The sequence below is a fragment of the Sminthopsis crassicaudata genome, chromosome 4, assembly GCF_048593235.1.
Source record: "Sminthopsis crassicaudata isolate SCR6 chromosome 4, ASM4859323v1, whole genome shotgun sequence".
NCBI lineage: Eukaryota > Metazoa > Chordata > Mammalia > Dasyuromorphia > Dasyuridae > Sminthopsis > Sminthopsis crassicaudata.
In genome coordinates, this window is record NC_133620.1 from 118,053,434 (window position 1) to 118,123,523 (window position 70,090).

General features: G+C 40.4%; 4 protein-coding genes across 7 annotated transcripts; 1 reads left to right on the forward strand and 3 right to left on the reverse strand.

The window, feature by feature from the left end:
• The first annotated feature begins 14,060 nt into the window (after positions 1–14,060).
• B4GALT3 (beta-1,4-galactosyltransferase 3) lies at positions 14,061–20,350 on the forward strand. 2 transcript variants are annotated; one of them, XM_074309235.1, is made up of 8 exons: positions 14,061–14,238; positions 15,344–15,465; positions 15,835–16,108; positions 16,619–16,854; positions 17,693–17,883; positions 18,054–18,176; positions 19,408–19,512; positions 19,593–20,350. In XM_074309235.1, exons 3-8 carry the CDS (start codon positions 15,847–15,849, stop codon positions 19,855–19,857), a joined length of 1,182 nt encoding a protein of 393 aa, XP_074165336.1. In that variant the 5' UTR covers positions 14,061–14,238; positions 15,344–15,465; positions 15,835–15,846; the 3' UTR covers positions 19,858–20,350. The 2 variants fall into 2 exon arrangements, with proteins under 2 accessions (XP_074165336.1, XP_074165335.1); XM_074309234.1 differs by having other exon boundaries at positions 14,124–14,238; positions 15,321–15,465.
• A 105-nt stretch (positions 20,351–20,455) lies between these two features.
• PPOX (protoporphyrinogen oxidase) lies at positions 20,456–53,835 on the reverse strand. Of its 2 annotated transcripts, XM_074309232.1 has the most exons (14): positions 53,796–53,835; positions 24,416–24,728; positions 24,117–24,312; positions 23,826–23,960; positions 23,551–23,666; positions 23,165–23,297; positions 22,739–22,883; positions 22,452–22,639; positions 21,953–22,013; positions 21,647–21,765; positions 21,451–21,561; positions 20,891–21,040; positions 20,771–20,813; positions 20,456–20,679 (listed from the first exon to the last, which is right to left on the reverse strand). In XM_074309232.1, exons 3-14 carry the CDS (start codon positions 24,201–24,203, stop codon positions 20,537–20,539), a joined length of 1,431 nt encoding a protein of 476 aa, XP_074165333.1. In that variant the 5' UTR covers positions 24,204–24,312; positions 24,416–24,728; positions 53,796–53,835; the 3' UTR covers positions 20,456–20,536. The 2 variants fall into 2 exon arrangements, with proteins under 2 accessions (XP_074165333.1, XP_074165334.1); XM_074309233.1 differs by lacking the exon at positions 53,796–53,835 and having other exon boundaries at positions 24,117–24,211; positions 24,416–24,704.
• On the reverse strand, positions 25,310–31,706 carry USP21 (ubiquitin specific peptidase 21). Of its 2 annotated transcripts, XM_074309230.1 has the most exons (14): positions 31,573–31,706; positions 30,325–30,939; positions 29,462–29,521; positions 29,218–29,341; positions 28,589–28,700; positions 28,208–28,363; positions 27,772–27,801; positions 27,562–27,626; positions 27,253–27,356; positions 26,855–26,941; positions 26,506–26,584; positions 26,129–26,236; positions 25,890–26,004; positions 25,312–25,673 (listed from the first exon to the last, which is right to left on the reverse strand). In XM_074309230.1, the coding sequence occupies exons 2-14, from the start codon at positions 30,916–30,918 to the stop codon at positions 25,583–25,585; spliced, it is 1,725 nt and encodes a 574-aa protein (XP_074165331.1). In that variant the 5' UTR covers positions 30,919–30,939; positions 31,573–31,706; the 3' UTR covers positions 25,312–25,582. The 2 variants fall into 2 exon arrangements, with proteins under 2 accessions (XP_074165332.1, XP_074165331.1); XM_074309231.1 differs by lacking the exon at positions 27,772–27,801 and having other exon boundaries at positions 25,310–25,673; positions 31,573–31,705.
• On the reverse strand, positions 34,284–38,731 carry UFC1 (ubiquitin-fold modifier conjugating enzyme 1). Its single transcript, XM_074309237.1, has 6 exons — positions 38,190–38,731; positions 35,994–36,061; positions 35,682–35,745; positions 35,376–35,452; positions 34,903–34,993; positions 34,284–34,702 (listed from the first exon to the last, which is right to left on the reverse strand). Exons 1-6 carry the CDS (start codon positions 38,310–38,312, stop codon positions 34,631–34,633), a joined length of 495 nt encoding a protein of 164 aa, XP_074165338.1. The 5' UTR covers positions 38,313–38,731; the 3' UTR covers positions 34,284–34,630.
• Positions 53,836–70,090: the final 16,255 nt, after the last annotated feature.

The window sequence follows — 70,090 nt, forward strand, 5'->3', positions numbered from 1 at the left end:
TTCTTTCAATTAACAGTTTTATCTGGATACTTTAATTTCTCTTCCTACTCTTCCAGTTGAAAGACTTCTCAATCAGATCAGTCAATCAGTCAACAAGAATTTATTAAGCATTTATTGTGTCAAATGGAGATACAAAAACAAAAATGAACCAACACAAATGAACCAGTCACTGCTCTCAAGGAATTTATAATGTATAGAAGCTGATACAAAAGTCTATACAAAAGACCGAAAAAGAACATTAAAAAGTATACACAAGATACAAAAAATGTAAGGTAATTTTAATGGAAGAAGGTGTGTGGGAGTACCAGGAAAAATGTCATTAGGTAACATTTGAGCTGAGTTTTGAAAGAAACTAGTTACTAAAAGGAGAAGAGAATGCATTCCAGATGTAGGGAATTGATAAAATATCATGTGTGAAGAACATCAATTAAGCCAAGTTGACTGGACTATAGACTATGGACTATAGACAGAAATAATGTCTGTCTGGCCAGGCATGACTCAGGCCAATGATTCAGCCTCCAGATTAGAATTAAATGAAGATACTCATAGGTCATATAACATTTAACAAAATAATTTCATTTAACATTAACATGGATTCAGCAAAAGCACAACAGTGATTGAGTTGAGCACAGTCTGCCCTTGCCTTTCCATTTACCATAGTAGTACATGCTGTCAAAAGAATGTGTGAAGCTGAAGAGTTCTAGACTCTTGCCTGACACTGGTCTATTTCTCTTAAGGGATCAGGAGATTAAGTCCATGGTTCAAGATTTTTTTTTGTCTAGATCAAAATATATTGAGGAAAGTTTGCCTTTTAGTGGAACATTAACCTTTTTATATTTTTTAAACATATATTTTACATACATACATTTACATAGAATAAATGTTGCTCCTATATCCCAAAATGGTAGGCATGAGCTAGGTTATGAAGCATTTTAAATACAAAAAGAGGAATAAACAAGAAATTTCTGGTTCATATGATTGCCTGAACAGAGATAGACCATTCAATTACTATATACATACTCCAACAAAAATAAACAAAAACCCTGAAATTCACTCCAAACCAAATAATGATTTAAAAAAAAAAAAAAAAAAAAGTTCAGTGAGAAACTATAATGAGTGATTTCTTCCACTCTAAATTGTATCAAAAAAGTCAGCCAAAAGCCCATAGGCAACAGGAAAGGGGATCTCCAACAAAACCCACTCCAGCTGTTGGCTGCCAAAGAGCTAGTAGCTGTCCAGCTCAACCATAGACAAGCCAGAAACAAATGTAGCCTCCAAAGCTATGTGTTTTAAAGTATCAGAAAAGAGTCTTCCCACAAGAAAATCACAGGGAAATTGAAACCAACTACGATATAGAATTACTATAAATTCAGGGAGGCTTAAAAAAAAAAAAAAAAAAAAAAAAACTAGGAAAGAGTATAATTATAACAGTTGCAAGCAGACATTCAAAGGAAAAAATACATTTTCCTCAAGAACTATTTGAATACCTAGAGAAAATTAAGCAAGAAATAAAAAATGAAAGAAGGAATTTAGAGGAAAGCATTTGAAGAAGCTAGAATTTCAAGTCAAAGAAAAAGAAAAAGCATCCAGAAAAGAGTTCAACATACCAAGTAATCACAATCAAGATCACACAAGATCTGGCAGCTTTCATTATGAATGTAAAGAGAATCTGGAATATAACATTCCAAAATGCAAAAGAAGCATATGATTTAGAATAATTTACTTTATAAAACTGAATATAATCCGATAGAGAAAAAATATTCATATAATGGAAAAGAGGATTTTTCTTTATATCTAATGAAAAAAACTAGAGCTGAGCAGGCATTTTTTGAGATGCAAACACAAGGTAAATTATTTGAGCAATTTGACAGGGCTGAATGATGATATAGCATTAACATTCTAATTGGAGGGGCAGCTAGATGGATAGAACACTGACCTTAGAGTTAGGCAGAACTGACTTCAAATCCAGCCTCAGACACTTAATGCCTGTTAGCTGAGTGATCCTTGACAAGTCAGTAAACCCTAATTTTTTTCTTTCTTATTTTTTTAATAGTTTTTTATTTACAAAACATATGCATGGGTAATTTTTTCAACATTGACCCTTGCTTAACCTTTTGTTCCAAAGTTTCCCTTTTCCCCCACTCCCTCCCCTAATGGCAGGTAGTACAATACATGCTAAATGTATTAAAATATGTGTTAAATCCAATACATGTTTAAACAGTTATCTTGCTGCACAAGAAAAATCAGATCTAGAAAGAAAAAAAACAAAAGATAACAAAACCTGAGAAGGAAAACAAAAATGCAAGCAAACAATAACAGAAAGAGTAAAAACGCTATATATATAAATGTGGTCCACACTCAGTTCCCATAGTCCTATCTCTGGGTGTAGCTGATTCTCTTCATCATTGAAGAATTGAAACTAGTTTGAATCATGTTAAGGATGACAGAATACTTTTGACTTCCTATACTCTTGAATCATCTCAGATGAAGAGAGCCATGACCATCAGAATTGATCTTTGTATAATCTTGTTGTTGCCATGTATAATGATCTCCTGGTTCTGCTCATTTCACTTAGCATCCGTTCATGTAAGTCACTCTAGGTCTCTCTGAAATCATCCTGCTGGTTGTTTCTAATAGAATAATAATATTCCATAACATTTATATGCCATAACTTATTCAGCCATTCTCCAACTGATGGGCATTCACTCAGTTCCCAGTTTCTTGCCACTACAAAAAGGTCTGCCATAAACATTTTTGCACATGTGTAACCCCAATTTTCTTGAAAGGAAAAAAACACATTCTAACAGGAAAGAAGAAACAAATGTTCATTTATAATCTTGGTATCTTCAAAGTATACTGGAAAATTAAAAAAAAAAAAAAAAAACCAGGTGACCTGTGAATTGATTAATTCTGTTTTGAGGATTTTACACTCACACCTACCTATACACACAGAATCAACAAGGAAAGAAGTAAGGTGGGAGGGAAGGGAAAGGGAAGAAAGAAATAGAAAACTGGAAAAAGAATAGTGAAAAGCAACCACAACTTCCTGATCCTGAAGGAGGGATAAAAAGGGAAAAAATACAATATAAAAAATTAGGACTTAATGAGTGGGAGAGTGTGCATATCAACTGAAGAATGGATAGACAATATGTAATATATGACTGTAATAGAATATTATTGTGCCATAAGAAATTATGAAAGACACAATTTCAGATAATCCTAGGAAACAAAAATTTATACAAAATGAAGTGAGCAGAACCAGAAGAACAATTTATATATTAACAACTTTGTAAAGAAAACAATTATGAAAGACTTAAGAACTCTGATTAAAGCAGTGACCAACCATGTATTTATTGTGAATCATGTTAAAAAAAAGAGGAACTCAAGGAGCAGAAAAAAGCCATATAGTTTGAGATATGAACACTATGTGGATCTGTTTTGCTTGAATGCTTATTTATTAAAAAAAATAATAAATTTTTAAAAAAAGGTTGGTTTTTTCTCTGGCTTTTGTTTAGAGAGATTCAGGAGGAAAGGGGGAAACCTTTCACCAAAAAGAGAACTATGGAAACATTTGCTAAATGAATAGAAGACAGAAGAAAGTTCTGAAAAAAGCAGAGACAAAAAGGATAATTTTATAAGTAATATGTGGAAATACATACATGTATATGTGTGAACAAGTGATATGAAATGAAGGTTTATTTTCACATACAATCCTGCTATATATACACATAAATATTCTCTCTCTTAATTAATTTTAATTTAAAAAGTGATTCCTGGAATTTTTTTTCTCCTTTTTTAGTTTAAACTTCTTGGTTAAGATATGTTAGAGAATCTTCAAGCAAATATATTTTTATAACTTTATTATATGTATTCTGTTCCTGGCAAAGAGCCATCATTCCAGTGTCTTAGTCATGGTAAAAAAAAAAAAAAAAAAAAAAATCCAATCTCTTCTCTAACACTGTCAGTTGTTCACTTCCCATATCTTCCTTTATCTTAAAAATTCCCAAACTTTAATTGGAAGAAATGACAAAACCACAGCTGTGTCTCTTAGTCCTTCAAGTTAATTCTCAAGACTTCTTGGTCCCTAAGATCCCTTTTTAGTTTTCTACTAGCAGTGTTTTTGTCCGCATATTAATCACCAGAAATGAATCATGTTAAGGATGACAGAATTACTTTTGCCGTCTTATTACTCTAGTCAAACACACAATTGCGCAAAATAATTCCTCAGGAAAACAAGCAAATGCTTGATGATTCTCAGTATTCCTCTTTTTGTAGAGTTATCTCCATCTCCAATATTGAAAGTGAACCTATGCAATAGGACTAATAAGTATTATTTCATGGCTTCATCATCTCCCATCACCTCTGACAAGGTCTTTTCCTCTAATTCCCCATTTCTATCTACCCAGATTCAATTCTTTTTTTTTAATTTTTTCCTGAGGCTGGGGTTAAGTGACTTGCCCAGGGTCACACAGCTAGGAAGTGTTAAGTATCTAAGACCAGATTTGAACTCTGGTCCTCCTGCATTCAAGGCTGGTGCTCTATCCACTGCACCACCTAGCTGCCCCCTCAGATTCAATTCTTTAGAGTTTTGTTTCACCCTTCATGTTATTCTTAATAATTGCCACTAAATCCTGTTAATGTTCTCCTGATATATTCATCCTATTCCAAGCCTTCATCCTTTTGTGCTTCTATTATTGCAATTACCTAATGGGGTTCTTTCTAGAATTATATTCAGGATTAATCAATAACCAGATCAACTTTTCTCAGGTATCTCTTTTCATCCATCATTCCCTTGATCAGGAACTTACATTCCAATAGGTCTCCATTGCCTACAGACTCTCTTCATGGTATTATTTACCTATAAATTGTTATATAAGGGTCAGACTGTAGACCAAAAACTCTCTTAGAGACATCTGGGGACTCCATAAACTTGATAACTCAGTGATTGGGTCTTTTACGGATAAAATACCTACTGCCTGCTTCTGGCCATATGGTAGCCCAACATTTAAAGAACTTGTTTCCATATGATGCATCCTTTAGTTCACTTATGACAATAGCAGTGAAATAGGCTACCCCATTAATTAAAAGGAGAGAAAACTTCTAATGGCTCTTTTTTTTTATTCAGTCCTTCAAGTGACATCATTTAATTCTGGGTTGGGGAATGGGATAACCCTTCCCAGACCTAGCATCATAAGTCATAGTTCTCATGAAGCAATTAAAATAATGGGACTTATTTATTAAATTTATTAAAATAAGGTGGGCTTATGCCTCTATCCCTGTTGACACTTTCCATTTTATGTTTCTTTTGAGTAGATGATTGAACATCTGCCTTAAGGAAAAACTAATCCAGACTTAAAGGTAACTGTTAGGTCTGGTTTTGTCTGTCCATACACTTGCAAAATAATAACCCTTTATTATCTGGTCTTTTACTGAAAGAAAACACAAAGATATTTGTGTGAAAAACACTTCAAAAAGCAGCTTGAGGAGAAATGCTCACCACGTGAGAGGACTTGAGAGAAAAGGAATTTCTCAGATAAAAGTTCTTGAGGGGAGACACAGAAAGTTCTCAAAGCACTTGAGCAAAAGTAACCCTTGAGAAGCAAATGTACTGACTGATAGTTAGGAACTTTATGCCATCTTTTTTTCCTTTAATACTGCTCCCATCTTGACACAGGTCCTCATTATCTCTTGACTGAACTATAGCAACGATTTGCTGGTTGGTTTCCCTACCACAAGTCTCTCCTTACTCCTTCCATTCTCCACTCAGTTATGGAAGTGATTATCCTAAATTACAGGTCTGACTGCACCATTCCTCTACTCAAAAGACTTTAGTGGCTCTCCATAACCCCTGTTTAGTGTCCAAAGCAATTTAAAACCTGCTTCCTTCCATTTTCAGTCATCTTAACCTTTCTCCCTGCCCCTTCCCAAAGCCTATTCTTTCAAACTAGTGACCATAGCTTCCCTGTTATTCATCAAACAGGATACTCCGTCTCCCAACTAGCTGCCTCTTCTGCCTGAAATGCTCTCCTTCCTCATCTCTGGCTCTTTGCTTCCTTCAAGTCCCAGATAAAATCCTACATGGAATATTGACTATCCAAGCCCCGCATTGACTGAAGCCCAGATAGATTTCTTTTCACCTCTTCTTCAGGATTCTCCATTAAGGAGATTTGAGGATGTCTAAGCTCTCAGAAAATGGCTCCATCCTTCACCTATAGCATTCCCCTACAATGCAGGTAGATACCCTGCCCTCCAGGTCCATTTAACCATTAATCATTTAACCAAATTGGTTTTTAGAGGGCTGTTTTGCATCCAAAGTTTATTGGGATTGCCTTGGATCACTGAAGTGCTGAGAAGAACCAAGTCTTTCATTGTTGATCAATGCACAATCTTGCTGTTACTGTGTAAAATGCATTTCTGGTTCTTGCTTGTTTTGCTCAGTTTCTAAAATCAACTTGTTCATCATTTTTGTTTGTTTGTTTGTTTGTTTGTTGTTGTTGTTAGGCAATTGGGGACAAATGACTTGCCCTGGTCACACAGCTAGTAAGTGTTAAGTATCTGAGGCCAGATTTCAACTCAGATCCTCCTGATTCCAGGAGCAGAATTCTAGCCACTGCATCATCTACTTGACTTTTGTTCATTATTTTTTACAATACAATTATATTCCAATTCATCCCTTCCAACATTTATCATTATTTCCTTTCACTTTAGTCAAACTGAGAAGTGTAAGGTGGTACCTCAGAGTTGCTTTAATTTGCATTTCTCAAATCAATAGTGATTTAGAGCATTTTTTCATATGACTTTATGATGGCTTTAATGTCTTTATCTGAAAATTGTCCATATCCTTTTAACTATTTGTCAATTGGGGAATGACTTATATTCTTATATAATATATAAATATATACATTAATAATATTTATTATATTATATTATAATTATATTATTATAATGTTATATATTAATATTACATATAATATATAAATATATATATTTAGAAATGAGGACTTTTATCAGAAACACTGGCTGTAAAATTTTTTCCTAGCTTTGTGCTTTCCTTTTAATCTCGTGTTGGGTTTGTTTGTGCAAAAACTTTTTAATGTAATCAAAGTTATCCATTTTACATTCCATAATGTTCTCTAGTTCTTCTTTGGTCATAAATTCTTCCCTTCTCCAAAGATCTCATAGATAAACTATCTGTTGCTCTTCTAATTTGCTTATGGTATCTTTCTTTATGGCCAAATCATCTAGGTCTATGCCAAGGGCAAAAGAGAGGGTAACCAGGAAAAGGAGAGCTTGTTTGTTCATATTTTTGCACATCTTACCTCCCTGATTATACTCTTAAGTTCTTAAGAGCAGCAGCTGTTTTTTACCTTTTTTTTGTACCTTTTTTTTTTTTTTAACCCTTAGTTCTTAGCATATTTCCTGGAACATGGTAGCTGCTTAATAAATGTTTATTGACTGACTGTATAGTGCATTGTTTCCTAGCATCTAATTACACGTCACTTTTTTTTTTTTTATGAATTTAAAGTTTATTACTAGGAAATTCCAGTCTCAAAAAACAGATTAGAAACTATGGAACAACTGTATATTGACTTCTTCTGGTCAAATGTGACAGAAAAGTGGATTTAGGGTTTCTTAAGCTAAGTTAGAGGTCCTAGGAGAGATAGATGCCCTGTGGAATTAGAAAATTGTCACCAGTGTTAGAAGCTGCATACAAAACCAAAAGCCAGAGCAGAGAGAAGCTGAGGGGAGAAAGGCAAAGTTAGCAGTGGTAACAGCAGCCGTGAGCTGAGAACACTCAACTACAGACCTACAGGCCCTGCAGTTATTAGGGTGATCTGTGTAAAAAAGCCAGGAAGGAAAGGCTACTCTTTAGCACCATCTACAGGCTGGACAGAGACTCCCGACTTGTTCTCCTTCCCGACTCCTCTGTGCCTGGAGAAAAAGAAGGCCTCTCAGGATTGAGCACCACTGGGCCAGTTTTGCAGATTTGCAGGGAAGGGGGCAGATGTCGGGTGCAAGGGTTAAGGAGGGTATGGCTGAATTTCTTGTCTTGTTTTTAAGGAAATATCATTATTAAGAAATGTAGACAAAGCCTTTGATAAAATTTTAGTAATAGAATAAAAAATAGAGAGATTAAATATATATATATATATATATATATATATATATAAAGCAACAGTTCCCAAAGTGTGGTCCAGAGAATCCGGGGGTGGGGGGGTCTCTGAAACTTTCAGAGAGTCTATGTATCAAAAATTAGTTTTTATTTTTAATATAGTAAATATCTATATTTAGAATTTTATATTTTTTGTGAATATGTAAATTTTATAACATATTTATAATTATAATTTTATAATATATAAAGATAGTGAGAACTAGTTTGAGAACCACTGATAAAAAGCATGTAGTTTTAAGTCAAGAGCAGCTGGATGGTGCAGTGGTTATTGAATCCAGCAGGAAGTCCAAAATTCTCAACTTTCTCTTTTCAAATGTGACCTCTGATACTTACTAGCTCTGTGGCGCTGGGCAAGTCACTTAACTGGTTTTTTTTTTGTGTGTCTCAATTTCCTCATATATAAAATGAGCTGGAGAAGGAAATAGCAAACCACACTAGTATCTTTGCTAATAAAACCCCAAATGAGGTCAGGAAGAGTCAGGCCTGACTGAACAGCAACCTTAAGTCAATCAATTTAGAAACATTACCATTAAAAACCAATAAATAACAAGTATGACCAGCTGAATCACTTTTATGTGGACTAGTGTTGGAAAGTCTAACAATTACAATGAGAGAGGAAAAAGCTATTAGTGTAAGAAACATAGGGAAAGTTGATATTTGCATATATCACAAAAAAATTTCTAAAGAATTCAACTACTCAGTAAGAAAATTAATGAAGGCAATAAATGAGTTTAACAAAGTTGAAGGCTATACTATTTCAACCCCCAAAATAAGTCACATTCTTATTTACTAACAATGATGGCCAAGAAGACATCACAAATCTCATTTGCAGTATCAACAAAACCCTTCACTATTTGGCAATTAACCTAGAAATACATTATGACCATTTTGAAGACAACTTTAAAATGTTAATAACTAAAATTAATTAAGGCCTCAACATTTATCATTCATAGATCTGTCAGATTGGTATGGCAAAAATGACAATCTTCCTCAAGTTATCTTGCATAGTTAATGAAATGCCAATCAAAATCTCAAGAGATTTGTTAGAACTGAATAACATTATAATGAAGTTTTACATGGAAAAAAGGAGACAAGAAATCAAAAGGCATCTTAGGAAGAAAAAATGTTGAAAATGCTAGGGCAGGAGGATAAAGAAAAGCTTCATGTAGAGAATAGTTCTTGAGCTTCCAATTTAGGGAAGAGGACTGTGTTTTTGTGTTCTTTATTCTCCAGCCCTAGCTGGTAGTGCCCTTTCTCTCAAAGTATTTTGTATTTAGCTACCTTACATACATTTGTATATATTTAGTTAATTTTAAGCTGTATACTATTATATATATACTTGCTCTTTGTGAATTAGAGATTGTTTCATATTAAAATATCTTTTTTAAAATTTTAGTTCAAAATTGTCTCCCTTCTTCCACACTTTCCCCATCCATCAAGGCAAAAAATGCCATACCCATAATATATAATGTCATGCAAAACATATTTATTTCCACATTAGCCAAGTTGCAGACAAACAAACAAGAAAAATAAAGAGAAAAAAATATATGCTTCAATCTATACTCAGAGATCATCAATTTTCTCTCTGGAAGTGGAGGAGCATTTTTCAGCTAAGTCCTTGGGCACTGTCAAGGATCAGAGCAGTTAATTTTCACAGCTGATTATCATTACAATTTTGATGTACAATGTAGTTCTTTTTTTTTTTTTTTGAGGCTGGGGTTAAGTGACTTGCCCAGGGTCACACAGTTAGGAAGTGTTAAGTGTCTGAGATCACATTTGAACTGGGGTCCTCCTGAATTCAAGGCTGGTGTTCTATCCACTGCTTCACCTAGCTGCCCTACAATGTAGTTCTACTCATTTTATTTTGTATCAGTATATATGTTTCAAGTTTTTCTGAAACTATCCATTTATAATTTCTTATAAGACAATAGTTAGTGTTCCATCACAATCATATACCATAATTTAATTCCCCAAATGATGGGTATTCCTTTCATTTATAATTCTTTGCCATTACAAAGAAAGCTATATTTTTGTACACTTGGATCTTTTTCCTTTTTCTTTGATATCTTTGTGGTACAGACTTAGTAGTGATATTTCTGGGTCAAAGGGTATGCACACTTTCATAGCCCTTTCGGCATACTTCCAAATTGTTCTCCAGAATGGATGTACCAGTTCATTATTATTACTCTATATGAAACGACCAGCAGGATGATTTCAGAGAGATCTGAAGTGAGCAGAACCAGGACATCATTATGATGGGGGTGAACTCTGAAACTCTGTCCCCTTTAATCTGTAAGAGAAGGGAGATTAGGGGTCTCAGGCTCTCCCCTGGGAAAAGCATACCTTTCCCAGACAACACCTTCCCCAAGTGAAGTTGTCTCCTTCAGTTGGAGATCTCTGCTGATACTCCCATTAAATGGATCTAACTCCAAGATAAGTTATCTCTTTTCAACTGGAAATCTAGGCCTGGGGCATTGAAGCCCAAGCCTCAGACAGTTAATAAAATCCAATTCTAAACCCCAAATCTTTGCAGAAGTCCGAAACTGGATTATACTTGCTAAGGAAGCTCTCTTCTTGTCAAAGCTTACTGACAGGACTTTTGCCCATTGTGAAAATATTCTCTTCTTTTGTTTTTGGGTTGTTTTTTTTTTTTAATTTACAAAGCATAGACATGGGTAATTTTTCCAACATTGACCCCTGCAAAACCTTTTGTTCCAAATTTTCTCCTTCTTCCCCCATCCCCTCCCCTACATGGGGGGTAGTCCAATACATTTCAACATTTGTTGAAATACATGTTAAATCCAATATGTATATACATATTTATATAGTTATCTAGCTGCACAAGAAAAATCAGATCAAGAAGGAAGGAAAAGAAAAACTGAGAAAGAAAACAAAATGCAAGCAAACAACTGAGTAAGAATACTATGTTGTGTTCGACACTCAGTTCCCATAGTTCTCTCTCTGGGTGACTCTCTTCCTCACTGCACAAGTGGAACTGGTTTGAATCATCTCATTGTTGAAGATAGCCACTTCCATTAGAATTGGTCCTCATATAGTATTGCTGTTGCCATGTACAATGATCTCCTGGTTCTGCTCATTTCACTCAGCATCAGTTCATGTAAGTCTCTCCAGACCTTTCTGAAATCATCCTGCTGGTCGTTTCTTACAATTTATTCAGCCATTCTCCAATTGATGGGCATGCACTCAGTTTCCAGTTTCTAGCCACTACAAAAAGAACTGCCACAAACATTTTTGCACATATGGGTCCTTTTCCCTCCTTTAAAATCTCTTTGGGATATAAGCCCAGTAGTAACACTGCTGGGTCAAAGGGCATGCACTGTTTAATAACTTTTTGAGCCTAGTTCCAAACTGATTTTCAGAATGGTTGATCAGTTGACAGTTCCACCAACAATGTATCAGTTTTCCCACATCTTTTCCAACATTCATCATTATCTTTTCCTGTCATCTTAGCCAATCTGACAGGTGTGTAGTGGTATGTCAGAGTTGTCTTAATTTGCATTTCTCTGATCAATAATGATTTGGAACAACATTTCATGTGACTACAAATAGTTTCAATTTCTTCATCTGAAAATTGTTCATATCCTTTGACCATTTGTCCATTGGAGAATGGCTTGAATTCTTATAAATTTGAGTCAATTCTCTATATATTTTAGAAATGAGGCCTTTATCAGATCTTTTGGATGTAAAAATGTTTTCCCACTTTATTGCTTCCCTTCTAATCCTGTCTGCATTAGTTTTGTTTGTACAAAAACTTAATATAATCAAAATTATCTATTTTGTTGTGAATTCTTTCATGAAGGACCTGTGCTGACCAAAAGGGGATTGCCACAACTCTCTGACTGCCACTAGAACCTCATCATATGCATGAAATGGCATAGCATTCAAGTTTCTAAAGGAGAAGTTAAATTAATCTATTCACAAAATAAACAATTAGGTAAGGAAGTGAATAGAATTTTAGAAAAGCTAGATATAACAAGACCTCTGAAGTAATAATGATCTCTAGTTCTTCTTTGGTCACAAATTCCTTCCTCCTCCACCAATCTGAGAGGTAAACTATCTTATGTTCTAATTTGTTTATAATATCATTCTTTATGGCTAGATCATGAACCCATTTAGACCTTATCTTGGTATATGGTGTTAAGTGTGGGTCAATATCCAGTTTCTGCCATACTGGTTTCCAATTTTCCCAGCAGTTTTTGTCAAATAGTGGATTCTTATCCCAGAAGTTGGGGCCTTTAAGTTTGTCAAACACTAGATTGCTATAGTCATTATTTTGTTCTGTAAACCTAATCTATTCTACTGATCAACTTCTATATTTTTTAAGCCAGCAAGCACCACATGGTTTTGGTAACTGCTACTTTATAATATGGTTTTAGATATGGTACAGCTAGGTCACCTTCATTTGCTTTTCTCTTCATTAATTCCTTTGAAATTTTTTACTTTTTGTTCTTCCAGATGAATTTTGTTATTTTTTCTAGGTCAGTAAAATAGTTTCATGGGAGTTTGATTGGTATAGCACTAAATAAATAGATTAGTTTAGGGACTATTGTCAACTTAATTATATTTGCTCTTAGCACTTGATATTTTTCCAATTGTTTAGATCTGACTTTGTGTAGAAAGTGTTTTGTAGTTTTGTTCATATAGTTCCTGACTTTCCCTTGGCAGATAGATTCCCAAATATTTTATACTATGGACAGTTACTTTAAATGGAATTTTTCTTTGTATCTCTTGCTGTTGGATTTTGTTGGTGATGTATAAAAATGCTGATGATTTATGTGGATTTATTTTGTATCCTGCAACTTTGCTAAAGTTGTGGATCATTTCTAATAGTTTTTTAGTTGATTCTCTGGGGCATGTATATGTTTTGTAAATAAAAAGCTTTAATAATAATTTAAAAAGATATGCAGATGATACCATTCTACGACAGAAAATGAAGAAGAAATAAGCTCTTGATTAGAGTGAAAAAGGAGAGACTAAAAGCTGTTTTGAAGCTTAAAACTAAAAAAAAAAAAAAAAAATCTTGACAACTGGCTCTATCATTTCCTGGCAAATAGAGGAAGAAGAAATAGAATATAAAAATAGATTTTATTTTCTTGGGTTCAAAGATCACTATAAACAGTAACTGCAGCTATGAAAATAAAAGATGCTTGCTCCCTGGAAGAACAGCTAGACAAATCTAGGTGTTGCTGTTGTTTGTCCTTCATACTTGAATCTGAACAAGATATTAGCACGTTAGTACCATGACAAGCAAATAATTGATTTAAATGGGACTAACTCCTCTAGAGTGGCCACTGCATGATGGGAGATGGCCCTGGATGCAATAAGAGACTTTGGCCTTTTTAAGTGTTTGGTTTTTTTTAAACAGGTTTCATTCTGAATCCAATTCTTGCTGTGCAACAACAACAACAAAAATTCGGTTCTGCACATATATATATTGTATCTAGGATATACTATAACATATTTAATATGTATGGGAATGCCTGCCATCTAGGGGGGGAAATTCAGACAGAAGGGAGTACAAGGGATAATGTTGTAAAAAAGTTACCCATGCATACGTAATGTCAAAAAAATTATAATTATAAAATTAATTTAAAAAAATTTAAAAGTTTTCTGGATCTACAATTCTGCCAGACAGAGAATCTGGCCCTCCTGAGAGGAGCTTTTAGAGTTTCCGCAAGGAAAGATGACCTCCAAAACAATTCTTATTTTTGGATTCCCCTACCAAGGAACTTCTAAGGGAGGGACTCATTCACGTGGTTTAAACTAGCAAAACTCGGGCCCAGTCTCTTGGCTCCGCCTCTCCCGAGGCCCTGCTTCCCCCTTCCCCGCTGAACCCCTCCCGAGGCCCCGCCCCTCCCTAGGCCCCGCCCTTCCGAGGCCCTGCTCTCCCCGGCCGAGCCCCTCTTCCAGACTCCGCCCCACCCTGCCTCAGGTCCCCGGAAGGCGAGCTCCGCCCCCCACCCCCAGCCCTTTTCCAAGATGGCGGTGGCGGCTCTTTCCTGGCTCTCTGGGCGGCGGTGAAGGGGGATATGAAAGAAGGCCAGGTATCGGGGATTGAAGGCGCCGAGGAAGGGGGCCTGGGCCCGAGTTCGAGGTGGGGAGTGGAGGCGAGGAAGCCCTAGAGTCGGAGGGGCGGGGCGGTGAGGACTTGGGGTTGGGGGATGGAGTGGAAAGAGACGGGGGCGTCTTCTGCTGTTGCCGACCGACGGGGGCCCGCAGGGGTCATTGGGGGGGAGCGGAGCGCGCGCTGGGGAGGGCGGGCGGGGGGCTGGATGCCGGAGGCTCGCGGTCCTCCCTCGACGCCACCGCTAGCTGGGCCCGCCCCCTCCAGGTGAGCTGGCGCTTTCTCCCGGATGCTGGAGCGCTGGGCTCCCTCCTTCCCCTCCCCCCGGACCCCTTTTCCCCGAGATCCACCTCAGACCTCCATGTGGGCCGGGGTGGGAGTCGTCCCCCACTGCTCCGCCCCAGCGGCTCGCGGGGCCGCCGCTCTCTCCCTGGGGGCACCTGCCAAGCCGGGAGGGAGAGGGGCAGGAGGAGGAGGGGCAGCTGATGCTGTCCTGATGGCTCCCTGGGCCCGGGAGTCCCAGCCCTTCCCGTCCGCGGCTCCGGTTTGGCCGTGTCCTCTGCTCCCGCCCTCCAGTCCGGCCGGGTGTAAATCCATGTATCGGGTGCCCCAGGTCTTCACTTCCAAAACTTTACCGTCATGCAGGGGGTAGGAGAAGAGGGGTCTTCGGGAGCTTAAATGCTGACCCCGGATTCTAGGGCAGGGGGACACCCCCCCACTGGAATTCCCACGGACTAGACCACGACCCCCTCCACCTTTCACTCCATCCACCTGGAAAACCTGAACTGCCCCCAAACAGCCTCCCTACAGGGACCCTATTCCTTAATCCAAAAGGAAGCAAAAGATCTGTGAACTTTGTTTTCCCCAGAAGAGTCTTGGGATCTTAACTGTAGTTCACATGAATATATTTTACATTTCTGCACAACCACCTCCGAAAGAGGGTCGGCATGTTTATTCCCCTATGACGTGGCAGTAGACCGAGGCTCGCAGCGCGCTGACTTGCTCACGGTCTCTGCCTGGATTTGAAGTCACTTCTGACTCCGAGTCCATCGTTCCTTTCAGGACACCAAACTGTCTCTCCGCAGATGGACAGAACTTCCCCTTCTCCTCCTTCCAACATTCCCAACTCCAGATGATGCCTCACAGACCCACCCCTCCGGAGCCCCCTGGAGCCCCCGCCTCCCTTCCAGCCACCGCCTGAGCCCGGGTGAGTCCTTTCCCCTCCGAGGGCATGGACTGACATTCCTGGTCCGAGTGGCCCAGGGGAGAATGCCTAGAGTTAAAGATAGGGGAAGGAAAATGTTGGCAGGGGTAGGGCGGGAAGGTTCCACTGGAACAGGAAATAAAAGTCTCCTTGAGATGGTTGAAAGTCCGGTTTTGTCCCTCCCTGGTTTTCCCTCCTCACCTTGGCTCCCTTTCTGTTATTATGTCTCCCGCGTCCTCTCGCTTCCTGCCCGTTGACTGTCCTGAGCCTGTTCTCTGCTTCTCTCTTGACCCAGCTGGTTTCTCTCCGCTTCTCCTGCCTTGCCTCTCTCCCAGGATTCTCGTTTCACTCCTCTCTTTCTGCCCATTTCAGTTACACTCCAGGATGTTTCGTCGGATTCTAGATCGGCCTTGCACGCTGGCCTTGCTTGTGGGCTCCCAGCTGGCTGTCATGATGTACCTGTCCCTTGGTGGTTTCCGTAGCCTCGGTGCCCTGTTTGGTCGAGACCCGGGCCCTACCTTTGATTATTCACGACCCCATGATGTGTATACCAACCTCAGCCGCTTGCCGGGGGCCCCTCCTGTCCCAGGGGCTCCTATGGCTCCAGAGGCTTTGCCCTACTGCCCTGAGCGCTCTCCCTTCCTAGGTGAGCTGAGAGGGAAGAAGGTGAATAATAGGACAGAGGGCATGGGGGGGTGGAGGAGGCATGTTGGAATAGCATGGATCTGGGGGCATGATGAGATCTAATAGGAAATGTGAGGATGGCATGGAAAGAGAAATGAGAAGTTTAGTCCGGCTAATCTCATCATGATCTGTTTCCTTTTTCTTTCTCGCCTCTCATTCCCAGCCCTTGAAAGCTTTCCCCTCACAGGTAATTCTGAGTCTGTAGATTTCAGGGTTTGTTCAGTAATGTACCCGTCTCCCATACTTACTCACACAAGCAGCTGCACTTTTGGTCAGAAAAGAGAATCCTGCAAACGAGGAACTCCGTAGTTAGAAGGAACTTCTAGGTTTTAGAGCCAAACTCAGCTTGATGAATGTCTGTCCTGTTTTTAAGATTCCCAGGTGCCAGGAATTCTAGAATCTTTCTGGAATTTCAGACCCAAAACAAGATGAGGTGTCAGCGTTCCTAACCCTACTATTCCCTTCTGAACAGTGGGTCCTGTGTCAGTGTCCTTTAGCCCCATACCATCTATGGCACAGATTTTGGAGAGGAATCCTCGAGTAGAGCTAGGAGGCCGTTACCATCCAGGTGACTGTGAGCCTCGTTCTCGAACCGCCATCATTGTGCCACATCGAGCTAGAGAGCCCCATCTCCGGCTGTTACTCTACCACCTTCATCCTTTTCTGCAGCGTCAGCAGCTTGCCTATGGCATCTATGTCATCCACCAGGTACCCTCCCAGATGTTCCATCATACTTGATATAAATGACATTAAATAGGACATCACAGCTTTATTTCTGTTTTGCATTTACTTTTACTTTTGTGTTTATTTGAGAGGCAGTGTCATGTAGTGGATGGAGACCACGCTTTGAATTATACTTCTGATTCATCAGTGATTGGGTGACTCTGTGAACATCCCTTAAATTCCTCGGGATTCCCAAGAAGTTTTCTGATACTCTGAACTGTCAAATAGTTATTTCTTTGCATCGGTAGTGTGAGTTCCCTATACATTGACAAATAGTATTGACAGCTTAAGGCAGCTAGGTGGCACAGTGGGTAGAGAGCCAGGCCTGAAGTCAGAAAAACTCCTCTTCTTGAGTTTCAATCTGGCCTGCAACACTTCCTAGCTGTGTGAACCTTGGGCAAATCACTTAATTCAGTTTGCCTCAATTTCCTTATCTGTAAAATCAATGAAGAAAATGGCAAACCATTTCAGTATCATTTCCAGGAAACTTCCAATTGGGGTCATAAAGTCAGACCCAATTGAAAAATGACTGAACAATAGCAATGTGGTGGAGTATGCCAGTACTTCTTTTCTTTTACCAAATTGTCATCAATTGTGTACATGGTACTCCTAACTCTGCTTTATATTTTATATTAGGGCAATGACATTTAATCAGATAAAACTCCCAGAGGGGAAAATAAAACAGTACTTCTCAATGTCCAACTCTGGTTCATTTCACTTATTGCCCTTCTCTGGGTAATTATATCCTTTCGTTAACCCTGCTTTGTTCTATTTTCACTCCATCCAAAACCATTCCCAATGATGACCTTTCCATGTTTTTTAGGCTGGAAATGGAACATTTAACAGGGCAAAGCTGCTGAATGTGGGGGTTCGGGAGGCCCTTCGTGATGAAGAGTGGGACTGCCTCTTTCTGCACGATGTGGATTTGCTACCTGAAAATGATCACAATCTTTATGTCTGTGACCCTGGAGGGCCCAGGCATGTTGCTGTTGCCATGAACAAATTTGGATATAGGTTTGTGTTTTAATGCTGACTGAGGATTTGGAAGGGAGGGGAGTCTAGAAGCAGCAGAGATAGCAGTACTGTGATTTGGGATGGGGCAAGGCGGGGGAGGAAGAAAAAGATTTGTTTGGACAAGAGGTGTTTTCCCTTTGAACTTTCGGAGCATGTCTGTTTCATTCTAGCCTCCCATACCCCCAGTACTTTGGGGGGGTCTCAGCTCTTACTCCAGATCAGTACCTGAAGATGAATGGCTTCCCCAACGAGTATTGGGGTTGGGGCGGAGAAGATGACGATATTGCCACCAGGTTAGATGGACATTTCCCTCTCCTCCCCCACCCCTTCCCCACCTCTCTGGCTTGCTTTTGGTCTACTTGGACTCTTTGTATCGGCTTTCTCTCTACCCACCCTTCCCCCCTTTGTTCCATGACTCTGTCTGGGCTTTTCTCACTGCTACTTTAGCATTTTTTTTGCTCCCAGGGCCGGCTGGCTTTGGGCCTGAGATAGACTACACTCTTCTAGAGCTGGAAGGGACCCTCAAGGTCATTTAGGGTCCTTTTGCTAAGATCTGAAATCCCTCTTTGTGGAGAGCTGAGTAGGATCTGGTCTGTCCTGCTTTGATGGACATTCTAAAGAGGTTCATTACTCAAATGTTTTCAGTTTTTATATTTACAGAGGCTTGATTGCCTCCGATGCTGACTCTTCGCCTTTACTGTCTGTCATCTGTTCCCTCCTTAGAGTATTAGTGGATTATGTGCTCCCTGCCTTGGATTCATTTCTCCTCTCTCCTGCCTCTCAGACAATTTACAAAGATGGGAGCAGAACTCTATTTCTGTTTCATTAACCAGTCACCCTTCCTGTACCCTTGAATTTCTAAAGAGTCCCCTTATCTGGGTCTTCTGTTAGGATAGGCTGCATAGCTTAAATCTGTGCTGGAGTTTAGGCCTTGTGACCGGTACCTTAATTCTTGGGCTCTTGCCTTTCTTTTCCTAACATAGGATTCCCAACTGTCCTTTTTCAGGCATCAAGGGCAGCTCCTGCTTTCCGGGAACTTTGAGAAATGAGGGCACAAAGTTGAGCGATAATAACTTAGTGTCTGTAGGGCTTCATTGTCTTTCCTTTTGTTTGACCTCTTAGTCATTCTGAATATGTGATGCTCCTCTCCAGTTTTCTGGTCACAATCATAAGTTTATCTTTTTTAAAAGGAATGTTCTGTAGTTGTGGCTCATTGTTACAAGCATCCCTTCTCCTCAGCCTGCTCATCCCTTCCCAGATGTCTCTTTTCCCCATTTGTAGCCATATACAGAACAGCTGAGGCAGGACAGAGCACTGGGCTTGGGGTCAGAAAAACTCCTTCCTGAGCTCACACCTGGCCTCAGATGCCATCTATGAAACCCTAGGCAGGCCATATTACCCTGCTTGCCTCAGTTTCCTCAAATAGCAAGAAAACCACATGTGAGGTCAGTGCAGGGACTGAATCAAGGCCTGCCCAATGTAGGTGGGCGACCCTGCACCTTCCTAAGCTCTTTTCTTCCCCAGGGTTCGCCTCGCTGGGATGAAGATCTCCCGGCCACCGATGTCGGTGGGACACTATAAGATGGTGAAGCACCGAGGGGACAAAGGCAACGAAGAGAACCCCCACAGGTAGGGCTAGAGGGCTAGAGAAGATGGCAGGTGCCCAGGTGGTACTTCTCCCGCCTCAGCTCTTCACTTGTGACCCTCAGGTTTGACCTCTTGATCCGCACACAGCGTTCATGGACACAGGATGGAATGAACTCGCTCACCTACCAACTGCTGGCTCGAGAGCTGGGCCCGCTTTATACCAACATCACAGCAGACATTGGGGTTGATCCCCGGGGCCCCCGGCCACCCTCGGGGCCCAGATACCCACCTGGCTCATCTCAGGCCTTTCGCCAAGAAATGCTACAACGCCGGCCCCCAGCACGGCCCGGTCCTCCGCCTGCTGCCAACCACACTGGTTCCCACTGACAACCTCTCTTCTCATTTGAGCTTAGAGGGAACTGTCCTCTCCTGGTCCCCTTTCACTGCTGCCTAAGGGGGTTACCTCTGCTGTGCTGGAGCTGGGCTCCTGCGGTCCTGGAGGGCCCTCTTTCTGAATCCCCCAAGATAGGGCACCTGACTGTGATTCACGGACGGTATTACACATAATGCTGACTCTCCACCTCTGTGGGAGTACCCTGCCACTAGGGTAGGAGTAGGTTTGGACCCTAGGGTTCTTCTACTCCCTCCACACCCCCCACCCCCAAAAGAGGGCTCAGGTATGACCCTCCTCCCTGGGCCCCTGTGAATATTTATTTTATTTATGGCCCCTGGGGGAATGTGTCAGTTGGGAAGGGTGTGACCCCTCCCCTTCGGGATTCTCTTCTGGGATTTCTCTCTCCCTACCAGATCTGTCTGGGAACCCTGGGATTTTTATATATTTTCTAATAAAGGACTCTGTTGTGTCTCTCTTTTGCTCCTATCTTCTCTGACTCATTTACATGAGTTTTGGAACTATCTGTCTTTCTTCAAGGTCTGGCTTCTGGCAGGGACAAGAAGCTTATCATTGAAAAAAACAAGCCACTACTTTTCTGTTAATTAGAACAATTTTATTAATTAGTCTTGACAGGAGCCCCTGGCCTGCAGGGATAAGAAAAAAGGCTCAAGGTCAAAGGTCAGGATTAACATTCAAGACTTGAGCTGCTGCCCGACGCCCACTCTCAATGCAATCATTGACAGAAACACCTTCATAAGATGCTCCAGCTAGAGTCAAAGGCAGCTGATGTTTATCTAGAAATTGGGCAGCTGCCTCTGGAAAAAGCAAAATATAGGTGAACATCAGTTGAATTTTTACTTCCTGATCCTTCTTTATCACTGGTTTCCCCTGCCCCTCAGAACTCACCTAGTCTCTGCCAGTGGCCCAAAGTATATTGAGGAATACAGCTCTGCGGATGAAAAATCAAGAGATCAGCGGTGATTTCCTAGCCACCTCCCATTTGTCCCTCTGCCCTAACTTAGTTACCTTGTGTAGGCTGACCAGACTTTGAGTTGGAGGCTTTTTTAGCCCCAACTGTGTGGCAACTGCTTTCTGGGCTTGTTGCTGGAATAGTTCCTGAGATAACTTCTGCCCTCCACTCTCCAGAGCTTGCAGCCAAGCTCCCCCCAACATCACCTAGGTATCAAAAATAATGAGTAGCTTTTCCCCCCTCCTTACACCCCAGATCTTGAATCTCAAAAGAAATATCAAGTCATCTGGGTTAGGCTTATGATTTTCTGGGATTTTTTTTTTTTTTTTTTGGTTTTAAAAAAAATCATTCCCTCTATAGAAGGCAAGCCAGAACTGAATTACCAATTGTAAGTAGAAGGGTTAGGGACTAGTTCAGACCTACTTCCTGTTTGGTGTTTTTTGGTTTTTTTGGCAAAGCAATTGGGGTTAAGTGACTTGCTCAGGATCACACAGGAAGTAATAAGGGTCCAGATTTGAATCCAGTCCTGATTCCAGGGCTGGTGCTTTATCCATTGCACCTTCCAAAACAGCCCCCCTCAGGTAGTCTAAAAACTCCAGTAAGGACGCTTTCTCACCGTTACTCTAAGACTGCAAGGACTTCCGTCCTGTTCAGGAAAGGCAACAGAATCATATACAATTCCCAGGACACCAGGGTCTTCAGAAGATGGCACTAGGTGTCCAAACCCCTGGGGAAGGGACAAGTATGTCAGTGTTGTAAGGCCTCAGACATACCCATGTTTTCTTATTCCAAAGTCCCCCATTCCCTTTTACCTGGACAGGCAGATGAACCCCCTGATACTGTAAATTCACCACAGCCACAGATACTGCGTAAATAGGGGCCAGGCTCTGGGCCAGAGGGGCTGCATCAGAGGGAAGTAGCTCACTTAGCACTGGAGGAAGAGAGACACATAGTCATTTGGCACCTTCAAGGGAAGGACTCCTAGTCCAGGCAGGAAAAGACTGGAGAAGTGATATAAAAGGCTTAATCCTCAAAAATCCTCAATCCCACCCTCAGAGAGACTATGGAAAAAGCTGCCCCACCCCCACCCAAGGGGGACCACCCTCTCACCCTACTACCTGCAGCAGGGACAGCACTAATGATGTGATCAGCCTCCAGGCTGCTGTCTCCCAGAGATACCTGAGAGACATAGATGGGGAAACGGAAGCAAATCAGAGGTATAACTCAAAACGGGGGGGGGGGGGGGGGAGGGAGGGAGGGGGGTGCGTCTGTATTCTACAGCAATAGCCGTGCCCTTCCTACACATTGATCTTTCCTCACAAATGTCATGTTCTAATGTTTTCTAATGTTCAGTCATTCCTGCACATTGCAAAGAGGATGGATGCCCCTTACTGAAAGTCCTGGTGGAAACTGGAGTGCACCCCTTCTATTCTAGAGAGTGTTAGGCAGTCAGCAGCTATTTATAGTTTAGGGATCAGAGCAAGGAGAAAAAAGTTAATAGGGAGAAACAGTATTCATTGTCCTATTATTCAGCTCCCTAAAAAAAAGGCAGACCCTCGTGAGAAATCATCAGCCACACAGACTTGAGGAGCAGGTTATCCCCAGAATTATTTATACCTGCCATCGACCTGAATGGAACTTGAGTCCACAAACTGCCTGACCCTTTAGAATGTCGACTCCTCGATGACTCAGGTAGGTGCCCAAGGCCTGGGGCAGCGTCTCCAGCCCTCCCCGCAGAGACCATTGGCTCCAACGCTCAGCTCTAGCCTGATTAATCAGAGGTGAATCTAGTAGGGGGCTCTGTCCTGGAGGAATTAGGGAATATATCAGTTTTTCTTAGCTGCTCCCCTTTAGCTGCTGGCTTTCATATCCAGTAACCATCCCTGCCAGTTGCATCTCTTCACCTGAACCCCGCAGCAATCCCAGCAAAACAGATCGGTGAGTCCGTTCAGCCTTAAAGAGACTGGGGAAACAGGAGCGGACACTGAGAACTCTACTGTCCCCTGCAAATACTCCTCGACATAGACTGTCCATAGCAATAGAAGCCACCTTCAGAAAAAAGAAAGGAATGGAAAAGGCTTCAGGCCTTGGTTCTTTCAGGGCTTTGCATCCCAGCTTTCCCTTAATGACAGCTTTTTTCCCAAACAGGAGAAGGGCTAAGAAAAAAGGCTTGCTTCCCCATGGGAAATGGATGCAGTAAAGATGAGGTGGGGTGGGAATGTTCCCAGAGGATATGGTTGGAGGCCTTGAGAGCTAGACTGAGCATGGGTGTCCTGGGATCAGGTTTTATTGCAGAAAGGAGAATTTAAGGGAGTTCTGAGTGGAATCACCTCAAGTCCCAGGCGCCTCTCTGCAAAACTGTGCACGGTCTCATCAGGCTCCATGCCCCTAGGAGTAATCAGCTCCCGAAGGCCAGCCCAGAGCAGGGGCTTGGTGAAAGGGGGAGCTGGAAGAAACAGTCCCCTGTTTTCCGAGAGAGGAAAAAGTCCACCATGAGGGAGGGTCAGCTAATAAGGCTCCTCCAACCCAGAATATTAGTTCTACATCACAGGGGCTTGTCATATCAGGAGAACCAAAATAAGAGAAATCAAAGGATTTAAGGCTAAAGGAGAATCCTTAAAATGAAAAATAGGGGGAAAGGGAGGCATAAAGGACAAAAAACAGTTTCCCAACAGAGAAGCCGGGATTGAGGTATTGAAGGTAACGCAAAGCCTACCTGAGGCCAGTGGGCAGGGGGTGCAGGGTCCCCCCCACATACAGGAATCGATTTTGGGCAGCAGGATGGTTCCCGGGAACTGGCAAAATTGCAGAATCCAAGCCAAGCTCAGAGACCTGCCCTTAACAAACCCCCGCCATCAGGAATAAAAAGAATTAAGGGAAGCGCCTGAGCCGGGGGGACCGAGTGGGGCCGGGCCCACCGAAAGGGGGTCTCGGCTTCACCCCCAGGAAACCCTCTCCCAGTGTTCCAGGCAGCCTCTGGCTGCCCCTCACCATGAGCAAGGTCCTGGCTCCTAGCTCTCCGGCAGGACGGATTCCCCGGGGTCCAAGTTCAAACACAGCTCCGTCTTCCCCTCGCACAGACCGAATCCAGCCTCCGAGGCGCGGGCTGGCTTCGATAAGGATCACCTGGAGGAGAGGCCACGGGGCCCGGCCCCTCATGGGCTGCCCGCCTCGGAGTGCGCGACTCCCTCATGGGGCGGAGGGGGGGAGGGGAGCCCACAGCTCGAGCTGTCCCAGGGAAGGGCGGGGGCTTGGTTCCCACGGCCCGGGTAAGGCACTCACCTTAGGAGGCCGCGGGGCCCGACTCAGGTGGTAGCAGGCGGCCAAGCCGCTAATGCCGCCACCCAGCACGGCCACGGTTCGGGGCATCGCGGAGCCTGCGGGGAAGGAGAGGCGCCCGCTGCCGAGAGGACTTCGAGACTCCCAGCCCCGAGGCAGCCCGGCACGTGGCGGCGGGCAGCAACCGGGACTCTCCGGCCTGCAGGAAACGTCCGATCGGATCCTACTCCGCTTCTCCCCCACCCCCCGCGGGCCGGGGCAGCCTCTGGACCCCCGGGAGAATCCCTCAACTCTACACTCACCGAAAGACGCTGGGAGACAAAATGAGCGAGGGCAAGGGGAGGTGGGGAAGGGGGGGGTCGCGGGGTTCCGGCAGCCCCGCCCCCAAGCCGCTGCACTGAGGAGCAGATAAGGGCCGCGCCTCGCACTATCGGACCCAGCAGGATCCAGACTTGACAGACCGGAGAGTCAAGCCCCGGCAAGGTGGGCCCCGAACTCCTCCCATGGCCGAGAGGCCTCAGTCACGGTCCCGGCCTCCCTTTCCCACCGGACCTGGGCAGCCTCTTCCGGCTAGCCATCCACTCACTCTCCGGAGGCTCGCCCCGGCAAGCGAGGCTTTCTCGAGTTCCGATTGGCGGGATCAGAAACCCCTCCATAGGCTGTACCAATAAAAATGCGGAGTCTCCGGGCTTCTTCCTTAGGGGGCGGGGCCAATTGCCAGCAGCTTTTTATTAACCCATCGGCGGCTAGCCGTCCTGTGGCTGCAGGTCCGGAAAGTAGGCGAGAAGCAGGGTCTTTTAAATTGGGCGAAAGAATAAGATCGGCACGTACCCCGGGGACAGGGCGCGTGGCGGAGGAGCAGGGGACGCCCGAGGCCGGGACCGTGGGGAAAGGGCTCTATAAACAGCAGGCTGATGTTAGCAACAGACCGGGCCTGCGGGAACCGAGGGCTCCCGGCAACGCCGCAGCTGTTTGTCAACACGGAGGGGCAAGTCGGGCCCCCAGGCTTCGAGGTAATGCGCGTCGGTCCCGAGACTAGCGCTCGGCCTCAGACCCTCCTCCCTCCTGCCCCCAGCGGCTCCGAGGGCCTCCTGCTGGTCACACGTGAAGGACAATAGGCTCCCACTCCCAGGACTGCAGGAATCTAGAACTCTGGCCCTTTCCCCCAGGTCTAGACCATAAAGAAACACTTTGGACTTTTTTCCTATTAAATTTATTCACAAAAAGTGAGACTGTAGCGGGAATGGGGGCTGTACACGGGCAAAAGGTAGGGCAGTTCTGTACACGGGTCTGAGAGGCCGGGAAGCCTCCAGGTGTTGAGGGGTTTTCTGTTTTAATAAAAAAAATACAGGGGAGACAGCCCCTCCCAGATTAAAAAGACACAAAAATAGACGTCTCTGAGGTAAATGGGAGGCCTGGGATTTATGGGCATCAAGAGGGCTTCACAGGTCCCGGGACTTGGAGGGGTATCACAGGCACCTTGCCGGCTCCTGCATCAACTGGTAGAACAGCACGTAGCCCTCACTGGAGGCCACCTGGTTTTCACTGACAGGGGAGACACTGCGGAATGGGGGGAGAGGAGGTGGTTGGTGATTCAATTGCTCCGAAGGATGCAATTACTCAGGGACCAAGTGAAGGCAGAATTCCAGCTATCTAAAACCCATAACCCCCTCCCTCTCCCTCCCTTCCCCATACTGACTCCCATACTGGACTTGAGCCTCACAAACGTGCTGGGAAAATTTGGGGATAAGAGTTAAAAAAGGGAGGTGTCCTCACCGAGAGTCATTGTAGACATGCCAACCAGTCTGGCCCCGGCACAGGGCTGTGTAATGACCATAATGGACACTGCCCGAGTGGTTGCAAAGGGCATACAGCTGGTACACAGGGCTCCCTGTGGAGTTAAAGCTATTTAAGTCCTTTCCCCTGGGCAACAACAAAGTCCCCTGGTATTCTTCCTCCCTCCCAGGTAACATCTTCCCTCTCTACCTCCTAGGGAGCCACCCAACCAAACTTACCAGCTTTATCACTGGCAAAGTCACCCAGGCTCAGTCGCTGCAGGGGAAAGTCAACACCAACAGAACTTTTTTTAATAGAGCCTCGAGATGCAGAAAATCGATTCAGGTCTAGGTACCATGTTAAGGAACATGGAATGAGGAGAAACAGGTTTGCAGACTAAAGCTACTGAATTCACCATAGTTTCTCTCTCTGGTGGGTTATCATGCAGTACCCCCATCCCCTGGAAGACTAATCCTACTTCACACCCTACTTCTTGTAGGGCAATCCCTCCAACCTCAGAGTACTGAAAGGACCCAAGCAGAAAATGTCTGCAGGAACACTAACAAATGTGAAGGGGTAGGGGAGAAATGCAAAGGCCATTCTAAAGGCAGGATACGAAGGACAAGGATCCGGGGAAATCTCTGCACAGTTAGCTTTTTGGTGCTTCGTGTTCTCTGACGACATCTGTCACACACCTGCATTGGAAATGAAATGAACATGTTCCACATCCTGAACATTCTAGTCATCTCTATTTTAAGACTGAATGTGCTCTCCATTCACTTTGGTATCCTATGATCTGAACCTCATGTCCATCTGAAGAGGTTGATTTATGATATATACCCCCTCTCCTGCCAGGAATATCTGGCAACTAATGAAGCATCTCTCAACTCCCCTTGTAAAAAGTAAAGTAAAGCTTAAGTATTCTATCCTATGGATCTATCTTCCCTCCCCCCACTGACACATACCGGGGCATTCTCTGACTCCAATTCTTCCTCCTTGGTAAAAAGGCTGAAACAATCTCGAAGAGACACCTTCCCCCCAGCAAACCCTTTCTGGAGTACAAAAAGAAATGGTGACCACATTATCTCAATTTGATTCTCTCCAATCCAGGATACATATCACCTTCTGGTACCCACCCCAAGGGAGCCAACCACCCTCATTCCCAAACCTAAGGGAGTAAGTTTAGTTAAGATCCATGTATAGTTAAAGATGCCACAAATGCAAAGACAGATAAATGCTTACTCATCATTACCATAACTGATTAAAAAAAAAAATTCAAAATGGGCTGAGAATGAGCTCCGTTAGGTCACAGACTCTGTGACCAACTCATTAACTAAATCTTAAAATCTCCCTAAACTCTCACCTTAGGGATGGGTAAGGACAGATCACAAAAAACCTCAAAGGTTGTGGAGCGATACCCACAGGCCTGGCACTTGAGACAACTTTTTAACTGGCCAACAAACAGGTCTAAAAAACAAAAGATAAGTTTTACCTCTGAAGCTCTGTCCCGCCAGTACAAAATGTCCCATCCCCATTTCTATTTCTAGTATTTACTTCCCAGTTTTTCATAATGCCCATCTTTTCCTCCCTGTATTGTATATGTCAGTCCTCCCAGGCCCACTTCCCCATTTTTCCATCTCATTATGTTCCCCTATTCATGATGCTTTCATACCCACAATTTTGCTGTCTTCTCGATCCAAGTACCGTTTCCACATTAGATTGGCTCGCTCATCATCACTGTCACAGATCATGGAAAGCAGTTCTTAGGCCCCAGGAAAAGAGTCCCAGCCTTAGGCTGCCCTCTCTCTCACTAGAACAGGCCCCACTCTTAACTGCCCCCTTGTGAGCCTTGTGCTCTTTTCTCCCTTCTCACTTCACTAACCTTGTAGGAGGTAAGGGCATTACGGAACGTCTCATAGGTCAAGGAAGATGAAACAAAGATAAAGACATGAACACACAAAGAGAGAGAGAGAAGGCTTTGCTTCTGTTTCTCATTTTTTTTCTACCCCACTTCTCAATGTGTGAGAGTCTTGAGTATTCTCCTGCCCCTTCTGCCAGGCTATAGGCTTCAGCCAGGATAACTTCCCATCTCCCCTCAATTCCTTTATGTAACACTCACTTCCCCACTTCATTTCATCCTTAATTCCTTCTTCCCAAATTATCCCTGTATGCCTGCCTCCTCCCCACCCGAAGAAAGTACCATTTCTAATCCTATATTCCCAAGCCTACTAAGCTTATATTAAAAAAACTTGTGTACACGAATAAATTTATTAGGAAAGAAGGGGGAATCAGGTTGAGAAAAAAGGTTCTCCCCTTACCTCAGGTCAGGCTCTTCAAGGAGGGCCCCCCCTCGTCGGGGTAGAGAGGGGGCTGGAGTATCAGCCAAGATGGGTGGGGCACGTCGACCCCTCCGGTTGATCTCTAGATGTAGCCGCTCCATGAGGAGCTTCAGGAACTCCTGGGCATCCTGCTGGCTGTAGCCAAACAGTGACTGGTGGACACTGACTCTCAATTTCCCATTCCCCTTCCCTTTTCCCAAACAGTATCCCACACAGATAAGGATTATCTATTCTTTTATGAGTGACATATTAAGAATACTCCTACCTTACCTCTGTTTAGGGTTGCTCTGCCTTGTCCCACCCCTACCCCTCACCAACCTCGACAGAAGTAGGAAGTTCTTCTTCCTACCAGACCCCCACCTGTATCCGGAGAAGGAAGGGACATATTTCTGGAAGACAGTGCGGAAACGTGTAGGGTTCACAGCTTCACAGGAGTCAGGGTGCCACAGAGCTCCCAGCACATCTGCAAAGGCTATTATAGGATGATGGATAAAGGTGAAGCATTGAAGAGGGAGATGGAAAAGGGGATGTGGAGGAGAGTTATTTCTTTGGGATCAGTGGGCTTTGTGATGAAGGCAGATACATGGATTTATTATTGGAGGTGGCAGTGGTATCTAAGGTAGTTTTCAAAGTTTGGAGAATTTGGGGTGGAATGAGCAAAGGAACCACTGGACTAGGAATGATAAGACCTATATTCTAATGCTGATTCAGCCACTTACTAGCTAGGTAATCTTGGGAAAGTTATTTAATCTCTTTGAGCCTCAGTTTCCTCATAGGTAAAATGGGGATAATCTACCTCTATCTACCTCACAGCAATATTGTGAGGATTGAGATAAGAACATAATTCCAAAAACTGTTAAGCATCTATCACATGAATACATTATGATAATTAATCACATGTAAAATAATAAATGTAAAATTATCACTCCGTGATATTGCTAAGAAAAATAATGAAGCTCTGGGGAATGAATGAGGGTATGTTCTCCTACCTTCAGTAAGTTCTTGGTGGGCCCGGCCCCCACCAGGCACCTCTTGCCGAAAGTCTCTCCGAAGACAAAAGTCCCGAAGAGGCCGTGTGCTACTCAGACACTGTAACACGGCATTCAGGAAACACTGTGGAACACAGCAGGTCCTCCAGTCAGGCCCATCTTCAGAAAGGACAAGCCTCATCTCATCAGTTTTGTCACTTTCCTCCCCTTTTTCTTGTTGCCAAACACTGAGGGACACACTCACCGTATTACCCAAGTTCCGGAGACCAACATGGCCAGACCCCAAGAGCAGTGTATGATGAGCCTAGAAAAAGCGCACAATGCTAGACACCCCAACAAAAACCCCAACCCATGTCTTCTCTTTCCTTTTTTTAAATGTCTGTCTTTTCCACGAGAGCTGACTCTGTAACTTCTTTTGCTATCCTCTGACTCGTACCATTCCACGGATCCCTCTGGTCCCCTACCTCGTTGGCCATGAGCAGTATACCCAGAACAGCCGTGTGCATCACTGACTCTGCCATTGCTGTCCCACCTCCGAGCCCGTTCCAGTTCCGCCCGGCCAGTCTGCGCTGCAGCTCCCGGGGCAGTTCCCCTAGCACCGGCATGGCCCCCCAGTTGCCCCCTGCCTCCACCCTCCTGCTCCGGAGACCCACTCCTGCCCCCGTGGCAGACTCCCTCGCTGACCCCCACTAGGCTTAGTTCGGCTAACCCGGCAGTAGCTTACTCAGCTATCCCAGGCTCCCTCAGATATTCCTAGCCCCACCTTAGCCCCAGAGATTAATTAGCCACAAGCCAAGAGATGGGAGGGGGTAGAAAGGGGAGGTCATTAGGGAATGAAGGGCACAGGGACTTAAAAAAAGAATTCCAAATAGCGAAACTGAATCCCCAGACACTGCTGCACGGCCATATGACAGAAGGTTCTGAGGGGCCTCAGGTATCCCAGAAAAGGATGTCGAGAGGCCAGAGAGGGGAAGGGAGAGAAGAGGGCTGTGCTAGTTAGCAATGCCAGCATAGGAACTGGAGGAAGAGGAGGGGTAGGGAGGGGACTGAGGCAGTGGCAAGAGCAGGGAGCCCGAGGGAGTCAGAAGCCTGGAGAAGAGTCCTCACCATCTTGTCATCGGGGTGCACAGACTCCAGGGGCCGGGCGGACGTGAGAAAGGGGCCATGGGGGGGAGGGGGCTCTGACTGAATGGTTATCAGGGTAGGGGGCCCAGCGAAGCCACCCAGTCTGCGAAGAGAGGTGCTGCGTCTCAGCACCGGGGGCTCGGGCCGGAGCGTCAGGCGGCTCAGGGCAGCTCCGAGCTCCCCGCAGCCCCGGTGTCCACCCAAAGCCCCTACTGGCCGCAGGTCCCCACTGCTCACAGACTTGGAGCGAGCCAGGTTAGTGCGGGCGGGCAGGGGCAGCGCCACAGTGGGAGGCGGTGAGCCGGGCAGGGGCACTCCGTGGTCGGCCCGGAGCGGGCCCCGGGGCCGAGGGGCTGAGTTTCTCCCCCGTCCCAGCTCCAGCTTCTTGAACCTTTCCTCAGGGGGTCCGGGCCGAGGGGGCAGAGGCCTTAGCATGGGGTTAGGCGCAGGCACTGGGCTTCGGCGCTCCTTGCTCCTGGCCCGGGAGCCGATGGGTAGCTTGGCTCCCACCCGGGGCTGGACACTGATGGGCTGTTCACGGGCCCGGCCCAGGCGGTGCTCCGAGGCCTGGGGCATAGTGGAGACCCGGGGCAGGCCCTGGGAGGAGAGGAAAGGGTCAGCCCCAGAACTCCCCGGGGAATGATGCCCATACACACTCGGGCTGCCCTCCGGGGGATGGATGGATGGCTTCTCCACCCATTCCCCTCATTCTAGCTGGCACACCTGGCTAATCATTCGGGGGCTACACAGCCCCCAGCGCCAGGCTGTGCCAGGGGCTGGAGTCGGATGCCTGGCCAGGGGCTCGCCCCTCCGATTGCGGGCCCATGCAGAGGGAGCAAAGGCTACCACAGCCCCGGAGGCAGGCCCGGGGAGCCCTCCCTGCGCACAGCCCCAGCACTCGGATTTACGGCCCGGGCGTTGGGCCGGCCAGAGCCCCCTCCCCGCTGGGTGCACCCCCTCCCCCCAGGTGCCTCGGCCCAGGGCCAGGCATATAGTCGCCGCTGATTGGCTACGGGTGCGGGAGGCTCCCGGGCCGCCTCGGACAGGCCACCGGCCATCCTCCTACTTTAGTGGCGGCGTCCCGCCCCCAACCCAGCCACGACAAGCGCGGCCCTCCCCCGACGCCGCTGGCACACATACTCGCGCCCCCAGACCCCGGCGCCGCTCTAGCGCCGGGAAGGCAGCATCGTCCCCCCACCCTCCCACTCCTCGCGGCGCCTCAGCCTGTACCTGTCCCCAGCGAGGCGGCAGGAGGCCAGGCGGGCCCGGGCCCCAGTTCAGGGCCACCCCCTCCTGCCCCAGAGAACCCCCCCCGCGGGCCCGGCTGCTGGCCCCGCCGCCGCCGAGGCCGCTCCCGCCGCAGGCGCCACCGCCATCTTTGTTCCTCCCGCCCGGCGCCTGGGCCCGAGCTTCACCCGGGACGAGGGCGCCTGCGCAGCGCAGCATTCGTTCGGACCGCCTCCTTCGCGGCGCTGGCGTCGCCCCGCCTCTTGCGTCCCGCGGTGGGTGCCATGGAAACGCAGCCAACTGTAGTAGCTCAGCCTAGAGCCGGACGTCTCCCGGGCCTTGACGGGTTTACTCCCGCGTCACTCTGCTAGCCACAGGGCCCAGGTTCTCTGACAAAGAACTGCAGAATACCAAGCCCGGGTTGGGTGAACTGTCAATCACTAGGAGAAGCGATCTTCTCTCCCAGGTCTCATGTTATTCAGCCTGCTGCTTCTAAGGCCAATGACAGCTCTGACTTGGTACTAATCCAGAGCTGGCCCACTGAGGCAAACCCCAGCCAGGCCAGGAGGGTTTTCCTCAGAGGTGCAGCAGGAGTCAGTCCTATAGCGCATTCAATCACGCATTCTGCATTTCCCACCGGTGTGCAAAATCCTGTGTGCAAAATCCTGCATCCACCAGCACGCAGCCGTGAAAAATGACCAAGCAGCCAATATTTTGTTGAGGGTGGGAAAATCAAGGACGGGAGTGACTGGGAAATGCAAAGTAGGATTGAATAGAAGCAGAAGAGAGATTCGGAGTGTTTTAAATCAATTTTTATTGCCTTCTTTCTAATGACAGCGCCCGATCTTGAACCCAGACCCCTAAAAAAAAGGGCCCTCCCCTGTAACATAAGCCTGTGTGGATACCCAGAACAAAGTAGTATTTTGATTACTAAGTACATTCCTGCTTCCTTCAGCATCCATCATCTCTGAGAAGGGGGGAGGAGGGGGTCAGAATTGGTTACATAGAGCAAAAATCCAATGTCTTTCCTGGTCTAGAAGGCCATTCTCAGGGGTTTGGATACTTTGCATTACTTCATACACATCTTCCCAAGTGTCATCATTTTCTTCAGGCTTTACCTTGTAGGCATTTGTTTTGCCTCCAATCTTTCAAAGCCTTTAAATGCTTTTTATCCATATAGGATTTTTCCCTTAGTCTTTGATCTCCTAAGGAATGAGATGGCTGGGCCAAGAGTATGTATAAACACTCTAGTTATTTTTTTAATACTTTCAAATTGTTTGATAAAATGGGGTACTGAAGTGTATCTTCACAGCAACAACTAAATTTACCATTTTCACAACTTGTCATCTTTGTCAATATGATGGATAGGAGGTGAAACCTTAGTGCAATTGGAATTTCTCTTCAGTTAGGGATTTGGAACACTATCAAATGGTTAATGGTTTGCATTGCTCCTGACTGTCCATTCTGAGTAATGGAAAAATTAATGGAGGCTCCAGATAGGAAAATAAAATATGCTACCCTTTCACCACAGAAAAGCAGGGGACTACTAGAACATGATATACATTATCAGCTTCAATCATATTTTTGCTTAAGCATTTTTCTAAAAGAAAGTTTGAGTTTCAAGAAAGGGATGAAATATTGTGGCATAAAGATAAAGTCATCAATAAAATATTTTAATTGCTTGTTTATGTTTTTTTGACTATTTGGAACAGTCATATATTTATATATGTCTAGCTCTTCAGGTATGATCTTAATCAGAGATATTTGAGCTTCCCTTTCTTTGTAATGGCACTGATGTTCATACACAGCTTATTAGTTTTATATGAATTCCACAACAATGTGATGCTTTGAGCTAGGGACATGAAGGAAGGCTTTGTAAGACAATGGCAACCGAGATGAGCCTTGACTTTATTTTTCTCAATAGAAACCTATCTCCTTTCTCTCTTCTTCCCCTCTTTCCACATTGAGAAATAATCAAGAAAAACAAATTCTACTATTTGCTACATCCAAAAAATTGTTTCAATCTGTAGCCTACACATATAACCTCTTTTTCAAGAAGTGAATAGCATACTTCCATCTCTGATGCATCCTCTAGTTGGTCATTGTATTGATCACATTAGGTCTTTCAAAATTGTTTTAGAATATTGTTGTCCATGTTATGTCAACTCTCCCATCAGTTCAATCATATTTTCAGTTTCTCTGAAACCATCCCCTTTATATAACACAATGTTATAACATTACATTCATATACCATAATGTCAAGCCATTTCCCAGTTGATGGTCATTCTCTTAATTTCTAGTTGTTTGTCACCATAAAAAAAATCAACTATATTTTTGTTTTTTGGTATTTTGCCATATATTGAGTTTTGAGGTTTTTCTACAAAGACTCTCTACAGAAGAACTTTAACAGGCAAAGAAGGAGTAAATATTAGGCAAAGGGGAAGGCTTTCACACATATGGAGGCAAAATGATCCTGATTAGTTAATAGTCTATTATACCTGGAATGTAGAATATAAGGGGAGAAAAGTGGTATTAAGACTGAAGTAATTTTGGAGAATGAACAACCTTAAGTGCTAGGCTGAGAAATTTATATTTTATTCTCTAGGTCAGAGACAGCCACCGTACCTTGCCCATTTCAGGTCCAATCCCAATTGCTGACACTTCTTCCCTCTGCCCTCCCTCTTCCTCAAGCAAAAATGAATAAGACACAGGAGCCAGGAGAAGCAGTTTTTATTTAAGGAGGACATAGCTATTGCCTCCAAGAGAGGGGATGACACAAATTTTCATGTTGCATCTCTCCAGGATGTTCATATCTTTCCAAGTAGTGGGAAAATGACGAAATCAGGTCCCAATGTCTGCCTGCTGCTCTCAGCCCCATCTCCAAACAATGCCAGGCTCTGAGTCCCAGCATACTTATTTGTAGCAATTCAATCCCAGAGGCCCAGTCCCTGCAATTTCACGGCAAAAGGCAAAGAAGGGCCATTTTATCAGCTGGGTGGATGAACGTAGTGATGGCTGAAGGAGGCAGGAGCCAAATATATCAGAAATTCAAGCAGAGGCATTACTTCTCTTTGTGTTGGATCACCCCTTTCTGAATCAGGTCGGGGATCTCTACTGCCAGCCAAGGTCCCAACTACAGAGTAAAGAATTCATAGAAATTTTACTGCATATTTTGATCCCATTAGAAATTCTGATCTTGAGAGATTCATTGGAGGAATGTACCCCTTGTAACTCTCAGCTATTTTTCTTACACCATCTCTGTTCTTTCCCATGACACCTATTTATATACATAGTATCTACAAACAGATCACCATATACCACTACCACACTTACCCCCAGAGCCATGAGATGAGCCAGTCCAAACTTTGGCACATTCCTAGCCCACAAGGGTTTGAAGTGTTCAGTTAGGCATATTTTGCCACCCCTGAGGGAGAGATGAGGAAAGTGAGAAAACCTAAAACTCCCAAATTACAGGGCAAAATAGCAACAGGAAAGGAAATGGAGAGAATGTCCTTCCTTTGCCTGGTAAATGAAGCCAAGATAAAGGCCAATCAATTTCCCTCATCCCATCCTTGGCAAAATGTAAGTTAAAGAATTCCCCCTTTAGGGCAGCTAGGTGGTGCAGTGAGTAGAGCACCAGCCTTGAAGTCAGAAGGTCCTGAGTTCAAATATGACCTCAGACACTTAATACTTCCTAGCTGTGTGACCCTGGGCAAGTCACTTAACCCCAAATGCCTCAGGAAAAAAAAAAAAAAAAAAGAATTCCCCCTTTCCCCAAAATTTCCCATTTCCAAATCAGTTCCAACCTATACATCTTTGCTGTCTTTCCATCCAATTCAGGAACAGCTATCTCTGGCGCAGTAGAGGGATATGTAATCGGGATCTAGAAAAATAAAAGAGTTATAATCTTCTCCAAACAGAGTTCTATAACCCTGGCTATGGAGGTAGGTTATTGGTTAGCAATGCTTGCCCCCAAAATATCCTTATCTCCTCAAATCCCAATTTCATCCCTTTAATTCTCATAATCCTCCTTAGCCCAAGAGGCTAGTTTGCATGTTGAGGGTTCCCCTAATTTTCCCCAACCACCATATTTTCTATCCCATAACACTCACATCAAACTCGAGGTCAAACTCGTACTTAAGTAGATCATGGATGTACCAGCATTTTCCAAACCATCTGTAATAAATTCCAAGATTTCAGACCCACTTCTCTTCCACTCTTTTCTATCCATCCCACACAGACTCTTTAGCTTGGGCTATAGGCCTGAAAAGACCATTGAGGGGTAAGAATTGGGGGGAAATGGAAACCTGGGGGGGGAAGGGGAAGAGGGAAAGCAGCCCACCATGTGAGATTTGGAGTGCCAGACCCATAATACTATCCACTCAAGAACCCTTACCCCACCCGTCCCCAGAGGCCATGCCTACCGGGTCCCTTCCTTGTTGGACTCCAGTCGAAACCAGTCATTGTCAGCATTCTTGTTATTCTCCACATACTAAAGGTACAGAGGGATTATAGGATCAGAGACTTAAAAAGCTGGAAAGCATTTCAAAGCCATCTAGCCCAGCCCATACTCAGTTGGGATGTTTAAAAAATTACCAACAAGTAGTCAAAAAGTCTTCATTAGAAAATATTGAGGCAGCTCGGAGGAAAGAGAATTCTCTTCTTGCCATGGAGAAACACGACCATACAGTCACTCGGAATAACCTAACAATTCCTCTGGCCTTGACTTAAATCACCTTTGACCATGCCAAAGGCTGGGATCTCAGACAGATGTAGGTTGACTTCCCATCAAACAGAGCAGATCAGATCACTGGGGATTTATAACATGATTTCTATGCAATTTTGGTGCAAATCCTGGCTCTACTCACTAGCTTATCTGACCATGAACGAATCTTCTGCCTCCCAGACTCGCATTTGTACAATAGGGATGATAATACTTTTAACATTTTGTTTTGAGGAATAAATGAGAAAATGTCCAAGAAGTACTAAAAATATGAGTTATTCTTTCCCTTGCTCTGTGTACTTATTGAGGAGATGTTACACAAGGCGCAAGGTTTTTTTCCTTTGAAGAAACCAAAAGACCAAGTGATACAGTCACTTAAGATCAGTTTGACAGCTGAATGTAGGAATAACAGGAGCACTCAGAGACTTGTGGCAATCTGATCCACTATCAAACTATTGCAAAATTAAGGCTCTAAAAGGACACATGTCTAGGAATGTAGCAGAGGTTTCCCAATTCCCAGTTTAGGGATCTATACACAAGAGAGTATTTACACAGATAAACAATGGCAAGATAATCTGAGGAGGAAACACCAAGAACCATAGACTGGGAGTAAGAAAGGACACCGAATTAAGTCTTTAAGGAAACTAGGGAATCTAAGGGAGGGTGAAGGAGGAGGAGGCTTCTAGGAATGAGGAAAGTCTGAGCAAAGAGTCAAACAATTTGGCTAAAGCATGTAATACTGAGTGGCCCAAGGGATAGAGGGCTGGGCCTGGAGTCAGGAAGACATATATAACTGGGACAAGTCCCTTAAGACACCACCAGCTACTTGTTTTACCAGGGCCTAGCTTTCATTTATTTCAGAGGAGACTCCTCAACTGAAACGATAGGACAGCAAGAGTGCCTCTCTCCCAGAGTTACTGGGAGTTATTTATATATAGTTATATAGTTATTTCTAAAGTGCTTAGTAGAGCCTGGAACATAGTAGGTGCTATCTAAGGCTATTATATATTTATGTAAATATGTAAACTAAATAACCATATAACAGATATTCACTAATATTGTTAATCATTATAGTGGGAATGGAATAACAGGCCTTTGGAAAGCCAGTCTTGAGAACTCTGTTATTAATCTCAGAGCAATAGTAAATCACTGACGAGTTTGAGGCTGGCTGTCTGTGGGGGGCAGAGGCTGAAACTGGAAGGACGTTAGAGTACTCCAGGCAAGGCAGCTGTGAACCCAGAGCTGTGAATGGGAGCAGGCGTAACTGGCATGCGACCTGACGCCGAGGGAAAAGGGGGAAGAGAGTCGCTCTGCGGCGCTGGTGGGCGATGGCCTCCACAGACACAGCAGAGCCGCACAGCTACGGAAAAATTCGAGATGTTTCGGGCAAGTCCAAGGCCTTCCCCAGCGGTCAGCAAGGTGTGGAGCAGGGCCATGGAAGGGTGACTCGGGGAGAGCGAGAGGCTCCCACGGATGGGTCATCGCCCTGCAGCCCCCACTCCCTCCCGGCGCGCCCTGACCGAGGCTGCCGCGCTCTCCGGACGCTACTTAGGGCTTCAGCGAGCGAAAATCACGGAAACCGAGGCTAGGAGCCCCGCAGAGACCGGAGGCTTTATCTGCGGCCCAGGGAACACTCCTGGGTAGGAAGGACACGTCACGTTCCGGCCGGGCCCCCTATGGGGGCGACCACGCGGGTTCACAAGGCCAGTGGCTCGGAAAGCAGTCGCTTTCTCTTCCAGTCTTCCAGTCTCCCTCAAACAATAGCATCTTAGGGGGCTGGGGAAGAGGGGAACCCCAAAAGGGAAACCCGGAAGCAACTTCCGCCCGGAGTCTATTCCCGAAGAACCTATTTCTCCTTCTGCCTACCCAACCCATCGACCGAGGAAGCGCTACCAACCCGGATAAGAGCCTGATACTCCTCCTTGAGTCGTTGCACCCACAGCTCCCGATCCCGGGGCCCGGCGTTCGTTTTCAGTACCGGGATCTCGGAAACAACCCGCCGGGTGGCCTCGTCAGCCATCTTAGACCAGGGCACACAGCGACCCGGAAGTAGTCTTCCGTTTGGTCGTCTTCATCTTTACTATGGGAAGTTAGAAGGCCACTGGGCAATGAGATACCCATTCGAATTCATAGTCTTTTGTCTATATGTACGTGCGTATTTGGTCTTTTAACCATGAATGAAACTAGGAAGATGAAAAAGGTATTTTCACGGCGGCTTGTCAAGGTGGGCGACAAACATGACACACGATTTCCGCTCATGCTCAGTGATCTCCTCCTAGAAAACTCACCAGATACAGAAATGTGGCAGCTTCCTGGCAATTCTATCCACTTAACTCATCTACCCATTATCCTGAATCCAAGACCTTCGGGATTCATCACAGAGTGCCTTCCCCACGCTCTAAATCTTAAAACGTACGCACCTGGCTCCTTGCCCAGATTGAGCATGCGCCATCCGAAAATCGCCCCTCCTACTGAGGATGGGGCGGAGCCAGAGCCAACTCAACCAACCAAATTAATGGAGCGCTTGCCCTGATTAAGGCAGTGGGGGGAGTGCTGCCCCCAAACAAGTACACGTTGGCCCTTTAATGGATTTGTCAAGTCAGCAAGTATGTATCTGAAGCCAGCTCAGCCCTAAGTACTTTGAATACAAAGGAAAGACGTCAACAGTCCCTGCCCTCCTGGAGATGACAGTCTTTTTTTTTTTTTTTTTTTTTTTAATTAATTTTATAATTATAACATTTTTTGACAGTACATATGCATGGGCAATTTTTTACAACATTATCCCTTGTACTCTCTTCTGTTCCGAATTTCCTCCTCCTTCCCTCTACCCCTTCCCCTAGATGACAGGCGAGCCCATATATATTAAATGTGTTACAGTATATCCTAGATACAATATATGTGTGCAGAACCGAATTTCTTGTTGCACAGAAAGAATTGGACTCAGAAGGTAAAAATAACCTGGGAAGAAAAACAAAAATGCACAGTTTATACTCATTTCCCTGTGTTCCTTCTCTAGTTGCAGCTGATCCTGTCCATCATTGATCAACTGGATCTGAATTAGATCTAAGAAATGACAGTCTAACTAGGAAAGCAACAGGTAAATACTATCTACACAGGAGAAGATGAATTAAAGGCAACTTGATCAGGGGAAGACACTAGCATTCCGAGAAACTAGGGTTTCTTGCAGAGGATTCATGCATGTAGGTGCACCCACCGCTGGTGCAGATCACCACCCAGAGACATTGGACCTCCTCCTACAGGAGCTTAACGCCGTTGTTCTCTAACATTAGATGGGCACCAGTGCAGCCCAGTGGGATAGTTATCCATTTTGTCATTTCTGGCTCTCTCCCCTCCCCACTCTTTTACTTTCCTATTCTGATCTTTTATCTCTTTATTGTTACTACTTCTCCAAACAAGGATAGAAACACTAGGAGAAAGGGGTAAGAGAGGGAGGAGGGGTGATAAAAGGAAGGGCAGGCTGAGAACCAGGTGGGTTAAAAACAAGGTATTGTTAAGGAGGGACACGGGGAAAGAGAGAACAAAACTATATACAGGGGAGAAAACAGGATGGAGGGAGTTACAGAACTGATAATCATAACTGAATGTGAATGGGATGAACACACCCATAAAAGGGAGCAAGTAGCAGATAGATTAAAAAACATAATCCTACAATATATTGTTTACAAGAAATGCATTTGAAACAGAGAATGCATACAGAGTAAAGGTAAAAGGTTGGAGCAAAATTTGTTATGATCTTGTTAAAAGAGAGAAGGAAGGAAACTACATCTTGTTAAAGGGTACCATAGACAATGAAGTAGTATTGTTACTGAATGTATGTGCACCAAGTGTTACAGCATCCAAATTCTTAGAGATGTTAAGCCAGGGACAAGAAAAAACAAACAGTAAAATTAATGGGGGGATCTCAACCTTCTGTCTAGAATTAGATAAATCTAACCAAAAATAAGAAAGAAACCAAGAAAGCTAATAGAATCTTAGAAAATTTAATTATGACTGAACTCTGGAGAAAATAAATGGAGACAGAAAGGAATATACCTTTCTCTCTCTCTTTTTTAAGCTTTGTATTTTCAAAACATATGCATGGATAATTTGACAAGATTGACCTTTGTATAGCCTTGGATTTCAGATTTTCTCCTCCTACCCCCTTGCTGCACAAGAGAAATCAGATCATGATTTTTCTTGTGCAGAAAGATAACTGTATAAATATGTATACGTATATTTGATTTAACATATACTTTAACATTTTTAACATGTGTTGGACTACCTGCCATCTAGGGAAGAGAGTGAAGGGAAGAAGGGGAAAATTTGGAACAAAAAGTTTTGCAAGGGTCAGTGTTGAAAAATTACTCATGCATATGTTTTGTAAATAAAAAGCTTTAATGAAAGAGAGAAATCAGATCAAAAAAAGAATGTAAATGAGTAGGAAAACAAAATGCAAGTGAACAACAACAAAAAGAATAAGAATGTTATATTGTGATCCACATTCAGTTCCTACGGTCCTCTCTCTGGGTGTAGCTATCTCTCTTAATCACAAAATCATTGGAACTGGCATCAATCATCTCGTCGGAAAGAGTCACATTTATCAAAATTGATCATCATATAATATTGATATTGTTGTGTACAATGATCTCCTGGTTCTGCTCATTTCAATTAACATCAGTTCATGGAAGTCTCTCCAGGCCTTTCTAAAATTATCCTACTTATCATTTCTTTTAGAGCAATAATGGAATATACCTTTTTTCTCAGCAGTACATGACACCTACACAAAAAATTGACCACGTATTAGGACATTAAAGCCTCACAAATGCAGAAAGGCAGGGATGGTAAATGTTTCCTTTTCAATCCATGATGCAATAAAAATTACATTCAATAAAGAGCCAGGGAAAGATAGACTAAAAACCAATTGGAAATTAAATAATTACTTCTCTAATCATCTTGGGAATTTTTGCAAGCAACCATCTATGCCCACTGTTCTCTCCATTGTCCCACCTTATTCACAGCCATATGTGCATACAATATAATTCTTATTGTTTATTGACTAAATATTGAGAAAGAGAGAATAGAGCAGAATAAAATGTAGCTTTAAAGAGTCCCTTTTAACAAATTATCTCCATGCATAGATTAAGATTCTACAAGATTCCTTGAGACAAAAACAAAGTTAATGTTATTCAATAGCCTTCAGAAATCAAGAAAATATAAAATAGCCAGCTATAGAAGGGAAGACATGGAACAAGAAATTATTGAGCATCAGCTGTTGCTAAGCACTGTACTAAGTATTTATAAGTATTCTTACTGATCCTCACAACTCTATGATGTAGGTATTGTTATTATCTTCATTTTACAGTTGAAGAATCTGAAACACTCAAGGGTCAAATGATTTGCCAAGGGCCTATGTAATATGGATTTCAACTCAGATCTTATGGACTCCAGGACTAGAACCCTATTCATGATATCATCTAATTAGAGAACTAATGTAAAGGTTACTTTTTAAAAATGGTTTTTATTTTATTAATTTTATAATTACAAAAATTTTTGATAGTACATATGCATGAGTAATTTTTTTTAATAACATTATCCCTTGTATTCATTTTTCCAAATTTTCCCCTCCCTCCCTCTACTTTCTCCCCTAGATGACAAGCAATCCCATACAATGTAAAGGTTATTAACAGAAAAATTTATAACCAGAAAAAAAGATGGACTGGTCTGGTCACACAGCAAAAGCCTGTGTTTCCATACATTGATATCCATGTCATAGAAGAGTAAATAAATAAATCCCCCAGAAATTTGGCTGGATTAAATGGACAAACACCCTATGGTATCAGGAAGAATATATGTATTGTTATGTTTATCTTTCATGGATCCAATGCTAAAGTACACACTCTTCTACCACCTAACATGTACTAATCCAATCCAATGCAATAAACATTTATTAAACCCAAGCATTGTACTAAGTTAATAAAGACAGCTCATGTCTTTAAGGAAACGGGAAAGAGGATAGGAAAAAGAGGGAAGAATTATGTTCTATGGGATTGAAACTAGGGAGAACAGCATATGCAGTGGAGTGAGTTGAAAATGCAATTTCTGCCCTCTATAAAAAGGTAAAGTTTTCTAACTTAAAGGAGAATATACTGAGAGAGATGATATCAGTCAAGACTAATGTTAGTTGGATGATGATAAGATTAAAAGTAATGAATTTATTCTTGGAGGAACTTAATGGATGAATTTTGATTAATTGATTGATAAAATCACAAACTCACTGGAGTATCCAATATAAAGATTTGGTTGAGAAAAAGGCATATTTAGTAGAGTGGGCTTCATTCAGCCCTTGCCTTGTACGTTGTCCTGTGGAAAACTTGTCCAGAAACAATGGAAACTTTGCCCAATAGCAAAGTCTGTTTTGGGGACTGAGGCAAATAGGATTGACCATGTTCCCAAGATCTTTAAAACACGTGAGCGCCACCCAAGCTTCCTGCACCTGACTGAGTGGGCAACCACATTCTGTTTTTCTATTCCTTGTCATTAATTCCCATATTAGGACCAACACATCCCATGACATCTGGCCTAGAAATTTCTCTAACTTGCTGCTGGACCCTTATGGACTAAGCCAGCTTCATTATTCACAATAAAATCTGGCTTGATTGAGAACTGACTTGATCCATTTGCCTAAGACCAGAATGATCCTGACTGATTCTCATCCTATGGGTATTGATATTTTCTTGAACATCATTTTTGGGTAGTAATAATGTCTATGATTTTTGAAGTTGTTTGACATGTTCCTGTTTTTTAAAATTGTTTGAGAATGGCTCCCTCAGTGCTATCAAAATTGTTGCCTCCAGCATGGATTTCCTCTGAATAAATCTGATTTTATCAAGCAGTCTTGTCTGTGGGTTTTTTTGGCCATTTTTACTTCTTCATTTAGCACACAAGGGACAGTGATATCCAAATGTCCTCTGTTCACTGACATTTATGAAGAAAACAGTTTATTATAGAAATCTAAATATATCTTTCCTTTGCCATTTGTAAATGGAAAAATTCTTAAGATAATGACTTAATTGGGTTTTTTATCAAAGTTTCTGACCCCAACCTAAAGTCTTTCCCACCTTCTTTGCAAAGGTGGGGACATTTAGGTATTGAATATTGTATCTATCATCAGACTTTTTCAATGTATTGGTTAGTTTTGCTAAATGTTTTTTTAAATTGTTATAAGGAATACCTCCAGGAGGTAAAGGAAATGTAAATTATATAAAAATGATTTTGCCATTTCCTTTTTAATATCATTAAATTAATATGTTTATTTTTGTTACTATTATTATTGTTAAACATTAATTATTATTAATTGTATATTAATAAAATTTTTGTTTAGTAATATTAATAATGCTTATTTTTTTTAAGTTATTTCTGCTGATGCCTCATCATGCTGTGGTAGTGATCTTGGATTCTGGAAGACTATATACAAGCTATGGCTCTTCTATACTGGAAAGTCTTTCAGTATAATCTCAGCAGGAGAATAAGTCTACCTTCTGAGTAATGACAAGTTTAGAATGAAATTTTTAACCATGTCAATACAAAATGGACCTCTTGTGCAATCACTTTCCACTTCTGTTATATAGTGGCAGAAAAGGTTATAAAATGTACTAAGAATCACTGTTTACAGACTGTCTATATACTTTATGTATGGATAGTTTTTTATAATCAAAGTAGGAGAAGCATGTCCAATGACCAAGAATAAAATAAGGGAGGAATTGAATTGTATTATTTTTAATTGTCTTACTACAAATGAAATCAGAAAAAAAGATCCAAGTTATAGTTAAATGGAAGGAAGGCTCAGAGATTTTGGTTGGAGGGCAAATAAAAGATCTGGAAAAGGTGGGTTTTATCATGTGCCCAAAGGCAATAGTAACATAATTTCATTGAATGTTTAATCATCTGGTATTGCAATGTTCATGATAAATATTTGCAAAAGTGTGTGTGTGTGTGTGTGTGTGTGTGTGTGTGTCTGTGTGTGTGTCTGTGTGTGTGTGTGTATGTGTATGTGTGTTAGAGAGAGAAAGGGGATAGAGGGAAGAGCTAAGGGAACTAGGACTTTAATGTCATTATACTAATTCAGGATGGTCCTAACAAAGCAGATCAACACTTGTTCTGCAATTTATAATTTGAGAGTTCATTGAAGCCACCTAGCCATTATGTGTCAGTGGAAGGACTTGAGTCCAGGCTTTTCAAGCTCAGTGGTTGGCTCCCTCTTTACTATGGCAAAACTGATTCTTATTGGCAATAGAATTATCATAAAAATTGTAGCATTCCCCTCTTTTCACTGAAGAGGTGGGGAAATATGGGTGTGGAATCATACATATACTGTCAGATTCAGTGTGTCAGTTGATTTGCCTGAACTGTTTTTCTTTTCTTTCTTTTTGTTTATTTTGATTTTAGGCAGGGAATGGTGTGATTGGTGGGAATGAATAGGAAATTAATATAAATTATATGATTAATATTAAAATCATATAAATACAAAAGACATCATTAAAAAAAAACTTAATTTAAAAAAAGAATATAATTGCCACTAATACATCAACAAGGGACAGTAGGTGGTGAAGTAGGTAGAGTGCTAGACTTGGAGACAGAATCAGCTTCATGAATTAAAATCTGATCTTTAACACTAGATGTATGATCCTAGGAAAGTCATTTAACTGTCTGCTTCAGTTTCCTCATCTGTAAAATGAGCTGGAGAAGGAAATGGCAAATTGTTCCAGTACCTTTGCTAAGAAAACTTCAAATGGGGTCACGAAGAATTGGGCAAGACTGAAGACTTAACAATAACAAATGCATTAGCATCTTTTGTAGATGATGAAGAGAAAAAGATATTCTGTGGAAAACTAGGCAATACCTTCCAAATTAATCATAAATACTGGATTGCGACTATGGGCAATCTCTTAAGTATTCTAGGCAACATTTTAAGAGATTAAGTTGGTGAGATATTGACTTGTACTACTAGATCAAGTTTCCTCATCTGGAAGTTCCCTAAATTAGGCAACAAGCATTTATTAATGCTTACTATGTAGCAAGATGATAGACACACCAGGGATACAAAGAGACACAAAGACATAGTCCCTTCCCAAAAGGGGATGTCAAGGGGATACATGTAAAAAAACCTATATATGTATAAGAGTAAATAAATGGAAGGTAATCTTAGAAGCTGGAAGGATTGTGACATCCTGCACAAGATAGGATTTTTAATTGAGTCTTGAAGGTAGCTGGGAAACTAAAAAGGAGAGATGAGGAGGCAGTACATTCCAGGCATGAGGAATAGACAATGATGGGAGATAGTATGTCATGTGCTTGAGGAACAGCATTTTGGCCAGTGTACCTGAATCATAAACGCTTGTGGAACAAAGCTAAAAGTAAGACTGGTAGGAAAGAACCTTGTTATGAAGAGTTTAAATTTCACATAGAGGACTTTATCTTTGATCTTGGAGGTAATGGAGAGCCACTGAACTTCACTGAGCACAGGGGTAACATGGTCAGATTTATACTTTAGAAAATCACCTTTTCACCTGAGTAAAGGATGGATTAGCATAGGAAAAGACTTAAGGTAGAGAAATCCAAAGAAAGACTCTTGCAATATGTTAGGTGAAAATTGATGAGCATCTGAGATGGAGTGATTGTTGCATAAGCTTAGAGAATGTATATGAGAGATGTGAAAGAAGAATGAACAAAATTTGGCCATGTTTTTGAATATGTGAAATGAGTGAGAATGAGTTCAGGATGGTCTGATCTTGATTGACTGGGAGAAAGATGGTGCTTTCATATTGGGGGAAAAGAAAATGAATTTTGTTTTGGACATGGGAGTTTGAGATAACCAAAAGGCAATTAGTTATGAAATCCAAGATGGACACTGCATATATAGATCCAATCTCTATACTTGTCCTATACACTTTGATACTTGGTGATTTTAATGCAAACATGGGAACAGGTGAGAATGGCAAAAAGTATATAAGAATAGGGATAAATATTAAGAAATGAGAGAAGCCAAAGACTAATAAAGTACATAGAAGTCTTATGTCTAAACATTTTATATACTTTGAGATAGATAGATAATATTATGTGGTAAATAAATCATTTATTAAGTACTTCTATGAGTCAGGCTTTGGGCCATTAAAATAATTTTTCAACTCTTTGCTAGCCACTACATTAATAAGACAGCACATGTTACAGAGAGAAGTACATTATAGTTTATCTACTCAAGAATGTGCTACACACCATCAATAGGTGAGGGACATGTGTACTTTGCAATTCCACATATGAAATATATATATATAGTTCCTCCTTCTAAGCTATATGACCCAGAGTTTGGATGAGGACAGGTGGGTCATATAAACAGACTTACAGAAAAGTTTGGGTTAAGATCAGATAAAGCAGGTAGACAGGAAAAGGCACATTACCAAATGAAAAATAATATTTACATTATTACTAAAGGAAGGAAATGTGTCCTTACTAGAGCTGTTACACTGAAATGATGTTTTAGTATAAGATGAAAAACTAATTTTAAGATAATCAATTTTTATTAAAGCCTTCCCATAGGCTTTATCAGATAGAATAAAGAGGAAAGGGATAAGTTCCTGGAACTGTTTAAAGTCCTGTTTAATGTTTTCTTTTGTAACCATAAAATGAATGGGATAATGAAAGTCCTGAAGAAGACATTCAATACATTTATATGACAGTAAATATAGCACAAAATCGAATCCGTTAAGTTTTCCTAAAAATCCATTTTCAACAATGCTAAGTGCTGAAGATACAATTAAAAGCAAGATAGTCCTTACCCTGAAGGAGCTTAAATTCTAATGGGGAAAGACAATACATTACAAGGTAGCTGGATAGATTAGAGGGAATGCACAAGGCACTAGGGAGGTCACATTGTGAACTTATAGGCTTACCTGTAAAACTAGGGTATAGGGAGTGTTCAGGGAATTAGGGAATGACTAAATAAGCTGTGGTATATGATTGTGATGGATTATTATCATGTTGTTGTGTCATAAGAAATGGTAGGCAGGATAATTTCAGAAAACTGGAGAGACTTACATGAACTGAAACAAAATGAAATGAGCAGAGCTAGGAGAATTTTCAGCAATATTTTACAATGAAGAATTGTGAATGACTTGGTTATTCTCAGCAATACAAGATCCAAGGCAAACCCAAAGGACTCATGAGGAAGCATATTATATGCCTTCACAAAAAGAATTTATATTGTCCGAATACAAGAAGAATTCTAATTTTTTTTACTTTTTTTCATTTTTAAAAAAATAAGTCTTCTTTAATCTAGAAATATTTTACATGATTGTACATGTATATGTATAATCTATACATTTGTTTACCTTATCAGGGAAGAGGGAAGGAAGGACAGAATTTGGAAAACTTTAGAAAAACAAAAACAAATGTTAAATTGTTTTTCAACATGTAATTGGGGAGGGAATAAAATAAAATGGATTATTCTTTTAAAAATCTGTTTCTCTCATTTCTGGCCTTTTTACCACAGCAGGCAGAGATCTTACCCTGAGGTTCATACACATAAAAAAAAGTCCAAAAACTTTGCAAAAATGATTCCATTCACCGTCTGTACATAGAATGGGCACATACTTATGGACAATGCAAAATCCACTAGACCTGAAAGACAAACAGCTCTTGTGAACGAACTCAGCAAGTATTGCACCCTAATAATAGCCTTGAGTGAAACAAGTCTGGCAAATGAAAGCCAGTTTACCAAATTTGGAGCTAGATACACAGTTTTTTGGAGTAGCTACAGTGAAGGGGAGCACCATAAAGTTGTCATGGATTTTGCAATCAAAACTAGTCAATAAGGTTGTATTCCTACCAAAAGGAGTAAATAACAGGCTCATGAAAATGTGATTTCCATTTGCAAGAAACAACCGCACCAGAATCATGAGTGTGTATGTTCCCACCATGACTAACCCTGATGAGGTCAAAGAAGAAATTTATGAAGATCTGGAGAGCCTCAATATTAATGTACCAAAAGAGGACAAGCTTATAATTGTAAGTGACTTCAATGAAAGAATAGGCACAAACTACTAGATATGACAGAGTCCTTTGGAGAAAGGGAGTCATAAACAGCAACAGTAAAGGTCACTTACTACTGAAACTTGTATGTCTCATAACTTTCTCATCATTAACACTGTTTTCTGCTTACCTAAATGCAATAAAACTTTGTGGATGGACCCTCATAGCAAACGTCTATAGTAATAGACTCTATCTTGTAAGGAGAAGAGACAGGCAGAATGTGAGAGTGAGGAAGTGATGTGTGACACAGTGTGGAGACTTATCCCTCTCCAAGCAAAATATTCTCATTCAATAAATGCAGCAACCCCAAGGCAACACAATTATTACAACACTTAATATAAACAAATTAGAGCCCTTCTCTAAGTGGAAACAGTTCATTGCTAACTTAGAGGGAAAGCAGAGCTAATATACAATTGGCAACAGTGGAACAGAAAAGAAGTGGGCAGCTTTCAGAGATTTGGTATACTGTACCACATTTGCTCATCTAGGCCAGAACACTCATAAACATCAAGATTGCTTTGATGAAAATGATGGGGAAAGTCAAAAACTGCTAAATAAAAAACAAGAACTCTACAGGGTTTGCCAGTAGGATGATTCATCTGTCTTTAAATAGACAATGTTTAATTCTATAAAAAGTAAAAGGTAAAGCTTAGAGATGCAGGATTCTTGGCTCAATTAGAAGGCAGATGAAATTCATTCCCTCTCTAGCCAAATGTCCAATTGAAGAAAAGATTTGAATGCCATTAGGCTCCTCTTGTGTGGCCAAGAGCCTGGTGTTGATTCTACCTTAAATGAAAATTACAAGACAGGGCACTGAAATTTTCCAGGTTATATTACAAGAGTAGGTTAGCCCTAGGGATTCAAATATGCCTCCATTGTCCATCTCTATAAAGGGAAAGGAGATAGGTTATCCTGAGACAATTACAGGGGTTCTCTTTGTTCGTTCTTGATGGCAAAATTCTTGTCTTAATAAGTTGATTTTTCTTTTTTTTAATTTTAATTAATAATTTTTTATTATATATATATATATATATATATATTTTTTTATAATATTATCCCTTGTATTCATTTTTCCAAATTATCCCCCCCCTCCCTCTATTCCCTTCCCCCGATGACAGGCATTCCCATACATTTTACATGTGTTACAATATAGTCTAGATACAATACATGTGTGTGAATATCATTTTCTTGTTGCACAATAAACATTAGATTCCGAAGGTACATGCAACCTGGGCAGACAGATATTAGTGCTAACAATTTACATTCACTTCCCAGTGTTTCTTCTCTGGGTGTAGCTACCTCTGTCCATCATTGATCAACTGAAAGTGAGTTGGCTTTTCTTTATGTTGAAGATTTCCACTACCATCAGAATACATCCTCATACAGTATTGTTGTTGAAGTGTATAGTGATCTTCTGGTTCTGCTCATTTCACTCAGCATCAGTTGATTTAAGTCTCTCCAGGCCTCTCTGTATTCCTCCTGCTGGTCATTTCTTACAGAGCAATAATATTCCATAACCTTCATATACCATAATTTACCCAACCATTCTCCAACTGATGGACATCCATTCATCTTCCAGTTTCTAGCTACAACAAAAAGAGCTGCCACAAACATTTTGGCACATATATGTCTCTTTCCACTCTTTAGTATTTCTTTGGGATATAAGCCCAGTAGTAGCGCTGCTGGGTCAAAGGGTATGCACAGTTTGATAACTTTTTGGGCATAATTCCAGATTGCTCTCCAGAATGGCTGGATTCTTTCGCAACTCCACCAGCAATGTATTAGTGTCCCAGTTTCCCCACATCCCCTCCAACATTCATCATTATTTGTTCCTGTCATCTTAGCCAATCTGACAGGTGTGTAATGATACCTCAGAGTTGTCTTAATTTGCATTTCTCTGATCAGTAGTGATTTGGAACACTCTTTCATGTGAGTGGAAATAGTTTCAATTTCTTCCTCTGAGAATTGTCTGTTCATATCCTTTGACCATTTATCAATTGGAGAATGATTCGGTTTCTTATAAATTAGGGTCAGTTCTCTATATATTTTGGAAATGAGACCTTTGTCAGAACCTTTGTTTTTAAAAATATTTTCCTAATTTGTTACTTCCCTTCTAATCTTGTTTGCATTAGTATTATTTGTACAGAAACTTTTTAGTTTGATGTAATCAAAATCTTCTATTTTGTGATCAATAATGATCTCTAGTTCTCCTCTGGTCATAAATTCCTTCCTCCTCCACAAGTCTGAGAGGTAGATTATTCTCTGTTCCCCTAATCTATTTATTATCTCCCTCTTTATGCCTAACTCATGGACCCATTTTGATCTTATCTTGGTATATGGTGTTAAGTGTGGATCCATATCTAATTTCTGCCATATTAATTTCCAGTTTTCCCAACAGTTTTTTCCGAATAATGAATTTTTATCCCTAATGTTGGTATCTTTGGGTTTGTCAAAGATTAGATTGCTATAGATGTACCCTTTTTTGTCCTTTGTATCTAATCTGTTCCACTGATCTACCGGTCTATTTCTTAGCCAATACCAAATGGTTTTGGTGACTGCTGCTATATAATATAGCTTTAGATCAGGTACACTTAGACCACCTTCCTCTGAGTTTTTTTTCATTAGTTCCCTTGCAATTCTCGACCTTTTATTCTTCCATATGAATTTTGTTGTTATTTTTTCTAGGTCATTGAAATAGTTTCTTGGGAAGTTGATTTTTCTTAATAGGATCTTCCTTAATAGATTGATTCTTCACCTGCAAGATGGTCATCTATCTAAAAACCAATGTGGCTTCAGAAAGGGCCAAGGAATAGTTGATATGATGTTTGCTGCCCCACAACTCCAAGATAAACACCAGAAGCAGAACAGACATCTCTATGCAATGTTTGTCAATCTGACCAACGCCTTTGATACTGTCATTCTTGATAGCTTGTGAAAAATTGTGTTAAAATTTGGTTGCCCTATGCCAAAAAGCTATCAAATTTTGCCTACCCCTTAATGTCAGGCATATATCCCAAATAGATCATAAAAAAGGGAAAAGGACCCATATAGAATATTATTGTTTTTTAAGAAATGACAAACAGGCTTATTTCAGAAAAACCTGGAGAGATTTACATGAACTGATCCTAAGTGAAGTGAATTAGAACCAAGAGAACATTGTACACAGGAACAAAATGATATGATGATCAGTTCTAATGGATGTGGCTCTTTTCAGTAGAAGGCGATTCAAGCCAATTCCCATAGACTTGTGATGGAGAGAGCCATCTGCATCCATAGAGAGGAGTGTGGGGACTGATGTTGTTTGCTTGCTTTTTGTTTTATTTCTCTTTTTTTTCCTTTTTGATCTGATTTTTCTTGTGCAGTATGATAATGGTGGAAATTTCTATGGAAGAATTACATATGTTTAACATATATTGATTACTTGCTGTCTAAGGGTGGGGGGAAGGGGAAGGGAGGGAGAAAAAATTTGGAACACAAGGTTTTGCAAGGGTGAATATTGAAAACTATATGTGTGACTATGAACCCTACACAGAATTCCTAATCCCTCTATTTTTGTCCACCTGCATTTTTTATTTCCTTCATAGGCTAATTGTACACTATTTAAAAGTCTGATTCTTCTTGTACAGCAAAACAACTGTTCAGACATGTATAAATATATTGTATTTAATTTATACTTTAACATATTTAACATGTATTGGTCAACCTGCCATCTGGGGGGGGAGGAGGGGAAAAATTGAAACAAAATGTTTGGTAATTGTCAATGCTGTAAAATTACCCATGCATATATCTGGTAAATAAAAACTATAATTTAAAAAAAAGAAAAGAAAAGAAAGAAAACTATCTGTGCATATATTTTGAAAATAAAAAGTTTAAAAAAAATAAATAAAATTTGGTTGCCCAGAGAAGTTCATCAATATTGTATATCAGTTTCATGACAGCATGCTTTCACACAGTTTCTGGATAATGAATGAAATTCTAGTTTTCCCAGTCACCAGTGGAGTGAAGTAGGGCCATGAGCTTGCTCCAATGCTTTTTAGCATGATGTTTTCAGTAATGTTGTAAGACTTCTTCAATGAGGCTAAAAATAGCATCAAGGTTAGTTGCCATACTAATGGCAAATTATTCAACTTGAAAAAGCTACAAGCCAAAACTAAAGTGGAAGGAGAGTTAGTGCATTATTTTTGTTCACAGATGATTGTGCACTCAACGAGGTCTCTAAGATCAATATGCAACAAAGTATGGATTGAATCTCTGTTGCTTGTGTTCAATTTAGCCTAATAATTTAACACCAAGAAAATACACCAGTCTCCACCAGTCAATACCATATGTATGACCATTGGATCCAGCAAATAGAGAAATATTGAATACTATGGATAAGTTCATTTACCTTGGCAGTATACTTTTTACATAGATGTAGTTGACACACTCTTTGCCAGAACTAGCTCAATGTTTGAGAGGCTTCAAATGAAAATGTGTGAGAAAAGAGGTATTATTAGGTTGCCTACTGAACTGAAGATTTATAAAGTCATTGTGCTGACTTCATTGCTGTAGGCCTGTGAATCCTAGACATTTTACAAGCTCCATGCCAAGAAACTTAATTGCCTCCATTTGAATTATCTTATGACAATCACCTGGCAAGAAAAGATACCAGACACAGAAGTCCTTTCTGGAGCTAAATTGCCAAGCATTCAAATTCTACTGCAGAGAACACAACTCTGATGGTTTGGCCACATTGTTCAAATGCCAAACATATGTTGAATCCATATGTGCACCAAGTATGATAATTTTAAAATAAATTTTCATCTTTTTTTTTTACACCATCATCATTTCCCATAGTAACCTGCTCCTTCTCCTGCCCAAAAAGCCATCCTATATAACAAATAGTATTTTTAATACATTAAAAAGTTATGAAAATATATGTGTGTGATGTATACTTGTGGGCCTCTCTCCTTTGCAAAGGTATTAAATAGAGCATCTTCACATGTGTCTTCTTTTGAGACATGCTTGTTTGTTTTATTTATTTTATTTTTTTATCATTTATAGCTTTCACTTTTGGTTTTTTGTATTGTTGTTCTTTCCATTTTCATAGTTGTAGTAATTGTATATATTACTTTCTTGGCTCTGTTTACTTCACTCCACATTAGACCATGTAAAATCTTTCCATGCTTCTTTATATTCTTTATATTCTTAGAGCATAGTAATATTCTATTATATACTTGTACATGTATACAAAGCCATCTATTGTGTTTCCAATTCTTTACTGTCACAAAAAATGCTGCGATAAATATTCTGGTGCATATCAAGATACTCGTAACGATTATTCTATGATCTGCTTTTCTTTTATTTTTTATTAGCAGGATTTTCAATATTAAGAACACTTATCCATTTGGAATTTATGGGGGAATATAGTATAAAGTGCTGATCTAAGCAGTTTTTCAGTTTTTTTTTTTTCACTTTTTCAGTTTCCTCAAAACTTTTTTGCTAGCAGTTGGTGTGAATGCTTTGAATATGGAGCTAGGTGAGTTCAAGCATAAAGCATGGAACTGATTTTATTTCTTACAGCTTCTCTATCATACTCTATTCTAAGTATATTTTTCTCTGTTATACATTATACAAATGTCAGAAAACCACAGAAAGTATAATCAAAGCTGTGACATTTCCTTGTTCTATTAGTCTAACTTATCCTGGTTTTTATTTTCCTTTTAGAAAACATCCTGTTTCTGGAACCATTCCCAATAAGCTCAGGAGTGAAACAAGGTTGCCCACTATCACCATTACTATTCAATATTGTATTAGAAATTCTAGCTTTGGCAATAAGAGTAGAGAAAGAGATGAAAGGAATTAGAGTAGGTAATGTGGAAAACAAATTATTACTCTTTGCAGATGATATGATGGTATACTTAGAAGACCCCAGAGATTCTATTAAAAAGCTATTAGAAATAATCCACTCCTTTAGCAAAGTTGCAGGATACAAAATAAACCCACATAAGTCATCACCATTCTTATATATCACTAACAAAATCCAACAGTTAGAGTTAAAAAGAGAAATATAAATACACTTCAGTCATGTCTATTTTCAGTAAATAATCCAAGGCAGTTCAGATATAGATTATCAGTTGTAGAAGAGGCCTTGCCATACTCCAAAAAATCCCCCAAATGACCTGGCCTTACTTCAGTCTTCCCTAGTCTTACAGCTTGCTCCCTACATTTTTTAAATCAAATAGGGAGTTTCCAATGTAATTTATGATTTTAAGGTTATCATATACTGATTTATCAAGTTCTATTATTTCTTAGACTAGTTGATCAGTGGAATAGGTTAGGTTCACAGGACAAGATAGTGAATAAAAATAGCCAATCTAGTGTTTGACAAACCCAAAGATCCTAACTAAGAATTCATTATTTGACAAAAACTGCTGGGAAAACTGGAAATTAGTATGGCAGAAACTAGACATGGACCCACACTTAACACCACATACTAAGATAAGATCAAAATGGGTCCATGATTTAGGCATAAAGAACAAGATCATAAATAAATTAGAGGAACATAGGATAGTTTACCTCTCAGACTTGTGGAAGAGGAAGGAATTTGTGACCAAAGGAGAACTAGAGATCATTATTGATCACAAAATAGAAAATTTTGATTACATCAAATTAAAAAGGTTTTATACAAACAAAACTAATGCAAACAAGATTAGAAGGGAAGTAACAAATTGGGAAAACATTTTTACAGTAAAAAGTTCTGATAAAGGCCTCATCTCTAAAATATACAGAGAATTAACTCTATAAGAAAACAAGCCATTCTCCAATTGATAAATGGTCAAAGGATATGAACAGACAATTTTCAAATGATGAAATTGAAACTATTTCCACTTATATGAAAGAGTGTTCCAAATCACTATTGATCAGAGAAATGCAAATTAAGACATCTCTGAGATACCACTACACACCTTTCAGAATTGCTGAAATGACAGGAACAAATAATGATGAATGTTGGAGGGGATGTGGGAAAACTGGGACACTAATGCATTGTTGGTGGAATTGTGAATACATCCAGCCATTCTGGAGAGCAATTTGGAACTATGTCCAAAAAGTTATCAAACTGTGCATACCCTTTGATCCAGCAGTGCTATTACTGGGCTTATATCCCAAGGGATATAAAGAAGGGAAAGGGACCTGTAAGTGCCAAAATGTTTGTGGCAGCCCTTTTTTGTAGTGGCTAGAAACTGGAAGATGAATGGATGTCCATCAATTGGAGAATGGTTGGGTAAATTATGGTATATGAATGTTATGGAATATTATTGTTCTGTAAGAAATGACTAACAGGATGAAGACAGAGAGGCTTGGAGAGACTTACATGAATTGATGCTGAGAGAAATGAGCAGAACTAGGAGATCATTATACACTTCAACAACAATACTGTATGAGGATGTATTCTGATGGAAGTGGATATCTTCAACATAGAGAAGAGCTAATCCAATTCCAATCGATCAATGATGGACAGAATCAGCTACATCCAGAGAAGGAACACTGGGAAATGAATGTAAACTGTTTGCATTTTTTGTTTTTATCCCCAGGTTATTTTTACCTTCCGAATCCAATTCTTCCTTTGCAACAACAACAACAAAATTCGGTTCTGCACATATATATTGTATCTAGGTTATACTATAACATATTTAATATGTATGGGAAAACCTGCCATCTAGGGGAGGAGGTGGAGGGAAGGAGGGGAAAATTCGGAACAGAAGAGAGTACAAGGGATAATGTTGTAAAAAATTACCTGTGCATACGTACTGTCAAAAAATCTTATAATTATAAAATTAAAAAAAAAATTTTTTTAAAAGTTCTATTATTTCTGATTCCCCTCTTGTTAATCCATTCCATTGTTTTATCTATTTTTTCAAAAATACCAAATATTTTAATCCTTGCTTCTTTATAATACAGTTTAAAGTACAAGGCTATTCCTTTTTTGTTCCTCTCTCTTTCCATAAGTTCCCATGATATTCTGGGTCTTTTGGTTTTTTAAAGAATTTTTTGTTATTTTGTCAAGTTCTATAAAATATTCTTTTGATAATTATATTGACATAACATTAAAAGTTTAAATTAACTTTGCTTAAACACTGAATATTTTGCCTGCTATTTACATTCTTTATTTTTTAAGTAGCAATTTACAATTGAATATATGTAAGCCTTCAGTGTGTTTTAGTAGCTCAAACCCCAGATACTTCATGCTTTTTGTAGATATGTGGCATTGGAATCCACATTCTGTTACTGATTTTTGGATTTTGTTATGTAGACATACATCTGATTCTTAAGGTTTTTTTTTAATAACCTGCAATTTTGTTGAAGATATTATATCTTTGCTGATTGTCTAGGATTTTCCAACTAAATTTCTGAATTTCTTGTATACATTACTGTACCTTGTTAGAAAGAATTTTATTTTAAAAAATTTGCAGAGATATTTATTTATTTTTTAATTAAAACTTTTTCTTTACAAAACATATGCATGGGTGATTTTTCGACACTGATCCTTGCAAAGCCTTCCCCCATGGTAGGTAGTCCAATACATGTTAAATATGTTAAAATATATGTTAAATACAATATATGTATACATATTCATACAGTTATCTTGCTGCACAAGAAAAATTAGATAAAGAAGGGAAAAAACTGGGAAAGAAAATAAAATGCAAGCAAACAACAGAAGAGTGAGAATGCTATGTTGTGGTCCATACTCAGTTTCCTTTTATTGGAGGGATCAGTGCCTTTCATCCATTTTTCCTGGAGCCCTGAGGTTCTTAGTTCTTATTAGGACAGTGGTCTGCTCCATAAATTACAGGCCATTGCTTCATTTGACCCAGAAGGGACCACTTTCTTGTCTTTTATCTCCAACACCTTTCACATTAAAAAGTGTTCCCCGGAACTTTAAGTTTCTTTAACCCCTTCTGAGCTCTTGGCTTTTTTCCCCAGAAGTTCAAAATTCCTTCTATTCTTTGAAGTCTTCCCTCTAACACCCACCAACTTTAGGTCTCTGCAACTATTCTCTCCCATTTGATTTATCTGTTTTTGAGGAAGAAGGGAATGCAATTGGGGAACTAACCCAGAATACAGGGTGAAAACTTTCATTTGGTGGGATACTAGAGTAAAACTTTGGACAATGTTGTTAAAGGCTGCTTTTTGTGCAGTGGTGGCCACAGCTATCCTTATCTCTGCCACTGAAGATATTAGTCTTGATTCTCTCTCTCTCTTTTTTTTTTTTTTTTCCTGAGGCTGGGGTTAAGTGACCTGCCCAGGGTCACACAGATAGGAAGTGTTAAGTGTCTGAGATCAGATTTGAACTGGGGTCCTCCTGAATTCAAGTCTGGTGCTCTATCCACTGCGCCACCTAGCTGCCCCTTGATTCTCTCTTAATGGTACAGGTTGTTCATGCTGTTGAAACACTCCTGAGTTTACACCGTCCTCAGTACTTGTTCTCTAGCTGGCTAGCCAGCCTGGAAGTGACATTGTTATCCCAGCTTTATTTACCCACAAACATGTCAACTCTTACCACCTTTCTACCTGAGGTGGAAAGTGATGCTGAGACTTTAGACTATAACTGTGTGATTTATCTGGATGTCTTGCTTCTCCCCTGGAGGATTTGAAGGAGAAACCCTTTTAGAGGGAACAGACTTTCACTGGTATTGGATGGCTCCTGCCTTAGAAATGAGGAAGGAGATTTGATTGCTGGGTATGGCTTTGCTACCACCACAGGAAGTGATTAAAGTTTCATCACTACTTGGTGCCCATTCAGCACAAGTCAAACTCAAGGCAGTAGCCAGGGCTTCTGAATTAGGAAAAGGAAAAAAAGTTAATATTTAAACTGATAGCAGGTATGAATTTGGGGTGGCACATGACTTTGGGATGCTATGGAAACATCGGGGCTTTCTTACCTTCTCAGGACAGCCTATTAAAAATCATTAATATGTTTCCTGTCTATTAGACTGCTTATTGTTTCATCGCACTGCAGTAATTAAAATTCCAGAGCACAGCGGAAAAAACGCCATTCATGCCTGTGGAAATGATTTGGCTGACCAAGCAGCCAAAACCCGCAGCTTTAACTCTCCAAATTCCTCAGGGTGCAGCTCCTTTAGCAGAAGTCCCTATGGAACTTTCACTTTGTCCCATAAGTATGGCCTTGGCTTATCCATCTTGTTCTGAAGGCCTACTAAGCCTCTTAGCCTAAAGAAAGAAGAAATAGTTAAAAGAATGCTTATCACACAGAGCAAGTGTTCACAAAAAAAAAAAAAAAAAAAAAAAAAAAAAAGATAGAGAGAGAGAGATACAAAGACACTCTCAATGTATCTTAAGAATTTTAGAATTAGAGCACCATCCCTGAAGTCAAGAGGACCTGAATTCAAATGTGACCTCAGACACTTAACACTTCCTAGCTGTGTGACCCTGGGCAAGTCACAGAACAAGAAAAACTTCAAAAGGAGGGATATAAATTTGTTAAGACTAGAATTAGTTCAAATGGACTACTAGTATTCCCTAAGAATTTATCCCCCCTCATGAATCCCACTTGCCCCAAGTACAATGCATCAAAGCCTATGGGCTTCCTCTCCCAGATATACTCTTTGAAACTTGGCAGATGAACATCATTCAATTGCCACTTATCTATGGTTACAAATAAGCTTTGGTTATGATCTATATGCTTTCCCAGGAGTTGGATATGTTCTCAGTCATACTGCCATAGCCTCTGGAGTGGCAAAAATCCTCTTTAAAAATCATTCCATTACGGGACTTTCTAAAGAAATACATCGATATACCTATTTTACAGAAGCTGCTCTCATCTTGATCAATCACTCAGTACCTTCATTGTGCCCATCACCCCTAGACATCCAAGATGGTTGAAAAAATTAATTGGATACTTAAAACCTCCCTTACTGAACTCTCTGAAGAGCTAGGTATTCTAGATCATTTGGTTCCCATAAGCTCATTCCTTATGAGATAGTTACAAGACACCCAATGCCACTGGACTTCTGGGTGAGAAACATAACAGCTAAAGGCTCTCTCCTACAATACTGTATTGGATTGGCTCAGAAAATATGAGCCTGAACAACTTGTCTCACAGTCCCATTATTTAGGAATCTCAACTGAGGCTCAGCCCCTCATCCAACCAGGTGACTGGGACTACTGGAAACACCATCTCCAAAAACACTCCTTAGAGCTATGGTGGAGAGGTTCCTTTGAAGTCCTGCTTATCACCCCTATTGCAGTCAAACTCCATGGAGTGGCATTCTAGATTCCCCTGTCACATCTCAAAAGGGCAGTACCATCTACCTGGGTTATAGAACCTACAGATGACCTGACCTTGAAAATCAAACTCACTCTGAAGCAGCCAAATGCAAAATAGCTGTTCCCAAGACTCCAGGACAAAAAGTAGCAGATGCAGACCATCAACCCAAGAAATTGTATGTGGCTTAAAGATTTCAGTAAACTCTTATACACTCAGTGTTCATGGAAGCAGCAGCTTTACTTCCACTTTTACACTTCTTAAATAGCTCTATACCACATCACAGCCTCTCTACTTTCTGGGAAGGCCTCTGTGCTTTTGTCTATTCTATGTCCTGATTTCCAGGGAATCACTCCACTGAAGTTCCTCTTCAGTTAAAATTATCCTTCCATCAGCAAGAGAGGTTTGCTGTCCTGACGATTGTGGTCCTGTTGGCACCTATCTGATCCTAAGCTGATAGCAAAGACACCTTTGGTATGCTGTACCTATCTGTTGGGAACCTCTGGGCAGAAGTAGCTGGAGAATATAGGGAAGTTTGTCACCAATCTTCAAATGCAGGTTGATTCACCTTCCCTCATGGTATTGCAAAATTTTAGGTGCTGGACACTCAAACAGCTGAAAAGTGTTATAGGAAGGAATGTTTCTATTGTCAAATGTTTCTATGTCAACCAATCCTCTCAAATAAGGAAGACCTCAAGGCTCCAAACAAGCAAGGAGATTTATAGAATCTATAGGAATGTCTCCCTTTTACCTTCCTTTGATCTACTCTCCTGGATCCTGAAAACTTTGGCAGCATTCTCTGTTCTGCTCTTCCTAGTCTGGTGTTTCTCTTCCTTATTTGCCTTGCCATCTACCTTGGCATTCACTCTGTAATTCACTGTTTTTATATAAACTCAAAGTATTGTCTCAAATGAATGTTCCTCTTTGATCTTCAGGGATTTAACATCAATTAGCTTTTAGAAAAGGATATTTACTTTGAAGATATATAGAGAGAACAAAAGTACAAGCATTTCCCTCCCAGTTCTTCAAAGTTCACATGAAAAAAAAATGTGATGGAAGACGTAGCCAATGTGGTTTTGAAATAGTAAGCCAGATCTTACTTGCTACACATGGGACTTTGTTATAAAAGTGACCTCTTTCCATTTGTAGGAACCAATGGAAAGATTTTTCACTTTTTTTCTGTGAATACTCTAGTTTTGGGGATCTTAGAGAAACTGGAAAAAAAATTTTAATTTCATTTTAGGTTGCAATTGTACAATTATTTTTCCAGTGTGTCTTTTCTATTCCAGTCTGTTTCTTTTGAGATGATTTTTACAAGTTTTTCAATTGCTAATTTGCTGAATTAATAAATACTGATACTATATTATTGAATCTTGTACAATTATTGAAATTTACATGAGAAGCATGATTTTTGCATCATTAAAATGCTGGTGTCTACAAGATACAATAGAAAATGAGTATAGTAATCTAGTGTTTGATAAACCCCAAAACCCCAGCTTCTGGGATAAGAATTTATTATTTGACAAAAATTTCTGGGAAAATTGGAAAATAGTATGGCAGAAACTAGTTGACCAACACCTAATACCCTATGTCAAGATAAGGTCAAAATGGATTCGTGATTTAGACACAAAGAGTAACATGATTAGCAAATTAGAAGAACTAAGGATAGTCTACCTCTCAGATCCGTGGAGTAGAAAGGAATCTATGGCCAAAGGAGAACTAAAGTACACTATATAATCCAAAATGAATAATTTTGATTATATTAAGTTAAAAAGTGTTTATAGAAACAAAACCAAAACAGACAATATTGGAAGGGAAGCAGAAAACTGGGGGGGGGGGGAATTTTACATCCAAGGGTTCTGATAAAGGCCTCATTTCTAAAATACATAGAAAATTGGCTCAATTTTATAAGAATATAAGCATTTCTCCAATTGATAAAAGGTCAAAGGATATGAACAGACAATTTTTAAATGAAGAAATTAAAACCATTTCTAGTTATATGAAAAAATGCTCTAAATTAATATTGATCAGAGAAATGCAAATTAAGACAACTCTAAAGTACCACTACACACTTGTCAGATTGGCTAAGATGACAAAAAAAGATAATGATGAATATTAGAGAGGATGTGGGAAAACTGGGACACTAATACATTGTTAATCTAGTTGTGAACTGATCCAAACATTTAGAGAACAATATGGAACTATGGCCAAAGAGCTATCAAACTGTGCAAATCCTTTGATAGAGCAATGTCTCTATTGGGCCTGTTTCCTGAAGAGATCATAAATAAGAGAAAAGGACCCACATGAGCAAAAATGTTTGTGGCAGCCCTTTTTGTAGTGGCAAGGAACTGGAAATTGAATGGATGCCCATCAGTTGGAGAATGGCTGAATGAATTGTGATATATGAATGTTATGGAATATTATTGTTCTATAAGAAATAATCAGCAAGATGATTTAAGAAAGGCCTGGACTTATATGAACTAATGCTGAGCAAAATGAGAAGAACCAGAACATTGTACACAGTAAGAATAAAATTATTCAATGATTAACTATGATGGATGTGGCTCTTTTCAACAACAAAGTGATTCAGGCCAATTTCAATGATCTTGTAATGGAGAGAGCCATCTGCATCCAGAGAGAGGACTGTGGGGACTGAGTGTGGATCACAACATAGTTTTTTCACCATTTTTGTTGTTGCTTATTTGTTTTTTGTTTTTCTCATTTTTTTCCTTTTCAATCTGATTTTTCTTGTTCAGCATGATAATTGTAGAAATATGTATAGAGAAGAATTGAACATGTTTAACATATATTGGATTACTTGCTATCTAGGGGAAAGGAGGGAGAAAAAAATTTAGAACACAGGGAAAATCCTGTGTGAATGCTGAAAAAAAATTATATTTTTTTGAAAATAAAAAGCTATGTATTTTGTTTTCTTACTCATTTACTTTCTTTTTTAATCTGATTTTTCTTGTGCAGCAAGAATTGTATAAATATGTTTATACATATTGGATTTTAACATACTTTTAACATGTTTAACATATATTGGATTGCTTGCCATCCTAGGGGACGGGTGGAGGAAAGGAGAAAATCTGAAATACAAGGCTATGCAAGGGTCAATGTTGTCAAATTATCCGTGCATATATTTTGAAAATAAAAAGCTTTAAAAAGAAAAAGAAAATAAGAAGCTAAAAAAAAAATAAAAATAAAAATAAAATGGGGCAGCTAGTTATTGCAGTAGATAGAGCACCAACCCTGAAGTTAGGAAGACCTGATTTCACATATGGCCTCAGACATTTAATACTTCCTAGCTGTGTGACCCTAGGCAAGTTACTTAACCCCAATTGCCTCAGCAAAAAAAATAAAAATAAAATAAAATAAAATAACTTATACTGATAAAAAAAAAAAATTCTGTTGCCTAGTTGAAAAATGCTAATGTTTCCTTTTTATTGAACCAATCTGGGTCACTTGCCATATTGTGAAACCATATGACCTTCAAGTCTATAAGGTTAGATTTCCATTGTATTTAAAACCCTCAAGTAATCAACCCTTAGTGATTGTTTCCTTTTCTTATAAACCTCACTTGTCTGGGGTTTATTTCACCTTGTGTGCTATTTTCTCTAAATGAGTTTATTTGTCTTGTTATTGGGTGAGAATTAGAATTCTAACAAGATTGCTTTTATAGTGGCAAGGATTATAAATGGCAGAAATTTTGAGTTGTTTTGGGAATGAGGATCCAGAGTGAACTAAGAACCACCAAGGATGACCTTATACACTAAGGAAATAGTGGAGGATTGTTGGGAGGATATCCTGGAAATTCTATGGAGGGTATCCTAGCTAAGACAGTTGTTTTTTCTGAGAATGAGAGTCTTACTTCCAGGTGTTACCAGGTCCTTAATGCCTTTGGAAAGAACATATAATCTGGAAAGTTCTGTAGGGATTCAGGTTTTCTTCTGAGACACAAAACTGATTTTCTTTTATTTATTTCCTTTGTTTTCAGAAATGACATTTTGAGTGCCAAGCCATGTACTTGTTAAATATAAGGAGAGTAGTAATTGTTGGTAAACTTTATGAGATACTCTTTTTTGAATCTGTATAACTCTCTATTTGGAGATAAGTGTTGTGCCACAGTTTCCTAATCGTCCTGCCTCAGTTCCTTGAATTGTTCTGCCTCAATCCCCCTAGTAGCAACCCCCCACCTCCTGACCATTAGGATATAGGACATAACTCAGGCTGGTTACTCTAAGGTTATAAACTGTAAATGTGTAATCTCAAGAGAAGGGGGAGTTTGTGAAGAGGGGACCCTGAAACTCTAAAAATCCTTAAAGGAGAAAATCTCCTTCAATTCTGCCTCAGTGAGGAACCCCAAACTGAGGGACAAACAGTTTCATCCTTGTTATCTGGGTGGGGTCGCTCAGTCCTGAAACTCATTGAATTCAATTCAAATTCGAGTCAAAATGGATCCTTTGGTCCCAATCTCTCCCTCTCAGAAATCCAAATAAAATATTAAAAACTCTCTAATCTCTATTTTGCCTCAGTTTGTCCAGCATTACAAGAAGTATGATTTTTGCTTGTATTTTTGGATTATATGAAATGATACCACATTGATTATTTTGAAATTTCTTCCTGGTTTTGGGGAAGCAAGTGAAAGGACAATGCTTAGGCTTTTGTATCACAGACATGAGCAATGTGTTCAAAACTCATGTCTGCCAATTTTCCAAATGGGGGAAATTTTTTTTAAAAGACTACTTTTTAAAACTCATTGGGTGTAAGTATATGTGGCTAATATTTCCCACATACAATAACAATGACCTATAGGGAGAAGCCTCTCCCTTTAAGGGCAAGGATTAATCTGGAGGTTCTGATTTGAAAAGAGTAAGACATTAAGAATTCTGAAATCTGAGAAGTGAGAACCATGCCAGGTTTTGCAGACAGCTCAGCATCCAAACTCCAAAGGACAAAAAATGACTTTTAGGACCCAGTGCACTGGGAGCCCAGAAAAGAACTCATCTGGCACATTTGAATGGGAACTTGGTGAAACTGATGCTATGTAGTATCTGAACTAAGAGTGAACCCATTTTCCTTAAGAGATCAAGGTGGGATAGAGGAGAAATGTTTGTATGTTCCTTCTTGCTATATCTTTAATGTAAATATCCTGATCTAAAAGCTAATTGATTTTAAATGGAACTGGGGTAATTGTGAGGAAAACAAAACCAGCTGGGGCAAGCCAATAGTATTAGAGAAGCAACACCTCAACCCCAGAGTGTACACCTAGAACTGTGAGAGGGAGATGTAGCAAACCTTGACCTGGAAGTTAAGCCCAAAGCATATTTATCACAATAAATTTTATTTTTATTTTTATTTTTATTATTTTAAAGAGTTACTGAGGTCCTAGCTTTTTGTTAAGATGTCTTTTCTCAATACCAGGAATGGGGAAAGGATGCTATGAAATTATTTTCATGTAAAAAAGATATTCTCATCTTTCACAAGATAGAACACTACTATTGGGTATAAACTGGTGTCTTCTCTGCAGATAGTGTTTCCTGTGTCTGACTCTATTTCCATATTTACTTTATCTCAAATAAGATCTGTGCTTATGTTCCTCATAGATGAGTTTCTAGTACATGAGGAAAGAGATATTCTTAGGGCCATATGCCAGGCTAAAAAATGCTGCCCTACTTCTTGCCCTCCCAGAAGATCTTTATTCATATTGCATCTGTGAGTGAACTCTCTAGTCTGATTTGCAGATGGCAAGCTGACAAGATTGTTGGAATTTGGAAACCTTGTCAGATAGGTTAGGATTCTGGTCCCAGTGCAGTCCAGGCCACAGAAACAAGGCCTTCTGAGGTCAAATTCTCAAGATTCTTCAGTTTTCCAACCTCCCCAGTGTACTGATCCATGATTCTGTTACTATGAAGAGCTATGTTCAACAGTTTGCAGTTTGGTCACCACTGGGACACTCCTTGACAATATTTTTTTTTTCAATTTTATCTTTATTCCAAACTTAAACTCACCAAAAAGAATATTTCTACATGCACAGCAGGAGACAAAAAAAGATATATAACCATGAGTTTACATTTGTCAAAATTGATAAATGACTTAGACATAAAGAGTGATATTCTAATTAGAGGGGCACAGAAAACTTTACATGTCGCATCAATGGATTAGGAAAGAATTTGTGACCAAAGAAGAGAGAGAATCACAGGAGGTAAAATTAAAATTTTGATTATATAAAATCAAAAAGATTTTAAACAATACTAATGTAGCCAAAGTTAAAAGGAAAGCAGGAAAATAAGAAAAAATTACAGGTTTCTCTGATAAAGTTCTCATTTTTCTTTTTTGAAAAAGCTTTTTATTTTCAAAATATCTGTGGTTTGCAATATTCATCCTTGCAAAATCTTGTTTGTGTTCCAAATTTTTTTCTCCTTTCTTTCCCCTCCCCCTGCTCCCACTCCTAGATGGCAAATAATCTAATCTGTGTTAAACATGTGCAATTCTTCTATACATATTTCTACAATTATCATGTTGAACAAGAAAAATCAGATCAAAAGGGGAAAAAATGATAAAGAAAACAAAATGGAAGCAAACAACAACAAAAGTGAAAATACTATGTTGTGATCTACACTCAGTACCCATAGTCCTCTCTCTGGATGCAGACGGCTCTCTCCATCACAAAATCACTGGATGTGGCCTGAATCACCTTGATGTTAAAAAGAGCCATGTCTATCAGAATTGATCATCATATAATCTTGTTGTTGCTGTGTAGAACTTTCTCTTGCTTCTACTCACTTCACTTAGCATCAGTTCATCTAAGTCCAGGTTTTCCTGAAATCATTCTGCTGATCATTTCTTATAGAACAATAATATTCCAAAACATTCATATACCATAACTTATTTAGCCATTCCCCAACTGATGGGCATCCACTCAGATTCCAGTTTCTTGCCACTACACAAAGGGCTGCCACAAAAGTTTTTGCACATGTGGATTTATTTCTCTTTTTTTATGATCTCTTTGGGACACAGGAGAAATACTACTTGGTGGGGGAGGGGGATAAGGAAGTGAAGGGATAGAGGATAGAGCAATGAACTCTCAAAGCCTTCCTTTATAGAGGTACTTGGTGGTACTTCCCCTTCTTACACTTTTAGTCTTTTCCCAATAGATTATATGTTCCTAGAGGACAAGAACCTTCTTTTTCTTATTTGTATTACCAGAGCTTAGCTTAGAGCCCAGCACACAGTAGGCACTTAAAATGTTTACTGAATTGGTCTTCAGCTAGTTACACATTCTTCTTTTTAAATAAATGTTAATTTGATGCTTTCTTTTTTATATGTGAGTTATTTCTTAAGGAATTTCCCCCCCCCCCCTCCCATTTCTTACCTCCCCGGACAAAAATAAATCTTTCCAGGTAACAAAGTAGTACAATTAACAAATCAACCACCTCAGCAGCAGTATGAACTACAATGGCAGAGGGTGTTTCCTTAAATCAATTAAATCACTAGGGGAATGTTTTCAAGGTACATATACAAAGCTAAAAAAAAAAAAAAGTAAGTAATTCCTATACATTGAAAAAGATCCCAGCTAGGTCCCATTTAGTTCAAATCACAAACTCCTTTGAAGTGGTCCCACTTGAAGGTATAATTATGTTTAAACCATAGTTATTGGTTCCAACTCTGTGGATATAAACAATTTTTAAAATTTTAAAGAAGTTTTAAAAATATGTTTATTAATATGCAGCAAAGGAAAAGATAAATGTATTTTTTTCAGTTGATCTGTTAACAGCAAAAGAAAAAAAATGCATTAAAAATGTTTGTGGCAGCCCTTTTCCTAGTAGCTAGAAGCTGGAAATTGAATGGATGCCCATCAATTGGAGAATGGTTGGGTAAATTGTGGTATATGAATGTTATGGAATATTATTGTGCTGTAAGAAATGACCAGCAGGATGAATACAGAGAGGCCTGGAGAGACTTACATGAATTGATGCTAAGTGAAATGAGCAGAACCAGGAGATCATTATGATGAGATTAGGGTTCTTGGTGGTCAGGGAGTTAAATGATGAGGTTAGTGGCAGGTTCAGGGAACCAAATGGAGAGGTTTGGCTCCCCTAAATCCCCTTAGGATTTGATGCATGGCAGGGAGTTGTGGGAACCCCCCTTCTGGGGGCACAGAGGTTCTTTATAAAGGAATTTACAAACACGAAAAGCTGGAATGGTAAAAAGAAGTTTCTTATTGATATTGGGAAGTGAGACTTTGCTCTGCATGAATAGAAAGACTAAATTCTTTAGTGACAAGGCCTGATAGAGAAGTAAAGTTTCTAGTAGAGAAATCCCAACAGAAAGATACAAAGTCTTGCTAGGAAAATGGGTGAGAGAGTTAAAAAAGGGTAACGCTGAAAGAGAATATCATTTCAGCGGGCAGAGGTTGCTGCTATGCTACGAAGCCCCAAGTTGGCTCATTTTATAAGCCTTGGCTACAAGTGGGGGTTGCTCTTGATGGGGGCTGGGTTCAGCTTGAGCTAATTTGAATAGATTCTAATTTGAATAGAATTGAATGAGTGTCTCTAGGTTTGATCTTTGACTCAATGGCAAGTTTAATCAGTAGTGAGTGTTATCAATGGGATCTCTCAGGATAACAGAATGAAGCTGTTTGTCCGGTTTCCCTCAGGCAGGGTCTTTTACAGAAGCCAGGATTCAAGTAGACTTTCTCCTTGAAGGAGTTTTAGAGAGTTTTGGGATCCCCCCTCCTCATTTATACACTTCAACAACAATACTATAAGAGGATCAATTCTGATGGAAGTGGCAATCTTTGGCAATGAGAGGATGTAATTCAGTTCCAATCAATCAGTGATGAACAGAACTAGTTACCCAGTGAAGGAACACTGGGAAATGAGTGTGGACCACAACATAGCATTTACACTCTTTCTGTTGTTTGCTTGCATTTTTGTTTTTCTTTCTAAACCCGATTTTTCTTGTGCAATAAGAGAACTGTATAAATATGTACACATATATTGTATTTAAGATATACTTTAACATGTTAAAATAAAAAAGAAAAATACATTTCTGTATTGCTTATGATTTTGATTATGATATAAAATTCAAAAGCAAATTTTTAAAAATTGAAAAAAATTTTAAAATTACTGAATATTGTATCTAAACATAAGCCTATGTTGCTAAGAAAAATAGTCATTTAAAATGTTAGCATTATAAATTTAACTAATTTGTCTTTATATTTTCATACATATCTATATATCTATATTGACACACAATGAAGATGATGGGCGTACAATTGTATCCTCTTTAATCTGTAAAATAATCACTGAAACTGCATCCCCTTTGATCTGTAAAAAAGAGATTGGGGGAGAAGACATATTTTCTAGACAAACCTTTTTTCTAAGACAAACAGCATCATTCAATTGGAAATCTCTGGTAAATAACCCTCTATTGATCTTTTGAGTAGCCAAATTCAGGAAATTATAAATTCTGAAAAAAGCCTTCAAAATAATTTCATTCAATTGGGAGATCTTAGTCTGATAATAAGTTCAAACTGCCAAGAGATTTGTTTATAAAATAGGTTTCTGTTAACTCATTATTTGCAAATTCCTTCATTAAGAGATTTGCCCTGGAGAGAGCTTCTTGGTGAAAAATAAAACTTCCTTTTTGCCACTAATATTTCAGATTCATGAATTCTTTCCCATTGGATCTGCCTCCTACCAAAGAAGGGGATTCCGACAACTCTCTGCATTGCCACTAGAACAGAATCAAACTAAGTGTAATTGGATGATCTAAAGCAGTATTCAAAATCAGTAATATTTTAAACATATTTTTGTCCTTTCAACACTTTTTAAAAAATTCAGAGTATATTTTAAACATTTTCCAATAGTATTTTATTTTTCCAAATACATGCAAAGATAGTTTTTAACATTCACTTTTTTAAAATATATTTTTCCTCTTTATTAAAGCTTTTTATTTTTCAAAACATGTGTGGGCAATTATTCAACATTAGCCCTTGAAAAACCTTGTATTCCAATTCCACCCCCCCTCCCCTAGAAGACAACTAGTCCAATATAGGTTAAACATGGTAGAAATATGTGTTAAATCCAATATATGCATACATATTTATACAATTATCTTGCCACACAAAAAAATCAAATCATACCAAAAAAAAAAAAAAAAAGAGAGAGAGAAGCAAAATAAAATCAACATTCACTTTTGCAAAACTTTGTGTTCCAAATTTTTCTCCCTCCCTCCCTAAGGCAGCAAGCTACCAGATATAGGTTGAACACATGCAATTCTAAACACATTTCCATATTTGTCATGCTGTGCAAGAAAAATCAAATCAAAAGGGAAAAAAAATGAGAAAAAACACACAAGTGAATAACAACAGAAAAAAGTAAAAATACTATGTTTCAATTCACATTCAGTCTCCATAGTTCTCTCTTTGGATGCAGATGACA

What these genes read in the sequence shown, in the direction of transcription:
- UFC1 (XM_074309237.1), bottom strand. Translation starts at nt 38,312, where the DNA reads ATGGCTGACGAGGCCACCCGGCGGGTTGTTTCCGAGATCCCGGTACTG. An exon ending in AAGACAGCAAAGATGTATAG is followed by an intron (nt 34,994 to 35,375) that starts GTTGGAACTGAT and finishes TCTCTCCCTCAG; the next exon opens with GGGTGGCAAAATATGCCTAA. An exon ending in CTCATCTCATGGCTCTGGGG is followed by an intron (nt 34,703 to 34,902) that starts GTAAGTGTGGTA and finishes TTTACTCTGTAG; the next exon opens with TTGGGACCTTGGCTGGCAGT.
- B4GALT3 (XM_074309235.1), top strand. Translation starts at nt 15,847, where the DNA reads ATGTTTCGTCGGATTCTAGATCGGCCTTGCACGCTGGCCTTGCTTGTG. An exon ending in TGAGCGCTCTCCCTTCCTAG is followed by an intron (nt 16,109 to 16,618) that starts GTGAGCTGAGAG and finishes CCTTCTGAACAG; the next exon opens with TGGGTCCTGTGTCAGTGTCC. An exon ending in ATGAACAAATTTGGATATAG is followed by an intron (nt 17,884 to 18,053) that starts GTTTGTGTTTTA and finishes GTTTCATTCTAG; the next exon opens with CCTCCCATACCCCCAGTACT.
- PPOX (XM_074309232.1), bottom strand. Translation starts at nt 24,203, where the DNA reads ATGCCCCGAACCGTGGCCGTGCTGGGTGGCGGCATTAGCGGCTTGGCC. An exon ending in CCCCTGCCCACTGGCCTCAG is followed by an intron (nt 23,298 to 23,550) that starts GTAGGCTTTGCG and finishes CTCGGAAAACAG; the next exon opens with GGGACTGTTTCTTCCAGCTC. An exon ending in AGAGGCGCCTGGGACTTGAG is followed by an intron (nt 22,884 to 23,164) that starts GTGATTCCACTC and finishes TTTTTTCTGAAG; the next exon opens with GTGGCTTCTATTGCTATGGA.
- USP21 (XM_074309230.1), bottom strand. Translation starts at nt 30,918, where the DNA reads ATGCCCCAGGCCTCGGAGCACCGCCTGGGCCGGGCCCGTGAACAGCCC. An exon ending in TGTCCTTACCCATCCCTAAG is followed by an intron (nt 26,942 to 27,252) that starts GTGAGAGTTTAG and finishes TTTGTACTCCAG; the next exon opens with AAAGGGTTTGCTGGGGGGAA. An exon ending in TGGAGTCAGAGAATGCCCCG is followed by an intron (nt 26,585 to 26,854) that starts GTATGTGTCAGT and finishes TTTCCAATGCAG; the next exon opens with GTGTGTGACAGATGTCGTCA.